The sequence below is a fragment of the Mesoplodon mirus genome, assembly GCF_964341445.2.
Source record: "Mesoplodon mirus genome assembly, chromosome: 9".
In the NCBI taxonomy this organism is placed as follows: Eukaryota; Metazoa; Chordata; class Mammalia; order Artiodactyla; family Ziphiidae; genus Mesoplodon; species Mesoplodon mirus.
Window position 1 is genome coordinate 112,949,390 of NC_138985.1, and position 71,895 is coordinate 113,021,284.

The window sequence follows — 71,895 nt, forward strand, 5'->3', positions numbered from 1 at the left end:
GCTGCCTCCAGGAGAGCGGCTAGAGAGCCAATCTGAACATCCGCATCACGAGAAAAAGGCGTGGTCACGAAGTGAGGTGATGGAGGTACTAGACTTGCTGTGGAGATCATCGCACAATATTTTCAGCCTGCTTTTCAAATACGCAGTCACACTTGAAAACTGGGATCAAGAAACCTGGAAGGAGCAGGAATAACGTTGAGAGTGGGAAGGGTCAACACTGGAGAGAAAACACATGGGACAGGAAGCAAGAAGGGGCGGGACTCGGGCTGTGAGAGAAGGTTGAGGGGGGCAGAGAGCAAGGAGGATGGGGGGACGATGCAGAGAGGATGGGGGCAGGTGCTGGCAGGATGGGGGGCAGAGAGCAGGGAGGATGGGGGGATGATGCTGGGAGGATGGGGGCAGATGCTGGGAGGATGGGGGGCAGAGAGCAGGGAGGATGGGGGGACGATGCTGGGAGGATGGGGGCAGATGCTGGGAGGATGGGGGGCAGAGAGCAAGGAGGATGGGGGGCAGGTGCTGGGAGGATGGGGGGCAGGTGCTGGCAGGATGGGGGCAGCGGGAGCCAGGCTAGGAGCCCTCTTCGTTCATGAAGGCTGGTAGACCCAGAGCAGGAGTTGGGGAGGAGGAGGTAGATTTGGGGTGGGGGCAGTATGGTGAAAGGTGATGCAGCAGAGATGCAAATGCCAGGGGGATGTGGGACAGGAAGACAGCCCCAAGGAAGTGGCAGAGGCAGTGAGGGTCAGCTTCCTCCATGAGAGCTCACCGGGACGCTCAGAGCATCTTGGGTAAAGGAGGGATGACTGTCCATCTGTCAGTAACCCTGCTGCCCTGGGATGTAGGAAAAAGCGACAGGAAGAGAAAATTCAGGGGAAGATCTACTTTTAATTTATGAAAAGGGAGAAAGAGTCCAACTGCCCACCTTTTCATTTAGATTATTAGTTAGATGAAGAAATAATCATGTGCTGTCCCATTCTTTTGGGTATATATTACTGGAAAAGTATGAAATTAGTCTATTTGGGGGGTATACTTCCCTCAGAATTCTTAATTTTGTAAGGAATTCTGGCAATGCAGGTCCCGAAGACCCAATGGTCACTTCTCCCTTTGCCACCAAAACATAGTAGGTGGAGCTTACAGTTGACTTATTTGTAAATATTTCTTTTAAATCTGAATGTTGGTCTGAAGGATTTCTTCAAGCAGCCTTGTTACTAATTTTACAGTGCTCCCCCCAAAAAAGAGCACTAGTAGTTGGATTTTTTGGGGGTTTTTCTCAGTTGAAAGGAATCTTCTAATTCCCCCTGGTAGAGCAAGTCTGTTTATGGGGTTTGGATTTGTGTTTTGTATTATCCATAAAGCTTTTTCCATTTCCTAAAGTTTCGTAGCTTTACTAATAGTAGCAAATGTAGTCGATTGATCTTTTTGGAAGCATTTCAGGATGAAATCATGGATTAGTATTCATTTTAAGACTGGAGGCTAAGGAGGGGAGAAGTTGAGCCAGACCAGCTGGTCAGCACCTCTGACAGGAGTACCAGAGTGGGGCTCTAACTTGCTGTGTGGCCTCGGACCAAACTGATAGCCTCTCTGTGCCTCATTTGTCCTCTAAACAAGACTGCTTATTTCTATTTGCTTTAGGGCAGGAGTTCTTCACCGGGGTTCTGTGAATTTCGGCAGGAAAAATTCATCCTTGCTCTCCTCATCTCTCTCTAACTGAAATTTACCAGTTCTTTTCATTATGAAATAGACATAATGATGCTACAGCAGGATCCTATTGCCTGTGACATTGTTGCCAATTTAAACCACGATATTTTTGTATCATGTTACAATTGTTACAGATAATAATATCCTTTCTGCTCTGTGTCTGCTGCTTCAGAATCAGTGATTAGACCTGCTGCTGGACCTTGTTAGTTAACGTATCAGTAAAGAAGCACGCATCACAATTAAAATATATTTTGTAACTATTTTAATCTAATTGGTTTCCTTGAGGTCTTGTGTATTTCATTTTACGCATTTAAACATCTTTGTCTAAGGAGGGTTCCCGGGGCTGCCATGGCGTTAAAAAAAAAGGTCAAGAAGCTCTGCTTAGAGGGGTATTGAGGGGGTTGAACATTTGCTGAAGGACCAGCGGCTCTTCAGGGCAAAAAGGAGGAAAGGCAAGTTCAGAGAACAGTGTTGCTATTGCAACGATGAACTCAGTGAAATGGCTCTTGGGGGCTAAAGGGCTCTGGGGTGACTTCCTGACCCGTCCGTGTTCAGAGCAGCCAGTTCCCGCAGGATGGCGTCTGGGCACTCCTCCCGGGTCTGACTGTGCTGGCACCCATGGGCACCGCATCAGCCACCAGCGCCCGTCTGTGTCGGTGACCCGAAGTCGATGGCACGGCCCTGTCTGGTGCTCCGCCCCTGCCGCCCACGCAGCGCACGGTGGGCGGTGTCCTTCTGCCACACTGCCGTGCGCTTCCCTGTCGTGATCTTAAAGAGACATGTGGCCCTGGACAAGCCCGGGGTGCTACCCCCAAAGTCCTGCTCGTGGTGAAGCAAACTCGTGTCGACGACTGTGCGGGGCTGCCTAGGGGTTCTGGACCCCCTTCCCGCGTCAGACACCGGGCACCCCAGGGGGGCGCTGGCGCTGCAGTCAGGACACCTGGGCCTCTGACCCTGGTCACTCTTTCTTTCCAGACCCTGGTTTATTTTTCCTTTAATTTTTTGGCCACACCGCGCAACATGTGGGAGCTTAGTTCCCCAACCAGGGATCGAACCCAGGGCCTCCGCATTGGAAGCGCAGAGTCCTAACCAGTGGACCACCAGGGAAGTCCCAGCTCCTGGTTTCCTCATTTCCAAGTGGAGATAATAACTGTACTTCCAAACTAGGTCATTGTGAGTGTGACGCCACATGGTGCCCCTGGAAGAGGTCTGTAAACTGTAAAGGGCTGTGCCATGTTCACCACCAGCGCTGCAGTTATCAGAGCAATGGGGCACTCACAGGGCAGATGGGGAGGGATGTGGCATGGCCCAGCCCGACTCTGGGTGACCAGCTCCCCAGCCCACAGCCCGGGAACCGCTCCAGGCGGGTGTGGGTTGGTCCAGGTTCTGTTGTCCTCGGACTGAAGATAAAGGAATTTGCCCAACAGGGCAGGGCTCTCCTGGATGCCAAATCTCCCCAGGAGGACGGGTGGTGTCCTAGGGCTCAGAGGGCGTCGTGGGTAATAGGGACCTAAGGCCTCCCTGGACCGTGAGGAACTTGCCTCATGAGGGCCATGTGGGGACCCAGGGCAATTCACGTGCCCTTATGCCAGCACTCCCGCTTCTGGAGATTCATCCACAGGGAATTCCCTTGAATTTTCTAAAGACTCGGCCACCAGAATTCTCCTCTGCCTTGTTCACAATAATAAAAATATTGAAAATAATCTAAATGACCTAACATAGGAGATTAAATACATGTGACGTGTGTGATACAGGAGGTAAACACTTGGCAGCCCCCAGAGTTCATGGTGTAGAAGAAGATGGAATGACATGGAAAGGATCTCACAACACGTTAAGTGAAAAGGCCAGTCACAGGGCAGGAGGAAAGATGTCAAATTCACATCCATGTACCCACACACATATGTGCACAGGCATGCATACATGAGGTAAACAATCAGCTGGGTGATGAAGTTGAGAAAAGTTTTCTTTTTAAAAAAAATCTATGTTTTCTAAATACATGTATTTCTTTTTACTTATAAGAAAGAATGTAGGGGGTTTTGTGGTTTTCATTTTGTTTTGTCTGGTTTTAAAGAAGGAAAGGCACGCTAAAGAGGCGGAAATGCCTTTCTCTGCAGTTTTCTTAGTCGGGGCAGACTGAGGTGGCCACGGTCACCCACCTGTCCCGGCCCCATCTGCTCTGGTCTGAATGGCACCTCCAGAACATTCAGAGGGCCGAGGGTTTCCACGGCGTGGCCCCGGTGGGCCCCAGAAAGAGAGAGCAGGGGGCAGCAGGCACTTAGGTAGTCCTGGATGTGGTCTCCCGAGGAGGATGGGGAGAAAGACCATCAGTGTCCACTCAGGGGGCTCGCGACCGCAGAGGCCGAGCCGGCAGGTAAAGCAGCAGAACAAGGCTGGAGGTCCGCGCAGTGACCCGTAGATAAAAGAAGGTCCGCTGGGCAGGGTCCCTCAGTTCCCAGGCTGTGGGAGGCTCCCCCTGCCAGGCTGCCAGGACACAGGCTGGTCACAGGTGCACCATCAGACACAAACATAAAAGCTCTAAAGGGATCACAGAGCATCCAATTCCTCATACACCCTCAGCTCTGTAAGAACCTAAAGTACCCAATAAAAAGTCATGCTTTGGGGACTTCCCCGGCGGTCCAGTGGTTAAGAATCTGCCTTCCAATGCAGGGCATGCAGGTTCGATCTCTGGTTGGGAAACTAAGATCCCATGTGCTGTGGGGCCACTAAGCCCACGCGCCACAATGAAAGATCCTGAGTGCTGCAACTAAGACTCGATGCAGCCAAATAAATAAATATTTTTTTAAAAAAAGAAAAATACTTTAAAAAATTAAGTGCTTTCTACTGTACTGAAATTTACCAAAACTAGATGAAATAATTTTCCAATCTGACCTTGTGTGTCGCTTGACTCTCAAGTAATGCCCATGTCCCAAGCCCCCAGATGATTGCAGTTCCACGAAAGCCCAGATGGTGGGTCCCCCAGGAGGTCCAGCCCTGGCGTGGCCGCTGGGTGCATGTGGAGGCCCTGGGGGCTGGATGGGGCCCCCTCAGCATTCCTGCCAGTCCTGCTGCAAAACCAAGAACAGACTGAGATCAGGCCATTCCCTGTCCCTCGGCTGAGGATACGTCCACCTGCAGGGAGGCTCTTCCACTGAGGTGTCCCTGAGGGCTTCGGGGTGAAGACACCTCTGTCCTCAGCGTCTGGCACCGGGCAGGCTTCATGATCTCCTCGCCTTATCAGATTCCTTCTCTCACTCCTACCAAAGGCCACGGACAGGAGAATACATTCTCCAAATCCAGATGCTGTCGTTGGCAGGGCTTAGTGTCAGCATTTCCTCACCGTCTCCAGCAGGGCCCTTTCCGTCTCTGCATCCACTGCTGATGTCAAAGGGGCTGGTCGCCTGGGAAGAGGTGACCCTTGCAGGAGGAAGACAGGAGACCAGTCCTGGTCCACCCAAGGAGGCACCAGCTCTCATGCCAAAGACCCTGCCGAGGCCACCCTCACTTCCCCGTTCCCACATCGGGGTCCCGTTCCACGGGGCATGGAGGGTGCCCTGCTCACGGGCATGGCCACCTTTCCTTGTGTCCCTCTCAGCACCCACCACGGGGCCTTGTCATGTGCAGGGGCCTGCTGGGCACAGCCAGGTGTGCAGAGAGCAGGGGCATCTCAGCTCTGGAGGGCTTGACCGGGGGGGAGTCGTGATGGGGACTATGAAACGAGCCCAACACAGGGCAGGTGCCAGGCGTCCGGCAGTGGTGCCGGCTGACGTGGCCACCTGGATCCCGGGGCGGAGTCAGGTCACGGGCCCGCCTGCCCCAAGTCTGCGGGTGGTTGAGGGGCTTCGGGGAGCGGGTGGGTTTGGGCACATTGCTAACTCAGATCTGACTCTGAAGCTCCATTTCTGCTGCCAGACTAAGAGAAGGGCCGCCAGCCAGGCTGCCTCCCGGGGTTCAGATCAATGAAAACAAATGGGAGACAGCTCCCGCCTCCCTCTGTTCACAGGGCTTTGTGTGAGCCCAACGCGCTGGCCAGCGGAGAGTTGTTCTCCCATGGGACCCAGGAGACGACCAAGGGGCTGCCCCGCCCCGGGCCCCGCTCCCCTCACCTGCCCGGGGCGCCCCCTCAGTGCCCGTGCTCTGGGGCTCTGCGCGGGTCACGTGACAGCCTCACCAGAGAGGAGTAGGGTCTCTGGTCCCCCTGCTTGGGCCCTGAGTCCTGGGGTGGCTGCAGGAACTCAGTGCCCGGTTAGCTCAGGAAAGGGAGCTACCACTGCGGGGAATGAGTCACAGGAAGGGCAGAGACTAAGGCTCCGCTGGATCTGAGCCTCAGACACTAAGAAGAAGGAAAAGGATTTCTAAACAAGAAAAGAGTATTCCTTTCTCAGGGCTGAATGTATCGTACCCTTAATCCGAATGGACAATCAGCAGCTTGTCCTCGGCTTTGTTTTAACACAAACGCGGCTCCAGATGCTTCTCTTTCTGTGGAAGGACCTTGCATAGCCCCAGGAGGAGGATGCCAGGACGGTTGACACGAAACAATCACGGCACACCTACAGGCACACGGGTCAGCCTGTCTACGGCTGACCCAGACCCTTGGGGTTTCCACTCTCAAAACCGGTCCAGGCTTTAGTGCCCACAAAGTGTACAAAATGGAGCTAATACGCAACATCTGCTGTTCACCATTTGGGGGTATTGCTTAAAAAAACCCACTCAAGTGACCTTTAATCTTAAGGCATTAATATTTAATCACGGCTTTGATTGCATATAAAGGCAGTTCGAGGGTATGTTTTCACCTAAAGGTCTAATAATTTAATAACACTTATTGAAGCTGCATTTGTATTAGATTTTGCTCTGTTTTAATACCATGTTGCTTTAAATAGGGTCCATTTTTAATGGGGACCAAAGAGTCTATTTTTTGGTTCTCTGCTTTCTTCTACAAACCACAGGGCATGAAGATGCTTAATCAGGGCCCTTTGATGAAGAACAACAAAGCCATAAAGATCATTTCTATCAGACAATGAAGATCACCTGATTGAAATCTTCTCTCTCTCTGTGGACAATGGCGTCACCCCCAGGATTATCGTCACCTTTCATGGGCTGATATCAGAGAACATGCAGCAGAGAAATCCCCACTTGTTCAGAAAGCAGCTTTGAGGCAAACCTTTAATATAAAATGTCAGGATACATTCTAACTCTTCAGGTGCCAACCTCTCTATTCAAGAAGTTTGAAATTGGTATTAATATTTTAACTTATCACTCACAGGATCTTTCCGAGTCGTAGCCACACTTAATTAGCTGACATTGGGTTTCCAAAGTTCCATTATGTAACTTACATTCCTTAGATGTTGGTTTATTAACAATCCCGAAAGGAGAAAGAAGTTACGAGAATCTTTGTCTGCTCTAAAGCAAGGCATGTATGCCTCTGACTTGCATCATAGATCAGCCAAGTCGGCAGTTCAGGAACTTTGTCCGACACTGTGGTTCAATGCAATACGGCTCTATTTTACATATTTAATTGCTTACGTCATTCTTTTGGGCCATTATGTATTGGGCTACTTTGCGCTATTATGTTTGGTGGGGGGGATACAATTTTGACCCACAGTTCCTTGAAATCTGAGTTCCACAATAATAAGCCATATTAGAATAACATTCTAATACATTTCCCATGTAACCTCAGAGCATTTTTTGTTTTCCAGTAACTTCTTAACGAATATGTTTCATAAATATTTTGCTGTTGTGTTTCTATGTGTGTTATGATGTAGGGTATATTTTTTCTTTCTCGAAAATCTTGAAAATCAAGATGGGAATAATTTTTTCCCTTAAGGAATTAAAGAAATTTCTAGACACTTTTTTTCTGGGATCACCCTGGAGCAGTCAAAGCTTTAGCGGACCTGTCTGTGTCCTGACTATATTCATATCTATGTATGTAGGTTTGTAGGCTGCATCTACGTACCTATGTTTCTATCTACCCATCCATCTCCGGAGTCCCCTGAGAATCGGGAAGGGCACAGACCTGTATCTGATGTTTTAGACTCCACTTCCACAAATTGTCCTTAGGAAGCAAAGCTTGATGTTTCAGGTGATGGCCCTACAGACAAATGAGCCAATATTATATTAAATTTAATCACCATCTCCTTTGAGCAGGGCAGGTCTTGAAAACGGACAAAAAGAGTGGATCCTGCTTCCACAGCAAATACATGTTTAGGGCAAGGGGCAGCAAGTACGAGTCCCAGAGAGAACCACGCCACTTCCTGCCTCTTTTCCTGGGTAATTCAAGGGCAACGACTTTCAATTTCATTCATTGCATTTGACCTTTTATTTATTTAGTTCCTTGCTCTAATAGCAAATAACCTGAGGAATTTAAGAAACTTATAAAGGGAAATTAAATTATAGGTTAAAAATCATAATAAAAACACACATATCTAATGGGTATCCTTTTTATTGTAACAGTATAATATCGTTGTTAATTGCATTTTGGTATAAAACTATGAAATATGCCATTGAATGGGTTTCAAGATTTAAGATTAGCTCATAGATTGGTATGAGATTTTAAAACAGGCTACACGATCACATCAAAGACTGTTTTTTCCTCATATTCCATTACAATGTGAATTTTAAGATTGATATATAGTTTAAAATATTTATTTAGATAATGCTATTACATATATGAATAAATATCAGCCAAGCAGAGAAATAGGTATAAAAAAATATAGCCAGTTATTGAATTTTTTTTTAGGGCTTGCTTTAGTAAATCAAGTGTTGATCTCTCCCATTTGGGACTTTGCTCTATTCCACTCTCCACCCCTCAGTGAAATGGACTCATTGGTCTTGGCTTATTCTTAGCAAATCGTAATCCACATAACAAAATATAAGCTGTTCATCTCAGCCAATTTGGTCTTTTCTTTATGAGAAGAGGCTCACAGAAGTCTTCCATGGAGACCCAAAAAAACCATCTCATAAAAGTACGATTTGAAATCATCCACGTGAAACACATCTTCTCTCCACATTATTTTAATAAGCATTATAAACCTCTCCCCACCTTTTCTCCCGAGATTCTCTTCTGGCCCAGAATTAGGTGCTTCTCATGGACTCTAAGAAACTTTTCTGTCACACCCTAGGTGTTGTTTTGTTTCTTTTTCTTCCTTTTTTTTTTTTTCTGGCTTTTTGCTTTTGCTTTGTTTTTGGTCAATAAAAGTCATTAAAAGTCAGGAATGCGTTTGCAGGCCTGGCAAAGCCAGCAGTTAGCTACTCTCTCATTATTGTTCATTAGCAAAAGCAGTGCAGCCTCACCACACCCAGAGGGAAACTTAAGAGTCATTGCAACCATAAGAAATGCAGTGGCTCGCTCAAATGTAGTGTTAATCAGTAACTACAAACCCTTACATGCGTTTAACACGTTCGATCTGGAAAGAAAAAAATTATCTAAGTCATGAGATATTGAAAATCTTGCAAGAGACAAGATTATTTTTACTGGGAAGTAAGAAAAAACTGAAAAGCCCTATTTAGCAAAACCTTAAGATATTCCCCATCAGAGGCAAGATGTTTGGTTCTCTCCAGTCAAAGCAGAAGCCTCAATATCCATGAGAAACAGCCATGAGTGGAGGGAAGGCATACCTCCCCACGGTCCTTTAGGTGGGAAACAAAAGCCCAAAATCTCTTAAATTCTACGATTAGCATTAGCACTGTCTAGATGTGAGAATTTGTCAGATTTACCATGGAGGGTATGGAAGGACCGCAGCCGACACTTCTACAATCACGAATGTTATGGTTTTCGAGGGAACTTCGTGCCAGTGTCTCTACATGTTCCCGTGAAGAAACAGTTTAGTGCATTTACCAAGGAAGCCTAAGTTAGGAAAATGTTTATGACTCATTTTTTGAAATACTAAATTAAACTTAAATAGCTAAGTTTACTAAAGTTATAGGGATTATGTTTTAAGTCACAATTTTACTACCCTACAGAAAAATGATGCTAATTATTCTTAAATCCTATTTCCATTTTTTATCAGTTGCATGCAGTGCAGCCTCATTGGGTTATAATATGTAGGATCTATACTACTTAGCCAGCTACAGACATATCAAAAAATCACAAACCTTCTCAGTTTTCCCAAATAAATGAAATTAACTTTAAAAATCTAACTTTTAATAAGAGTTGAGGTGGGAAAAGGAGAAGAATGGAAACCTCTTTCTCTTAATTTTGGCAAATTTTTCTAAATGTAAGAATTGTTTCCTCCTGACGAGTCAGTTGAGTGGCTTAAGTAATGTGCTTTCTAGGCCATCAGGTAACATATGGCAAATAGTTTTTGTTTTGGGGACTTTGCTCTATTCCACTCTCCACTCCTCAGTGAAATGGATTCATTAGTCTTGGCTTATTCTTAGCAAATCATAATCCACATAACAAAGTATAAGCATCCTACCTAGTAAATTCTCAGAGACAACAATGAGAAATTCTTCTTTAAAACAAGTGTAAAATAGGTCCTGACCTTTTAAATGATTAAAGTTATATTCCAATGAATGTAAACTTAACAGAGACAATGAAATCTCCAAGAGTGAGATTATTACTACACTCTGTTATTAATGTGGTCAAAAGGCAATTTTCCATAAGTTCCCACTTCTCCTTCCACCTCCACACCTACAAAAACATCCATAGAAAGAATGATAGGTAGGCTAGTAGTAAAATCCACACGCTAAATGTTAGGTGAAAGTCTTTAAGAAACAAAGGCACGACAGGAGAGTTTGCAGCAAAACAAAACATGGTCACTGGTATCATCCTTTAAGACTACATGATAATAAATATATGAATAATAAATCAACTTTCTAAATCATTTGAATTCAGGATGTATGCATCAGAAAGGCCAATATAGTTACTGTTCCCTGTAAAAGTACTCACTGTTTTTTATGCATTTAATTAAATTTTAGAAATTAAAAAGTTTTTAAACTTAAGGTTTCTAGAAATTTAAATTTCATTCCTGATATAAAGTGAGTTCGCTTCTTTCAGTGATAGCCATACAGCCCAGAAAAATTAACCTGGAATTTGCAGCAATATGTTTTCTTAATTTCATGACTAATCAAGTATCTATGAAATCAAATCAAGTTTTTATCAAACAGAACACTATACTTGTATATGTGCATGAAATATACAGTACACGTTATTAAATCCTTATTTCATTTATGAAATGTCTTCACTTTTTTTCTATTACTGAGTTAAATGCTTTCCTGCCAAGCCTGTTTGTATCAAAATCTACAAAAGTAATTCGTTTCATGCACTCCTCAGCTTCACCTATAGAAAGAATTGGGGCTCGTCATGCCAAACAAGAGATCTTCAATAAACTATCAAACATGAGACAACGCAGTATGAACAAGAGACGTAAAGTTTCTTCTCATGAAGAAACATGAAGACAGAAATGCAGACATTGACCTTGGGGGCTGTGACTTGTCTCTCCTCTAACTAGCAGCACCGTCATTCCTAGAGTTCAGTGTGATTAGTAGAAGTTTCACACAGACCTGGAAAAAAACAGTTAGATGGCATCACTATCACATATAACACCAGCCCATAAGTCATAATTTACTTTCTGCAAAAGCACATTCTTGTGGAAGCACATTTTTTTAAAACTTTCTTATGGACATTTTCAAATACACACAAGAGTAGAAAGACGAATGTAATCTACTTCCCTGTAGCTCGGTCAGCCACTGCTATTCCTGTCCCATCTCCAGTATTTTTTCCTGGAGTATTCTGAAACAAAGCCCAGGGGTTGTATCATCTTGCCCGTGGTCATGGGAGTATTTAAGGAATATCCGAGACAGGGAATCAGTGCGCTGGGCATTTAATCCAAGGAGCAGACAGGCAATGACGCTTGGATACATAGTACATTCCCAACTGGCAGCAATTAATGCCAGCTCTCTTTAGACTGGGCTATGGTTTATTTTAGCTACGTAATTTATTTAAAATAGGAAATAGGCCGGCCTTCGTATTATTTTGTATGATTTATTAGCCTTGAAAGTAATTATTTTGAATATTAGAATTTAACACCCCCATTAGTGCTTGGAAGTCTATACAAAAAGGTCAAAATGCTTTTACTTTAAATGTAGGCTAAACATTTCTGGATATCTGAGACCTATTTTATCTGTGGCATTCAAAATGATCATGTCACAGATTCTCATCGGTCTGATGTTTTTAAATGTTAAGATTTGATATCAAAGCAGAAGTGATATGTATACAAAACATATTTATGTATTTGTGTTTATACCCTCACTCTACCTAAAGAAAACCTCCACAGACCAGAGTATCCATTTACCCATAATCTAGAGTGACATGTTCTACCTTGAGTGGAGTATAGCTATCATTTTAATCATGACCTTATATATTATTAAGATTTTAAAATACCATTTTTACTTCAAGACATTAAAACGACAATCTGGAAAAGCCTGAGTCATGTGCCACAAAACATTCACCCAGGAAAATCTAATGAACTCACTTTTATCTCATGCCTAGGAAAGAAAAAGAGTTAGGTAAGAAATAACCCGCTGCCACTATTACTGTCTCATGCCCCCCAGACAGGGTGTATTTGATAACTTTTCTTCTATCCAGTGAATAAAGCTATAGTGGCATCTGCAGATCCATCTGCAGATCCACAGCCTTTCACTGAGACGTTTTTCATTCATTGAAAGGATGACACATGTTTATGAAAATCTCACTAAATTGTTATTTTTAAAGCCAAACACAGTCATTTTAAGTTTAACATAAGATATATTTCCTCCATTATTCCCCATTTATTTTGTGTAGGGGGTGAGCCTTAGAATATTAATATTTTAAAGAATCATACATGTGTTAATTAACTAGATGGGGGAATCCGTTCACAATGTACACACATATCAAATCACCATGATGTACACTTTAAATACCTTTACAATTTTCTAGGTCAGTTATACCTCTACAGCTGAAATGTTCAAGTCTGTGGACGTGCCCTCATCTGCTCCCATATAATTGTTAAAAATAAAGTGAAAAGGTCTACATGAAATAGAAAAAAGCAAAATTCACACACACACACACACACACACACACACACACATAAGGTGTATATAAAGCATATAAAGGGACTAAACTTCCACTCAAACCTCTAGTCCTAGAAATATTTATCTTTGAAAAGATTATTAATCTCCCTGAAAGCAATGTGGACATTTTACAAGCTCTAAGTACAGTATCTGCTCATAATATTTACTAGGTACAGAGTTACTGGTTACTGTAGTTTTCATAGCCTCCAATAAACACACACACACACACACAGAGTCATATTTTTAAAACATCATTTAAATCGTGCAGAGGGATCATAGCAAAACTGTGGTACAACGGCACAAAATAAAGCATCGCCTTTACAATACAGAGGGTGAATGTCATGCTATAGCAGGAAACTTACTGTACTTGTATTGATTATGTTTAAAAGCTTCTGGATTTTTTATACAATACGAGAGTCTCACCTTTTACACAAATTTCCAAAAGTATCCCAATATGTTAAAACGTATTCCATCTTGGTTGCTGCAGAGTCATTAACTGGAATTATTCTCATTGCTGTGTCACTTTAGTTGTTTCCTGGCAATAATGTTTAAGTTTGAAAAACTCTTTATCTTGTCATGAGGTTTACTTACTTCAATAATAAGGGGGTTTTAGGAGGGCAGGGATTCTTATCTCTTTTTAGGATTACTGTATTCCTAGTTTTTAATTTATAAGTGGTTTAGAACATCCGTTAAATATGTTTCACAGAGAAACAACCTGAAAAAACTCACTCCATTTTACTATGTAGCAGCCATGTGGTGGTGGTTTACTTTTTGGAGTGGTTACCTTGTGTTCTCAATAGTTCTGGGGCACTGATACTTATGTTTACAGTGTAAGCACTTAATCAGTTTTAAAAAAATTGATGCTATTAAGAATTATTTGATCATGTTTTATTTTATACTAGTAATATTGCACACATCCTAAGCTTATGCTTTACGCTTGTATTTTCTTTAGGATAATATTAATTTTTATTTCTAACTATAAATATGCAGAAGGAATGAAAAGAGATAGTTAATATTATCAAAATTAAGCCAAATTGCTGCACTTGGGAACAGAGTCTTTCCTCAGAATCTTATTATCTGAGGCAACTACTGCCGTAAAGAGTTGGTGAAACTTTCTTGAGACTTTTGTAATATTTGAGCAGGTGTTCATACAGCAAATGATTTGCATTTACCATAGATGATTAGGACAAGCCCAAATCCTTTATGAGGAAAAAATAGGAAAACAAATATTCTCAACATCGTTACATTTTTGCTTACATCTTAACGCACACATTCACCTCTGAATAGCTTGAAAACCTTCCAAAATAATTTCTTTGGGAAATTGTGACTATGCACTTATTTATGTGAATTTCACAAGTTACAACAGTAAATATCAAAATCAATGAAAAAAGCTCTTGAATTCCTGGCTATATCCTGACTACATCATTTCACCATACTCTTCTTCAAATTCCCAACTAAACTGGATTTTAAACAGAGAACAACCCCATTATCTACTCAGGGTAAGAAAATGTCATCATGTTAATGGAAATTTGTTACTTTCTTGTTCAGTAACTTTGGATGACAAATATTTATCTTCTACTCACAGTAACTGTTATTTTAAGGACTTCAGCACTAAATTTGATCCTATGGCTGCAGGTATATTATACTTTATTATAAACAACTGCCGAATGCTAAACATCTCAAGCTTCCATAATTGCATCAAAGTATTTCCCCCAGCTTTCAATCAGTGTCTTCATATATCACATTCAGTTTTTCAAAGATATCTGAAAAGAATGTACAACTTGTACTATATTCTTGTAAATGGATTTTAAAAGTATCAACGTGATACAGACTAAAAGGTGTGTGTTCAACCAAATGGAGGGTCGGGTCAGGGTGGCCCTGTGTTTCAACTCTGTATATAGAAAATAAACTTCTGGCAGTGTTTTCTAGCTTCTTATTGTGCGTATGCATGTGTGTGTTTAAGAATACGAATCAAGTATTATTTTCTACCCTCTACCAGAAAAAAATTTTTAAGAAGTAGGTATGCTGGGAAAGGAACTTGAAAAAAAATCCAGCGCCAAATAAACAAACAGAAAAACATTTGAAATTTCTTACTAAAGAAAGATCCCACTTTCTGTTGGTGGAGGTAAGTACACAAGTCATAAAGGGATTCTCCTTCCCTGGACCAGGATGGAGAACCCAGCTCTAAAAGTTTAAAAAGAGAAACGTTTTGGATTCTTGGATTTGTGCAATTGTGCTCCTTCCCAATTGGAAATCAAGCATTTTAAAATTCATTGAAAATGTCGAGGAGAAGAAGTGCAACCAGCAAGGCCTCATAGCCCTGAGGTTTGTTTGTTTGCTTTCTCTCACATGGCGTCGTTTCTGATTCAGTGGAGACCCCGTCAGTGGCAGGGAGACAGCGAGACTTGGTTTGAAAAAAAAAAAAAAAGATGCTGCAGTGCTGAGCTCAAGAGAGGGGTGGGCCAGGGAGAGGGCGCATGCTACATCAGACACAGTACCTGAGTTTTCACTGCACAGCTTGTCAGCGAGGTAGTGTGCCTCCTGGGCGATAAGTGAGAATATTTCATCTTCGTACACTTCCATTATAGTTTCACACTGTAGAAACAGAATAACAACATATGTGGATAGATATGCACTCATAGGACATCTTGTTAGGAAGAACTTGTCACAGTTTTATTAGCTAAAAATATAAAATCATGTTACCAAGGTGGTCCATTTTTATTAGCCCTTTTGGTTTAAGACATCACTGCATTGGATTAACCCTCTTCCCAGAATGTTAATTGCATCATTTTCCTGAGACTTGGCTAACTGATTAGTCGTGTTGAAAGACGAGGGTGAGGCAGGAAAATGGTTCTTTGTATTTGTTCCTCTTCCTCAAACTGGAATGGAATGCAGGGAACAGGAGGAATGGAGCTCCTATTTATGGAACTGAAAGTCTTCAGGTTTTTTGTTTGTTTGTTTGTTTTGAAACTTTAGAGAACACGGCTCCTTGAAATGGTTAAACCACTTTCCTTTAGATTTAACATAATAATCCATTTTGTGGTTTTAAAACAGGGTCTGAAGTGTGAAAATAATTAAGCTTTCTCAGCAATCAAAACACAAGTGCATCTTCAATTGCACTCGGGATAACGGGGCTTTTCAGTTACTTAGGAAAGTTTCTCTTCATACCACTTAAGAGATCCATCCATAATTTCTCTTTGCTTCCCCCCACCCCAAATCTGACATTTCAGAGAAGAGGGAGCTCAAAGGTACCCACGCACCCAAAAATCTTAAATTCTGACTGGAGCGTGTGTCTGCGTTGGAGAAGCACAAGCTTAGGAACTGTGATGGTAAAGAGGGTTCACTGGAGACTAGGAACTCATTTTCCGAGTTCATTAAGTGAGAAGCTAAAATGTTTTAAATGGCATTTAAAAATATTTAAATTCCACTATTACATATTTATGGAAGACCTGTGAGATACAAACACACTTCCTCACTGTGATTCCCATTCTACAGTACTTTTAGCCCTGAATTATTGCCTTGACTTTTTAATTAAAATGAAATCTTCAAAAGTCAGCTGCAGCCCTTATACCAGGGGTTCAGCACGTCTGACATTTTGGCCAACGTGTGAACCAAAGACATTTCTCAAACAGGCTTTCCCACCACTTGCTCTGACTCAATAGCATTAAGTAAAGTGAAATCTCTTGCTATATATTTTGCCAGGCACATTCTAGAGAGCCAGAGGCCAGCATTCACGTGAAATAAACAATATGATGGGAGGAAATGCGGCATATAGCCAACTATCATACTAAGCCTTTGTTTAACTGAGTTTGTGCTAAAATGCTTGAACGAACTCAGGAAAAAAAAATTCTCTTCTGTGAAGCCTTGGGGGGAAAAAAGTGATGTGTGTCACTCTCCCTCCATCATGTGGCTATAAATATTTGAAAACGACATTCATTTTAATTTGGATTTTAACCTCGGAACCACAGTCCCTGATTCCTGACATGGGAACTTGTAAGAGACCTGCCTGGGCACGGGGACGGACTGAGTCCTCTTCCCAACCGTCCCCAGGAGCAAAGCAACATGCAAACTGTGCCTCCAAGTCACTGGGATTTGTAACGCACTTTCTGGAAAATATCACTTAACTGTCTCCACGGAGATGAAATACCACAGCCCCTAGGTGTCTCAGAAGGCAAGTCACTAAGTGCGCGGTTAACACTGAGAAAGCAGCAGGACAACAAAGCTAATAGATAACATTTTAATGGGCATGTCTTGAAACTCAACAAAACCCCAAACAAACAGCCAAAAAAAAAAAAAAAAGTACCAAAAACATGTTCACGGAGTACGGAATTCCTCTGCGAAGAAGATAGCTTACCGCGAATTTCAAATGTCTGTAAGCATCAGAATAAAAATAGAATTTTTAAAATTCTTTGTATATTTTGCCTCCTTTCCTTGGAGCAAATCTCTTGAAAGTCTCCTCCTTGGTCACGGGGGCTTCTTCGGGCTTGTAGTCATTCATCCGCTCACACACTTTATCCAAGAGGTCTGTGAGGAACGCCTCCGACTGGGCTAAGGGAATCTGCGGAGAAAAGCCAAAAAAGGGAGGAAACTCGTCTTAACGGTGATATTATTTAAAAGACCTTCCCCTGAATGCACGTGGTAGCACACCCCATCGCCCTAAACAGTATTCCTGTCCTGATACAACATGTGCACATTTCTATCATTTACATAATTTAAGGGGTTAGCCTAAATTCTGGTTTTTAAAAAGTGCCTATGTTCGAAAGTGGACAGAAGAAAAACCTTCTATTCAAGCTAGAAACTATACTTCTACAGGTGATAATTTTGGAAAGTCATGGAACATGCAGAATAAGGCATTAAGCACCGGCAATGGCTGTTATTATCTATCTACTTGCAAGAGACAGACAGACAGAGCCAGAGAGAGCGCTCGGGTCTCTCTCTCCTCCAGCGCTTCCCGAGCTGGGCGAAGGCCGGGCCTCGCGCTCCGCAGCCGCTGCCCTGCGCGCCGTGGCCCATCGGCGGCCGCTCGGGCCCGGGGGCAGGGAAAAGCCGGGCTGACCGAATCGCCCCTCTCGCAGGCGCGGCTGCGCTGTCTTCGGAACAGCTGGTGCCCGTCTCCGCGCGCCCCTCTCCCTCCGGAATCCAGCGAGGATTCAGAGGACCCTTTGGCCACCACCTCCGCCCCGCGCGGGGGTCAAAGAGCACCCCTCGCCCTTGGTAACCGGGACAAAAACTCGGGGGCCGTCTAGACAGGTCAAGGTGCAGGATGCTGCGTCCCCGCGGCTCCTTCCGGAAGGGGGCGGGGACCCGCCAAGGGCGCCGCGGACGCGCCGCGGCCCCGGCCTCTGCGGGCTTTCTCCCTCTCCACCCTCTGCTGATCAAAGTAGGAAGTTTGCATGACAACCATGGTGAAAGGGGCTGAATCGCAAATGAACTCGATTTCGCCGATGTTGATATATCCAGCCTCCATTGTCCCCTTTCAGACGCAGTGTGAACCCTTCCGGTGCCGGCGACCGCGCGGCATTCACATGCGCGCTCCGGACGCACAAAGGCTCCCCGCGCCCCTCCCTGCCATCTGGCCGCGGGGCTCGGGGCGGGCTGTGCGGCGCGCCTCTGCGCTTAACCCTGCTTCCAGCCAAAACCACTCGAGCGTCACTCCCGTCACCCCCCAGGCTCGGCAAAGAGCGAACTCTGTAGAAAAGGAAGGAGCCAAAGAAAGCCGGCACTAATGAACTTTCCATTAGCACCACCACGTGCGCCGTGATAAAATATCCCTCCTTCTGCCCGCAAAACTCGACTTGAGATTGATTACGAACTGCTTTCAAGGCCCATGTGGTCAACTCTGCAATTATGTCGTTTATTAAACTGGAGTGTACCGCAGCATTCTTTATCCGCTAACATATCAAGTTAAAAAATTGAGTGTTTTAGTTTTTTTAAGTGTCGACACTCAAAAGACCCTAAAGAAAGTAGCTCAAAGCGCACAGTCAAAACACAAGTTACGTTTTTATTTACACCTTTAATTGTGCCACTTAAGCATCGTAAGTTGTGAATAAAACCAAAAACATAGGTTAACACATTGAAAATCTGTTTCAGAAACTAAAGATTAAATGTGTATTGGGACTTAAAAGCTAGGAAGCAGAGGTAAATTCTTAAATTACAATTTATCAAGCAGATCATTAACAGAATGATTATGGTTTCTTCCTGCCCTGCGTGTGCTTTGTCTGGTCCATATGAACAGGCTCATAGTACTTTCTGCATGTCCACACAGCAGCATTTTTAACCTCAAAGTGAAGAGTTGGCTCTTTCATTTAAAAAATCTAACTGTGATCAAGAATCCATTCTCTCTCCCCCCTCCCTAACCCTCTCCTTCCCCAATCAAACTGTAAACACCGCGGGGCGATGCCATCTCTGAATGGAGAGGGTCTGAGCATTGGTAGGGTGCTTTTGGAACCCTGGATGCCGTCCTTACACACCACGGTATTTCCCGTTGAGATGAGACTACTCTCGAAACTGTTTTTTGTTTTAAACTGACCTGACGTTCTGAGCTGCGTGCATAAATCCTGAGTGTATAAGATTTGAGCAAATCAGGATGTCAATATGCGAGACCCTCCACAACTTACTTTTGAGAGCTGTATTATTTATTTCCTGGGTTGACGCTTTTTAAAAAACAGTCGCCACATGATAACTTTCCACCAAACGGGATTGTTTTTCTTATTTTGAAAGTGGAATTTTACGTATTTGAATATAGTAGTATTGTGCCTATTTTAACGCACATATGTTATACCTAGGGATCAACACGTGAATCTTGCTGATTTCATACATCTTTGAAGGCTAACTGGCTTTTTGATGTAATTGCTGGCTCTTTTGAGTAAATGTTCTTTAGTAGAAAGAGCAGGAAATGTTACAGGCAGAGAGCTCGGAAAATGCCACGTTACAATCTTCACTGAAAGCAAGAAAGGAAAACACCCAACATGAGACTGGTAGTGTTCGTTTTACAGAAATATTTTTTAAAAACTGACCTAAAATGCTAAAGCATCCGATTTTGTGAGAAAATTTTAAAGAAAAAGATGCTTATGCATGGCAGCTATTTATACACTTATTAAAATGCACATGATTAGGGTTTAAAATGATTCCACTTAGCTGAACTACATTCACTAAACTTAAAGACTGTTCAAGGAATACTTGAGCCTTTTTCTCCCCTCAAAGTGTTTTGATTATAAGAGTGCAATAAGTATTGAGACAAGTGGAATAAAACTACCTCTTTCTTCCTATACTATGAAGGTTCTGAATAGTACTTGTCAATAAAGCAACTCCTATTGTAATCTTAGGGGAGCATTTCCTCCACCCTGGAAGGAGGGTCTCAGAGATACTAACCTCATTAAAATATGAATGAAAAAGGCCGCCATCATTGTATCAGGAGAAAACCGATTCACTGGCATGGTTTTCTTATCAGCCATTACTTTTACAGACAGACTCATCTGGTATACGTTATAAATACAAAAACGATCTGTTACAATTTCATTGCTATCTTAGCACACCCTCATCAAAGTAAATCCTAACTTTTGCCATTTTGGAATCTAGCTACAACTCTAAATCATGCTTGGTATATGTCGTGTTTATTTTTTTTTTCCTTTAGGCCCCTTGTGACCATGTGCTTATCGTGTGAGCAATGACATGGGAGTGGGGGGAGATACTCAGGTCCCAACTTGAAAACGGAAAAAGGTAGTTGAAAGTTTTGGCTTTGATTTCTTGAGAAAACTGGAGTTAGGGAGCTATCCCAGAGCACTATGACAACACCTTTATAACAGTCAATTACAGGGTGCCTCCCATGTTCGTTCATTACTGTGTCTCTGTTCATCTTGTAGCAAATTTCTTGCTTGAGAGCTATCACAATTATGTTACAGTGTACAGTCTGATGTGGAGACTGTCCTTGTGGTACACTGTCTTTTTCATAACTGTCTGACAATTTTGGAGTGTCCCTCAGATAGGAAACCAGTACTTAACCTGCTTAGTGACTGGTAGTTTCACATGGTTGCAAAGATTTTCTTTCTAGAGGTCTAGTTAATGTAAAACTTTTAATTGCGTTACAGCAAATATTACATCTAGTTTAATCACTAACTTTTCATCCATAAAAATACTGAAATCACTTCTGATATTAGTTAAAAGTCAATATTTAGAAGTGAACATTCAAACCTTCTTTGCTCTAGGCTACAGCCGGGAAAGCAAGAATTCAGAAACTCTTCTAAGTTGATGAGATCTATAATTAGCTTTTATGTGAATTGACTGCTCTGAGTTTGTTGTGTGACCCTTCATATAATATGCAAATAGCATTGACTGTTTAGTTTTATTAAACAGTATAATTAGAAACCTAAAGAAGCTCATTTCGATGAGGACTAATAAAGGTTGATACATTTTCCAGTGTTCTGTATATCAGAAAAAATGAATCCCATCTGGACTTAATCAATAAGAGAGATTTTAAGTAGCCTTTGTTCAGAGAGCCAAACAACAGAATTAATATTACTTTTTCCATAAATTCGATGTTAAAACAGGTGAATTTGTGCAATCAGTAAAACCTTGGGTGCAAATATACAAAGATTGCAGCACAATTTACCACAAATGACACAGTAAATTTATGAAAGTAACATCAAAATTCTGCCCCTTTTAATCTGAATACTGGAAAAAGGTACTCTTATTATTTGAAATAAAGTATTTTGCAAGTGTGTCCTATTCTTATTCGTGGAGATATTATGTCTACATGAAGTATACTCTCAGGTTGTGAGAAAAATAGAAATAACAAAATAAGAACAACGTGATTTTGGGGGAAATTTTCCCCAGAATTCAAAACTATTAAAGTTTCAATCACATTTTCTTATTCTGGATCCTGTTTTCAACTTAACAGTATAGAAAACTTGAAAGTATAGAAAAATCGCATGATGGATCACCATTAATGAACTCCAAATGGGGGTCATCTAACTCAATTTGACTCTTTCCTAAAGTTAAAAAAACATACTTTCTTTTCATTATTAAATACAAACTTGGCACTGCCATTTGATTTCTCATCTTAAAAACTATTCTATTAGTCTTTAAAAAAACTAATTTTCAAACATTTTAGGTGAATTGAATACAGCTATCCACGTGAAAAATGTTATAAATTCTCAAGCTTTGTTAAAAATCACTCTAAGCGAGGATTTAGAACGACCTTTTCATGCTGTTTCTGAGCTTTGACCTCTGCTCGCTTACCCCGGAAGGATCTTGCAGATTAAAAAAGAAAGTAATAGAAGAAAGTGACAGTGCTTAAAAGGGCAAAGGCCGTAAGACTGCAACAGTAATAGAGGTGATGTGAATTTGTTCATTCGCTCAGCAATATTTATTCAACTCCACCTCCGTGTCGGACAAACATACCTCTCTAATTCGGACTTTTTAAAGGGGACTCTTCCGTGATTCTGAATAAAAATGAAAAGAAATACTCGAAAAAGACTGCCTGGAAGAGAGTCAATAAATCCTAGTTGATGATACTTATAAAGATCACATGAATACAATATCTCTGTTCTTATTTGACAGTTTCTGTCCCCCCCATCTGCGTGTCTTTCACCATCTTGCTACTGAAAACACAATAGTTATCCCTTTCTAACCACCTCTGCAAAACACTTTCTCAGAATAGAAGAGGCGAAAAGTCACGTTTGCGGAACCTGTTGTGGCATTTCCCAGTTTTATCATCTGTGTACTTGTGGGCAAATGGTGAGATTTCCCTGGAAAACCTTAGAGGTCTCAGAGGAAAAGGACGAAAGAATGGGATAAGTTAAGAAGCTCTGGATGTTCCGTCTCCACAGTTGTGGAAACACGCATGCACACACCAGTTCCCGCTGGCTGCAAAGAAAGCACTCTTTTTTTTTGGACACGCCATGGGCATTCAGGATCTTAGTTCCCTGACCAGGATTGAACCCGCGCCCCCTGCAGTGGAAGCCAGGAGTCTTAACCACTGCCAGCGAAGTCCACCTTTCTTTAAAAACATTTTTAAATAGAAAAAGTTACACATTCACTTGATTTTTTTTAATCCAGAAGGAACAAAAGAATAGAATAAAAAGTAAGGCTGATGCTCCCCCAGACCCTAAAGCCCAGCTCTCCTTCCCCCAGAAACATTCTAAGTGCACCTTTATGAGTGTGCAATGAATGTGTGTGTGCATGTATGTGTGTGTCCGTGTTTGCCTGTATGCACATATGCCTGTGTGTGTCCATGTGTATCTATGTGTGCATGTAGGCATGTATGCATGTGTGTCCATGTGTGTGTGTCCATGTGTGCACTTGTGAGTGTCCCTCCTCCTCTTTTTACAAGGTCCGAGCACAGCACACCCCCTGTCTTTCTCACTTGGGAATAAGAGGGTTCAGTCACGTCCGGGAGGCTGAGGACCGTCTCCTGACGGTCACTGGATGAAGGCACGCTTACTATGGGGGCATCAAAGCTCAAATCCATTGAGATTCGAAGACGTCCTGCATCCCAAGGGCAGGTTCAAAAGGGGAGCTCCCGCCCACGTGAGCTATGGCAGGATCTCTCTGTTTGGGGATATATCTTAGCTTATTCTATCCTGAAACAATGGTTTTGAGAGGGTCGGGGCCAGCGTTTTTAACCCCCTTTCCTGAGTGAGGAGCCCCAGGCCCCAGGGACTTCCTTCCACAACCCACCATGATGCTGCAAGGTCATTGCTCTCCATGCCCTCCAGGTCCTGCGCCTGAGGACACAGCAACAGACACCGCAGCCGGGAAGACCTTGGAGATCCCACAGTAACCCCCCCGCTCTTCAGGTGGGGACACTGAGGCTCAGACGGGAGCGACTTCCCTGAGCACCACCTGGCGGAGCCAGGGTTGGAAGCCGGCTGCTCTAGTCGGTGCAGCTGCTGCCCCCCGCCAAGCGACCAGGTGCGGCCACGCCCCAGATTCCTAGGTGACGCCCTAACCCCCAGGACCTCAGGATGTGACCTTCTTTGGCCATGGGGCCTTTAAAGAGGTGATGAAGGTAAAATGAGGTTGTATGGCTGGGCCCTGATCCCATTTGACTGGTCCTTATAAGAAGAGGCGATCAGGACACAGACACACACAGAGGGACGGCCACGTGAGGACACGGGAGAGGACAGCGTCTACACGGCAAGGAGAGAGGCCTCAGGAGGACCTGGCCCTGCCCTCACCTGGATCTGGGACTTCCAGCCTCCAGGGCTGGGAGAAAACACGTTTCTGCTGTTTAAGCCACCCGAGCTCCTAATACAGTCCCAGACCATGGAGCCCCCCCCTGAAGTCTTGCTAGTACAGCCCAAGCCCAAGGGGTGACTGGGGGCTGCTCGAGAGCCTGCCATGACGGGGGGACACGGAGCAACACGAGACGCACGCTGGTCCGCCTCGGTGCACGGGTGCTGTGATCCCGTCTGAGCCGGGGGCAGGACTCTGCACAGGCCCCCAAGCACCTCCATCCTGGTCTGGTGCCACCTACAACCTGCTGAGGGCTGGACCAGACGCCGGTCTCCTTGATCTCCCAGAGTCCTTGCCGGTAAACCTGGGACGAAAACAACACCTGTTCTAGTGTATCTGATCAGGTCAAGTAACTGGTAGGAAAATCTTTTGAGAGTTTGACACGACAAGTGAACGTAAAGGGTTATGATTACTTTCCCTCTGATGGATGCCGACTGTTTTAGTTTGTAAATGCCTTAAAGGTGATGCCGACTTGAGCATAGCCTGACTTTTGCACCCTCCTTACCGGTGGGCTAGTGGGATGGTCCGGTGACTCCAAGGCAGTGCCTTGAGCAGTTGGCCTGAGGACCTCTTGTCATTTTCTCCCCTTCCCATCCTCTCAGAATCCGAGAGCTGTCAGCATGGGCATCCAGACCCATGGCATTCAAAGTGTGGTCACCACCACCTGCTGCATCAGGCTGCCTGTTTTCAAGACCCTCAGGCAGCTGTGTGCTCAGGACAGAGCAGTGTTGCTTGGAATCCTGCTGGTGGCGGTCAGGGTGGCAATGGCGAGGGGGTGCTACCCGCGCTGACTTTTCTATTTTCTGCTTCTGTGCTCTGCCTAGAAAGAGCAGAAACTGGAGGAGGACCATTTAGTATAGAGGGACCAAGTGAAAGCCTTGTCCTTAGAAACACATGTGGGATGACCTGGAAAGAGGCCTGTGTCCTCAGCCCCAACAGCACCCAGGGAGCACCTCTGGGAGGATCTCATGCTCCTGTCACCCTGATGAGCGCTACACTGGGAGAGAGAGCGGGTCACGAGTGAGCAGACGCAGTTCCAGGACGGAGATCTTTCATCGACACCCAGAGAAAACCGAGAGGGGCTGAGGACGGTGAGGGCATCACAGCCGCACCCAGGCGCCCAGCTCGAGAGTCAGGTCTATTATATTACAGGCTGAACGTTTTCTAAAAAATATGTAGCTCATTCTCATGGCGTTGTTTTTCTCTCATGCATTTCTGACCTTCCCTCTCTTCTCCAGACCCATGTCAGGCAGGGGCGCTGTCCCAAGTGTGACTTTGCCCGGACGGCCTAGTGCCAGGAGGAGCTCTCTGGGCTGGGTGCCCATGTAAGGACCCACCCCTTCTGCACTAGGCCCCGCGGGGCACAGCCCTTCTAGTAAGAAGCGGTAAGAAGCGAAGGGATCGTGGTTTCTCAGATGCACCAAACTCAGGTCACCCAAGGCAAGCAGCTTGGAAATGGCTTTAACACGACATTGAAGATCCTGCACGTCCCCCTGGCTTGGAAGTCCCTTTGCCTCAGGAACACCCAGTTTTGGGACTTCCCTGATGGTCCAGTGCTTAAGACTTCGCCTTCCAATGCAGTGGGTGTGGGTTCGATCCCTGGTCGGGGAGCTAACATCCCACATGCCTCATGGCCAAAAAACCAAAACATAAAACAGAAGCAATATTGTAACAAGTTCAGTAGACTTTTAAAAAATGGTCCACACCAAAAAAAAAAAGAAAGAAAAGAAAAGAAAAAAGAGCCAGTCAGTCCTAGGGTGCTGATCAGACATGCTATAGCTTCAGGTGCAAAGGCGGCAGGTCACTGGTAAACTCTTGAAGCGTTTGCGGGGCTGCCACACCTCAGGGCCAGAGGGAAGGGCTGTCGGTGTCCTTGCTGTCCTGCTCATTCTTGGATTCCAGTTCTGTCGCATCTCTTAAAGCCTCAAAAGAATGGGCACAAAATTTGGCCCTGATTGAGACCCCGCCCAATCTCTCTCCAAGGAAGACAGAGAGACTGTTAACAAGTCAGCTTTGTTCTTATGCAAGATAACATTTTTGTTTGTTTTGTTTCATTTTCAGTGTTCGGGGCTGCTAGTGACCGCGACTCTTCCCAAGTCAACGCGCTGACAAGCTAAGCGTGTGCAGTGAGGTGCTGCTTCACTCAGGCAACGGGACACAGACACGAGGGGGGAGATCTACCCGCCGGCTCAGCATCTCTACACCCAGGCCCTGGCCCTTCCCAGGCTTCGTCCACGTGGGACTGTGCACACCTGTGCACCCCCACCGCCCTGCCCCGTCACAGGCCTTTCCGGGGGCACCCGGCCCTGTGATCATCATCCGGGTGGCAGGGCCTGTGAGAATCTACGGCCCGTCTCAAAGCTCCTTCACTTTGGGACAGGTAGGGGTTTGCCCACATTTAAAACATGATGAATAACTCCGCTCTGAGCACTCCTGTGGATGAAGCGCTTTTTCTTTCTCCTGTTGGATTATTTCCTCAGGCCGTGTCCCTAAATGTGGGGTAACTAAGTCGTGTTTGGTTTTATCTGCTGATACTTCTGGTCGGGCTATGAAACCCAATCCGGCTAATAGAGAGACATCTATGAAAATAAACCACGAACCGAGTCACGGTGAAGTTCCTCAGCGGTTTCCCTAAAGAGGAACGGCTCCCTCGAGGCCCCGTGTGCTGGGGATTCCTCAGAAACCTGCTCCAAGTAGAGAGCGGATCATGGAAGGAGCAAAAGTTTGGGTTTATCACGCAGCCTGGAGGCATCTCTCAGCGCCGGCAACGCCCACCAGCCCCTCTGCATTCCTTCACGTGTTACCACTTTGCCCGATGCTAATGTTTCCAAAAGGAGATAGACCTGAGATCATTTTGTTCCATTTGAGCTGTTTTCTTTATCACTATTTAAAAATTAACAATACCAAGAGGTAACATGAAATCTCTTCCTTCCTGCTTCTCTGTGTGTTTGGATAAATATTATCTTTCTGCTCCTTAACACCCAGATCTTGGGAAGGGGTTACACTTCAAAATCAGGAGGAAGAAACACTCTCCCTAATGCTCCCGAAGGGAAAGAATCCCTGCCGTTCCGCCAGGTCCCGGGAGCCTGGGCTGCGGGTGGAGTCAGGCTTTCAGGGACTTTGCCTCAGGGCTCCACGATCGCAGAGGCCACGGGCATCTGCGAAAGTCCACTCACCCGGAGCGGTGCTGGGAAGTGAGAATGTGGACTGTTCCCACGGGCAGGGCGAGGTCCCTCCCGGTGCGGGAGCCCCGAGAACGGTTCACAGGAGACATCCACAGCCGAAAGAGTCTGGCACGAGTCACAGACCTAAGCGGTGAAATCGATCACTTGACCGATGTTTATTGAGCACCTGCTAGGTGCCAGGTGTTGGGTTAGATGTGAGGAGACAACAGGGAACACAATTATGGTGGCCCCTGTCCTCCCAGAACCTGGGGTCTGGGCCCCTACCTGAAACCACACAGGGGCCATGTTGGCCTCGGGGTCCCCCAGGCCACCACCTGTTTTGTGTCGTGAGCCATGACTGGTTTTTACATTTACAAATGGCTGAAAAAAATCAAAAGAAGAATATCTTGTGACATGGGAAAATGACATGAAATTCAAATTTCAGTGTCCACGATAAAGCTGTCTAGGTCTTTCCAGAAGACTCTTGCCCAGCCCCACTCTGGCGAACCAAGCTGCTCTGCCCAGGTGGAGCTGGGCAAGGCTGTTCCACCCTCACTCAGCCCCGCCTGCCAAGCGACGCAGTCCCGTCTCCATGGCTCCCGCCTCCCCAGCATCTTCCCTTCTCTGGATGCCAATAGCGCCTCTCTCCTGGAGGACCCAGCAATAGTTCTTCCAGATTTGTTTACATACACATACACGCACACATGTAGACACACATGCATGCGCAGACACTGAGTGAGCCGAATCGTCCCCAGTGGGGCGTAGAGATGCTTCTACCGGGGCCTGCCTTTACCTACCTGTACGCGGTGACACCACAGTCACTGCAATAGTGAAGCTTCGCACACATGCCTTGGTCCAGGACCCCACCCCCTGATGGGGTGGAAATTGTTATCTCATGCTGCAGGCCAGGAAACTGAGGCCTTGAGAAATTCACATAATGATTTCAGGGAGGCCTGGGACGGGACAGATGCCCCAGGCCTGCATCTCCCCCCGGCACCACGTAGCCAGCCCCACAGTGGACACGGCAAATGTCTGTGTCCTCCGTGGCCTCCTGTCTGTACTCCAGGCCTGCTTCCCGGGGCCTCTCCCAGTGAAACCCCCTTCTCTCCATCCACGAGGGCTGCCGCAGGGGCCCCGTCCCTGTCCTGTCCATCCCACTTCACCAGATGCTGCCCCCAAGATGCAGGTCTCTTGCTCCAGGTCACAGAACTCATGTATACGCTAAGCCGGAAGCTAATTGGGTCCATGTGATGCCGAAGCCCTTCTCTGAGTGTGGGGGGCCAGAGGGAGTGACGCCTCCCCGCCTTCATGGCGTGTGCACTGCCACGCACAGCCCTGGACAGACACCTGTCACCACTGGCACCGAGGAGGCGCCCCAAAACTACTGTTTCTAGAACAATCAGAGTCACGGAACTCAGTCTCTCGCCTCAGTCACCTTTCTCTAAGACAATCAGTGCGTTGCTTTCCCTCCAAAGTTTCCAAGGAAAGAATCCTTGGAAACCACCAGATGCAAAGCTGCAGTGCGTTCAACCCAGCTCCCTCACCGAGGGCTGCGTGGCGCCCACCGCCAGGCCTGGTTCCTTTTGTGCTGGGGAAACAGTGCAATCCTCTAAATGCATCCCCTTTATCCCTCCGTTCCTCCCGATTTGTGGATTCAAACAATTCTGATTCTGTGGACTAAGGAGCAATTAACAGGACGAGGGATTTATTAAGGATAAGTCATGCCAGACAGTTTTGACAGCTTGTTTTGAGTGTGACAGAATTACAAAATGCATTATGTATTTAGACTTTTGTGCAGCGTCTAATACCAGGCTCGTGAAATTATTCTTGCCAAATGATCTGAGCCAGCCTGGATGAGAGCAGCCTCAGGTACTGGAAACGAAGGCAGAGATCAGGGACAAAGGATACAGGGCGCTCAGCTGCACGCCCAGGTGGAGACCAGGAAGGGGGCTGCATTTCATGAGGGCCATGGAGGTCAATGTTGGGGTTTGTTTCCCTAACATGTTTATTGCTGATCTGGAGGGAGAGGCCGCTGCCGGCCACCATGCTATGTGGGGCGGGACGTGCCAGCCCCAACTGGGCGGCCCTCAGCCTTAGCAGCCAGTGAACAGGAAGAGGGGCTGCAGAGGGCTCCCTAGCCACCCTCCAGCGCCCCCATCAGCTGAGAACGCCCAGCAGGAGGGCAAGGTGGGAACACAAACCCACTGAGCCTTATGGAATCAGCAAGACAGACCTGGGAGGCCCCAGGGTCGCCAACTCTAAAGCCTGCATGGATCGAATTGTGTCCCCCTAAAAGGTAAGCTCACGTCCACACACCCGGTGCCTGTGAACGCAGTAGGGTCTTTGCAGATGTAGGTAGATAAGATGAGGTCATGTTCAGTATGGGGAGGATGGGTCCTGATCCAATGTGACTGGTGTCCTCATAGGAATGGAAGAGGAGACATGGACCCCCCAGAGAGGGAGGGCCGTGAGCTGACGGACGCAGAGACTGTGGATGTCACGTCTCCAAGCCAAGGAGTGCCAAGGAGCGCCAGCCCCCACCAGAAGCTAAGAGAGGCAGGGAGCCCATTTTCCCTGGGTCCCCAAGAAAGAACCAACTGCCAACACCTTGGTTTTGGACTTCTGGCCTCCTGAACTGTGAGACAATCTACCTCTGTTCAAGCACCTGGTTTGTGGTACCCTGTGGCACAAGTCTGGGTTTAGAAATGAAGAACTAACAAACGAGTCCAGTGGCCCAGACACCCGGAGGCAGGAGGTGGAGCTGTAGATGGAGAAGTTGGGGAAACCACACTCCCACGCTGGGGAGTAGATTCATTTCCCTCCGGGATCTGAGTGGGAAAGGGGGCGTTTCCGTCCTCTTCAGGGTCCCTGGGAGGAGTCAGGTCAGGGGAGGAGCAGCCAGCAGGCTGCTAGCTTGGCACCATTAGCTCCTGGTGCGTTCTATCATGGTTTTTGTTTGTATTGATCAGTTGAAACGCATGCGTGGCCAGGGTTTGGTTAATTAACCTTAATTCCATGCTAAGCTACTGTAATCTTTAATTCTCTCCCATCACTTTATGCCCTCTGATAATTATGATTTTTATCGGTTCAGGGGTACTGAATCAGCTGTTTTATTTCCTCTCCCTGAGGATAGCATGGCACTTAGTCTTTCTATATATGCCCAAATGCTAACATCAATGTTTTCTCGCTCAGCCAGAAGATTTGCTTCGTCAGGCCACGTTGCCTCTGTCCGTGTCTTGTATACTGTCCACTAGCATCAGTAACAGCTGAGTGTATGGGAACCGAGGAGGAGGGTGCTGGGGACCCAGGGCTGGGGGCCGGCGGTGTGCGAGCCTGCCCTGGGTGAACAGGGCTGAGGGCACCGGGCAGCCTTCCCAAGTCTAGAAACTCCAACTCTGGTATCATAGGCTCCTTGTATGTCATCCTGGGCTTGATCAGCACAAGCCTGATACCACAGACACGTATAACATCATCTAATTAAATACCCAGAAGGTAACAGGTGACGAATCCTCTTTTTTCCTTGACATTCTATCATTTTCCCAGGGGCTTCACAAAATAGTGGAAATAGTCCCCAGACACCTCACAGAACCAAAGGAGAAGAAGTGACACACCTATCAAGCAAACATCTATTCTCTTATTTCACAGAAATGGAGAGCACACTATGAGCAAAGTATTGCACTATGTGGCATAGGGAGTGGGGAGATACAAGATAAAATGTGCCCCTCTGGGTAGAGACATAGGACAGCACACAGATAACTAGGATAAAATGCAGGATTTAACAAATACTCTAAAAGAGCCACAAAAATACTTGAACGTCCAGAACGTGTGAGGGAACGTCTGTATTTCAGTCCCTGACAAATTTATCTTTGAGAAAAGCTAATGTAGTGTCCTTCTAATGCAACAGGGAGGGGAGTACGGTTCGTTTAATCAACGGTGCTAACACATATGACTTGCTTTCAGCTGGAAGAAAAGAAAGCTGGATCATACCCCATACCATATCCAAAAACTGCGTTCTGTACAGACTCAATGTTGAAACATAAAAGCACAAACTATTGGAAGAAAATTCAGAAAACCATTAGTATGACAAATGGGGGGGAGGTGTTCTTGAACAAGATGAGACACCCAAAGGCGTCATGAGAAGAGACTGTCTGTGGGGCAAAGGGTGCAAAGCCACAGACAAATCCCAACCAAGAACATGCGTGGGCAGCATGGAGCTGCCTGTCCTTACATGGTGACTTGGGAAATAACGTGAAAGACAAACAACCCAACAGAAAATGGGTAAAGGATACAAATAAGCAACTCGAAGCACAGGAAATCTGCTTAACAACCTAGGAGCCACTGAAAGGGAAATTAAGACGAAAATGAAATGCCATCTTTCATGTTTTAGATGAGCAGAAATTAAACAATTATATTATCTGGTGCACAAATGCAAGAAAGGTCTCATGCACGGCCAGTAGGGACATAACATGGGGCAACCTTTGGGGAAAGTAACCTGGCAACGTGGATTCCAGTGAAGATGTACCTACTCTTTAAACCCTGCCCTCTGGAGAGTCTGTCCTGCAGAAATCACATGCACCAGACACGGGGACGTGTGATCAAGGAGGCTTGTTGCCTATATGCTGTAGTGGCAACAAACCAGAGACAACCTGTGTGTCCATCTACAGGAGAACGGTCTCATTGGCCAGGCTAGATCTCCATCCACTGACCTGGAGGGGGTCCATGACATATGTTCATTAAGTGAGCATCTTAGCTCGGGCCACCGTAACAAAACATCACAAATTTGGTGGATTGACCAGTAGAAAATTTTTATCACAGTTCGGGAGGCTGGACATCCAAGATCAAGGAGCCGGCTGATTCGGTGTCTGGTGAGGACCCGCTCCCTGGTTTGCCCATGGCCACCTTCTCTCTGTGACCTCACATGGCAGAAAGAGAGAGCTTTGGCGTCTCTTTCTCTTCTTATAAGGACACCAGTCCCGTCAGATTGAGACCCCACCCTATGACCTGATTTAACCCTGATCACCTCCTCAAAGACCCCATCTCCATCCAACACGGTCACATGGTGTGGCAGCGTGTTAGGGCTTCAGCATGCGAAAGGGGGGAGAAACAGTCCAGTCTACAGTGCAAGGAGAGCATTCAAACTTAACATTTAAATTCACTGAGGACTTCCCTGGCGGTCCAGTGGTTAAGACTCTGCGCTTCCACTGCAGGGGATGTGGGTTCGATCCCTGGTTGGGGAACCAAGATCCCACATGCTGCTCAGTGCTGCCAAATATATATATATATAATTCATTGAACATTTCCACAGTCTTCAGAGGAATATATGTAGCATGATTTTACTATTTTATTTTATTTTTTGGCCGTGCCACACAGCATGTTGGATCTTACTTCCCTGACCAGGGATCGAACCCAGGCCCCCTGCATTGGGAGCACAGAGTCTTAACCACTAGACGACCAGGGAAGTCCCACTATTATTTTTAAATGACTAAAAGACAAAAACTAAAACATATCAAATGGGTATGTTTGTGCAGGTTTGAGTGGGTGTGGAGGATGCTAGGAAGGAAGTGCTCTCACCCTGGATTATCTGAGTGGGTGGGAAGCCACTGGGGAGTGGGGGGAAGGGACTGTTACAAACTTTTTTTTCTGTGTATCTCTAGTTCAAATTACTGTGTTACTTCTGCAGTGTAAGTTTTTTTTTTTTTGCGGTACGCGGGCCTCCCACTGCTGTGGCCTCTCCCGCTGCGGAGCACAGGCTCCGGACGCGCAAGCCCAGCGGCCATGGCTCACGGGTCCAGCAGCTCCGCAGCATGTGGGATCTTCCCAGACCGGGACACGAACCCGCGTCCCCCGCATCGGCAGGCGGACCCCCAACCACTGCGCCACCAGGGGAGCCCAATGTAAGTTTTTTAATGAAGAAAAATTTGAAAACCCAAAGTAGAGTCACCAGACAGGCATGTCCTCTAGCTCGATTTAGGTACCACCTGAAAACTGCTCAAAAACCCATCAGGGGCTCCCAGCCCATTGCTCCCCGCTGTCTAGGGACCCCCAGAAGCCCCCGGAAACCCAGCCTCTGGGCGGCACGGCCCGACCCTCCCCCAAGAACTCGGCTCCTTCCCTGAAACCCCGGGACAGCCGCCGACAGAGCTGTCTGGCTAAACAGGTGATCTTATTAGCGGACCCGGCAGCCTCTGAAATATTAAAGGCTACTCTTCATCCCACATTTTTACATAGAGCTCTCCAGACAGACCAAACTCAGACCATTCAATGGGCCGGAGAGGCCTCCTTCCCTCTGATGTTTCCAGAAAGTTCAGGAGGAAGGGCATGAGAAGAGCCCACAGAGCCTAATTAGCTTTTCACTTGACTTAAACGGTGGGCAGGGGAATCAGACCTCTCTCAATATAAATTTTAAAGCCTCTCAGCTGAACCCTTGTCCGCTTCAGCACTCCTGTCCGTCCTCTCAATTCATCTCATCGTGAGCAGGGCCCCCGACTTTTCCTCTTCTGTCCCACATGAAGCTCTGAAGCTCGGCAGGGGGACTTGGAGGCTGACCCCATCGTGGAGGTCACTTGGAGGGACGTTCAAGTCCAGCCCTTGAAAAGCACGCGTCGGAGCCCCCCGAGCAGGCCGTGTAGGCTGAGGCAGCTTCCCCACCCAGAGCCGAGCCCCGCGGGAGAGCAGGTGGTCTTCACGCCCCTCCAGGGCGACACGCGGCCCCCTCCCTCCGTGCACTGTCATCTCTGTCTTTTAAGTGTCTCTCCTTTGTTAGAGACCTGGTTACAGACAAAGATTCTGCACCTGCCAGGGAAACGACTGCCCCCCAGCAGTGAATACTGGGCTTCGGAGCCTGGGAGGCCACAGGAGGGAGAACCTGCCGGGGGCTGCCGTCTGCGGCTGGCTCGGCAGGCCGTGCTCTCCCAGCCTTGCTCCAAACTCGGGTGCCCTTGGCCGTCCTGGGTGTCCTGCCTGCATCTCCCTCTGGGCATCTCCGTGTCTGCTGGCCTCCCTGCAAGGACTCCAGTCACTGCATCAGGGCCCATCTTTATCCAAGATGGCCTCATCTTAACTACAAACATATGCAAAGATCCTATTTTCAAATAAGGTTGTAACCTGAGGCTTTGGGTGGACGTGCATTGCCGGGGGCGGGAGGGCGGGTAGAGCGCTACTCCATCCAGCACACCGCCTCACCAGAGGTGCGTGTGACTTTTTTTTTTTTTTTTTTTGCAGTATGCGGGCCTCTCACTGTTGTGGCCTCTCCCGTTGAGGAGCACAGGCTCTGGACGCGTAGGCTCAGCGGCCATGGCTCACGGGCCCAGCCGCTCCACTGCATGTGGGATCTTCCCGGACCGGGGCACGAACCCGTGTCCCCTGCATCGGCAGGCAGACTCTCAACCACTGCGCCACCAGGGAAGCCCATGCATGTGATTTTTTGTCATGCCCCTTCCCTCCTTTGTGTCCTGCTGGTGTGTCACTCTCTCCGAACTTGATCTGACCACAGCCGAGGTCCAAAACCAGCAGCCAAGGGCTTCAGTCATAGGATGGCCACGCAACTCCAGGGGGGCCGTTCTTTGTAAAGTTACAGCCACAACTTTCTCCAAACACCAGAATTCTGGATCTAAGTAAAGAAAATTCCTGATTTCCGCAGAACAGGGCTTCTCGAATTCGGTGCTGTTGACATTTAAGACCAGATAATCCTTTGTCATGGAGGCTGTCCTGCGCTTACAGTGCCCCTGGCCTCTACCCGCAGATGCCAGCAGCGCCCCCTCCCCCCCGTTGTGAAAACCAAACACGTCTCCAGAGGTTGCCCTGTGTCGCCCCCAGTGCAGAACCACTGATGCCCAACCAGTTTCCCAGGTGTTGCCTCGCCCCGCAGGTGAGCACGCTGGCCTCCAGGCCTCTGAGAGCGGGCGCTGGAAAATGGGTGACCATGTACACTTTATTTGGAAATAGGCTTCTCCTTGTACCTAGACTCTTGAAAAGAAAAAAAATTGGGTCATACTAGGCCAAAATTCGTGACAATCAATCTTCTCTGCCTTCTACATTCACTTCTTTTTAAAAATTGAAATTTAAGGAATAGTGTCCATATTTGGCACTGGCTTCTGTCGCTTAACACTAAACTAAATTAAAGATTTTCTTTCCCTCAAAATTGTGTGAACTTGCGTGTAGGTCATTAGAGTAGTCGTGACATTTGAACTTGGGAGGTTTAGATAACATTTAGAAGGTTAAAAACGTGTTTGGACAGTAGGAGAGGTCCTCAAGCCTCAGACCAAGGACTTGCTGAGTGCATGGCCAGATATTGGTGTGCTGTCCGCCTTCGGCTGGCTGATCCTGATTTTATCAGGCAGTTCTATCCTGCCTTTCTCCTCCTCTCCCTCTGCGGGTTGGGATACGATCTCTTCCTTGTCAGGGGCAGTGTGCTGGTGATGCACAGCTGCGTTCGGACATGGGATCATTCCTGATTTGTCTGTTTCCTAAGAGCTCCTTGGCTGAGACTTCAGGAACTCTGGCTGCTTTCAGCACCTCACAATCCAGCGGGCAGACGGCAATCGGACATCCAGGCAAAATGTGGGCACAAGTGTGTGATGGCTAAAGGGACAGAGATCCAGGGAAATGCCTCGTCTGTGGGGGAAAGGGGGACGTTGCCTCCTCGGTTCCCTGGAGGGCTGAGCCTTGAGCCCCTGATGTCCTAGGATGCATCAGACAGACCTGGGAGAACAAGTCCCCCTCACAGCAAATCACCCAAATTTTTGGTGAAAGTGTGAGAACCAAGTCAGCTTGGATCTCAGATAACAGCTTGAGCAGGTAAAACAGAATGTGCGTCAACATCTGTTCAAAATCATAAATAGGAGTTTACTTAGATCAGCATCTGGTAGGACACTCCATAAGCCAAAATGAGACTGAAATTTAGAGAGGGAAAAAAACTGGTTCTGAAAGTTCAGCCTGATTTTCTTTAATGGCTGATTTATAACAAAGACAGTCCCATCTTCTCTGCTTGCCCATCCATGCACAGCCCTGAGGGCTGTTTCTTTCTCTGGGTCATTGTCTTTTTAAACGATTCTTTGACCATTTGGGGACCAGGACACCTTTTTATGCCATGGCTGTATTTTATGTTACCAACCATCTCCTCCTCAGTCTATAGTCAGAAAACAAAATACACTAATTTCTCCTTTATCATTCAATAAAACCAAAAAATCTTCAATGGCTATCCATGCACGCTTGCTGACATACAGATCAAAGATAGCGAGACATCTCTGGGGGACCGTCTATGCCTTAGAGGAGCTACAAATAAACCATACAGAGATAATGCATGTGTGGTGACCTGGGAATCAGCATAACCACGCACAGACAACTGCAGAACCGCGTTTCCAAGGGCTTTGCCCCATCACAGTCATTCCCAAACGCGCTAAACCCAGGACAGCAGGTGTCTGTGCCTCTCTTCCTCAGCCTCCCAGCCCGTCCACAGCAGGGAAGGCAGGAGAAGGGAATAAGCCAGAGCTGGGCAGTTCAGAACCTTGACACGTTTTCAGTTGGCAAACAAATGGAACTGCTCTAGACTCACAGACATAGAAAACAGACTTGTGGTTGCCAAGGGGGAGGGGAGTGGGGGAGGGATGGACTGGGAGTTTGGGGTCAGCAGATGCAAACTATTATCTATAGGATGGATAGACAACAAGGTCCTACTGTAGAGCACAGGGAACTGTATTCAATATCCTGTGACAAACCCTAATGGAAAAGAATATGAAAAAACTTGTATATGTATGTATGACTGAATCACTTTGCTGTACAGCAGAAATTAACACAACATTGTAAATCAACTCGACATCAATGAAATTTAAAAAAAGGAAAAATTTGAAAACCCAGAGTAGAGTCACCAGACAGGCATGTCCTCTAGTTCGATTTAGGTACCACCTGAAAAGTGCTCAAAAACCCATCAATATATGCAATCCTGGAACATGCCCATTAGTCAGAGAGAGAGGGAACACAGGAAACTTTGTGCCATCTCCAAAAAGATTCTCAAAGCAAAGTTAATGTTTGTTCCTTTTATTTTTAAGTACGTGCCCAAGCTGGGGGGTGGCAGAGGCTGCAGACCACCCAGGTAATAGGGTAGAGAGGGTCCCCGGAAGGAGACCCCAGAGAAGACCCGGCTGACCCATGACGTGTCAGGACAGTCTTTGGGATGCATGGGATGCTCACTTTCCACGATTCCCCTCATCTGACTTGAAACCCCTCGAGAGGCAGAAGTTGACATCAACTCTGAATTCCACTCGCCCACAGCGACAGGCACAGTGAAAATCTGAGCCCCTTTGACCGGAGAAACAATCTCTATGGGATTAAAGCGATTTTCTCATTTAGAAGAGGAAAATACTCAGTTTGCAATTACCTGCTTCTGGTGGCAAAGTCTGTCCTTGGTGGCTCAATCTAATGGGACAAACTTTTAGCGGCTTTGCTCTCCCTTCATTGTTTCAACACACACCAAGACGATGAAAAATAATCTTCTCTTTCCCTTTTAATTTTACGTCACCCCTCCGCCCCACATGCCCTGGGGACAGCATGAATTTTTAATCCTCGTGGTTTGGGGGGAGGGCTGGTTAACCCTTGTTGAGGCGCCAGCCAGGACAGGAAGCCCTGGGGAAAAGGTCCCTCTGCTGGCCTCGCCGGGAAGAGCACTGAGCACCCACACCGAATGAAGGCCACCAGATGGTAGGGCCGCGGTAACGTGCCTTTCCCCACCCTCGGGGCCACCAGCAGTCCCCCCGATCTCGGTGGGTCCCAACCAGGCCTGCCCAGGCTGGCAGCTCCCTCCTTCCCTATATCACCCTCGGCTGATCAAGTCTCCACTCTCTGCTCTGTGATGGGCGACTGCGAGCTAAAGGGTTTGTGCCGTGTGCACATAGGCACGCTCACACCCACACCCACACATGGTGCTCACACATGCATGCGCACACACACGCACTCTTCCACGTGTGCATGCGTGTGCACACACGTGTGCTCGCACACACATGCACACACTTGCTCTTGTCCTCCGGGTTTGCATTTCCACCCTGGCCTCTCTGGAGGCGGCTCAGGCTGAGCAGAGGATTTGGGGGCTGCGGGCAGTTCCAGCCTGGGGCGATGGCCAGTTGCACCACCGCCCTGGGAAGGTCCTGGGCAATTCAGACAGCTCGCCCCCCCTCCAGCAGGAGCAAGGGGCTGGCATGGAGTCTGGAAAGTAGATGGGACTCCAGCCTCAGGTGAAGAAGAGATCAACAGTCCTGCAGGTCCCAGATGCCCCATCCCTCTGGTGGGGAGCAGCAGGCTGGCCGGGCACTGAGTGGACAAGTGCCGGGAAACCCCTTCCGTGCCCTTGTCCACGTGTCCAGCAGCCTGGGGAAGCTGGGGTATGTCGCCTCTTCCTGGGGTATGGAGTTGAGAGGCCAAGGCGGCTGACACCCTCTGGGTCAGGAACGTCCTCTGGGAAGGGAGGCAAAGGCAGCTGGGGACCCGGTTCCTGAGGGAGAGGTCTGGGCTGTGTGGACGCAGGAAAGGCGGTGGATGTGCAGCCCTGCGCAGAGGGCAGGAGAGGGCTCTGACGCTCAGAGACGAGCCAGCAAGCAGGCTCAGACCCCCGTCCCAATTCCCTAACCACCTTCCACGACCAGGTGTTCCTGGTGTTCCTGCTGTGGTGCTCCGAGCACCTGCAGACACTTCTGGGACAGACCCAGCGTTCAGGACACGACATGGTAGTTGATACTAATGCGTGTTTTCTTCCCTGTGGTTACGGCTCCGTGGCCCCCTGGGGGTCTCAGGCCCCTCCGCCCCTGCATCCGGGGAGGTTTTCAGGCAGACCCTTCTCTCTGCCAGAGTTTGAGACCATCGGGAGGGGAGACCAGGAGCACCTGACCTCGGAGGGACAGTTTCCCAGAGGTGGGGAGAAGCCAACACCTTTAGGTCAAACACACCAGGTTTAAGAAGAAAGGGGAGAAAGTTACGGCACCCACAGGAATAAGAAGGAAGACCCGTCAGAAGGACATAAAAGGCTTGAACCCACAGAGCCCAGGCCGCGGCCCCCAGGGTCTCCTCTTCAGCGTCACGAGCGGCCCCCAGGCTCCTGGACGCTGGGGATGTGCAGGTGGGCTCTCGGCTCCCCTGCCCGCCTGCCACCGCGGACTGCAGAGACCAGCCAGCGAACCCCCAATTCCAGGATCACTTACAACCGGGGTTCTTTATGGGACATAGGTCTGGTTGATCCGCTGTGCTCTTCTGTGACCCGGAGGGTGGCTTGAGGGGAGCCCATCTTTGTGCTGCTTCTGCTGGCCTGGGGGTTCCAGAGCAGCCCCCGATACCCCATTGTGGGTCCCATGAAGGACAAGCGTGTCTGTGGTTCGAAAAGGCAGCAGTGGAGGGTGGGGGCTGCCGTTGTCTCCTTTCTGTGGCACAAAGGCAGCAGGGGTGTCCTGGCTCCGAGGCCAGAGTGGCCACAGGTGCCCTTGCTGAGCCCGAATCTTCCTGAACCCCGTGACCACCTGGCCGTGGCCTCATGAGTCCCCTCGTCCTGACAGCAGCAGAGGAAGCAGCTCCCTGGTGGCTGCGTGGGAGCATCTAAACCCCGCGTTAAATCTCTTTCTGTTTAAAGTCGCTGCAGGGCTTCTCACACTCAGCCGAACCCTCCCTGAGATGTGGTCTGGTACAAGAATTGTCTGCAGGCCACGAGCCCTCTGGGGCGGGGATCTGGGGCTGCTGTCCTTACCTGGGTAGCGGCACTGAGATAGGGTTCCATTTAAAGTGGGACCCCGCTAATCCCAGGCCTGCAGTGGCAAAATAGCGATGTGAGTGGCCAGCTGTGACCACCTGGGACGGAGCGTCCGTGGAACAAGGCAAGGCTTCGCCGGGCCTGAGGTGGTCTGTTGGCTGCGCTCCATCGGGGAGATTAACAGGCTTTGGGCTGCTCTGCGCTGGGGCTCCAAGTAATAGGTTTGAGGCAACGTCACTCGGGTGACACAGTAGACGCCTGGTAACCTGAGGCACACACTGCGCACCACGGAGCCCCGGGGTCGTAGCTTCTCCCCAGCGGCCGCATGGCAGAAACTGCTGAATGGTCACTGTCCTGTTTCTTTTTTTTAATTTTTAAAAAAATTTTATTTATTTTTGGCTGCGTTGGGTCTTTGTTGCTGGGCGAGGGCTTTCTCTAGTTGCAGCGAGCGGGGGCTACTCTTTGTTGCGGTGCACGGGCTTCTCACTGCGGTGGCTTCTCTTGTTGTGGAGCACGAGCTCTAGAGAGCAGGCTCAGTAGTTGTGGCGCACGGGGTTAGTTGCTCCGCGGCATGTGGGATCTTCCCGGACCAGGGCTCAAACCCACGTCCCCTGCATTGGCAGGAGGATTCCTAACCACTGCGCCACCAGGGAAGTCCCAGCATCCCATTTCTTTCTCCTCCTGGACACAGCTCTCCTGCAATCAGGTGAGCACGAGTGACAGAGTCCCAGCCGCTGCCTGTGGGCAGAAGTGAGACACACCACTTTTAGGTCTGCCCGTGAACCCTTCCCGAGGAGCCCCCTGCCCCATGTGCCCCATCCTCCCAGGAATGCAGAGAACACTGAGGACTGGATACGAGGAGCTTGGGTCCCTGGGTGACCACGTGGAGTGGCCTCCCCTGCCAACCTGCACTGGACCCGACATGGGCAGGAGGCCAGCTCTCATCGTGGGAGGCCTCCCCTCTCTTTATGAGCGATAAAGATATATGCAGCATCATAAATCAATGCTAGAGCAGGAGTATTTCTCTTTTTAAAAAATGAAAGAAAGAAAAGAAGTAAAAGAGAATGATACACAATAAAAACCACCCAAAAAAATAATGATAAAGGTGCAAAGAACCCAAGTATATTATCTTGAGGACGAGAAAAGTCACTTATTCTTCTTTAAGAGGAAAGGAAAATGGAGAGTGGAAGGAAACCAGTCAGGCTGTCGATTGCTGAACACACTAATTCTGCTCATTTCCTTGTAGACGGTTGAGAAACATGAGATCAACTTATCTCAGACCCTCGGTCCTGAGCCCGCCCTGGTCATGGGAAGAAGAGTCCACCAGAGACAAAGTGACAGCCACCCTTCACGAGCCCCGCCTTCCCGGGACTGTCCAGACCTCAAAGGACAGCACAGAACCAGGAGCACCAGGAACCAGGAACGGAGGCTGCACAAACCCGGGGCGGCCGCTTCGCCGCTTCCTGCTGAGTGGTTTGTATGAGGGCATCGTGTATCTGTGCGTGGTTTCCGTCTCACTAAGAGCAAGGCTGCTTTTGAGAACTGGAACTCCTGAAATGACATGGAATTCTTCTGATTTCTCAAAAAAATAACCCAAACTATTTTTTAATGTCACAGTAATAATCTGTTCATTATGAAAAAACGTTTGAAAGATGAGCAAAAAGAAAAGCAGCTCAGGTAAGGCCAGAGACGACCCCGTCACCACCGCAGTGTGGATTCTGTGTCCCTTCACCCCAAGAAGAGATACTCGCGCCCAAGGGTCGTCTGTATACACTCATTAGTTACCTCTTTTTTGGACTTAAAAACTGGAAAACACCTTTCTGATTTTTTTTACACGCTGCCTCGCAGGTTCCTGTGAACGTCATTTTATTCACAGTTGTTCTCCAAGTAATATATTTATTAAGGTGTGAACCATGGGCTGACGATGTCCATAGAACAACATAGGGGTGGCCCCCCAATTCCTGTCTGCTAGGTGTAGCTTCCAGCCCTGCAACCCACGTGCACATCATCTCTTTCTTTCGCTTACAGGAAAATGCACGAAGGAACTCAGGACAGTCCCCCGACCCATTTCAGAGCCATCACCACACTGGGGTCTCCAGCCACTGGTCATGCTGCCTCCTGGGCCCTCACGCTCACAGCACGTGGCTGAAGTGCGGGCGGCTGGCGGCCACCTGCCGCAAAGCCACCCCCGACCCTCAGGCTGACGGACCCTCTTATGTCGCCCCTCCTCTGCTCAGGCAGGCGCCCCTCAGCCTCGGGGTTGGGCCTCAACTGATGGGGACCCTCGAGGTGGGCCCATTCCCTGGCCCAGTGGTCTCCTGACCATGAGATACGAGCAGGAGGCTCGTGGGGATGGGGTGTCGGGGGTCTTTTGGAGAAATTCCCCACTTGTTAAAAAAGAACGGAATGCAAAACTTTTCTGTCTTTTGCTCTGAACGTTGTCTACATACGACACCTGGAGACGGGCAGCCGTGCGGGGACCACGAAGAGAACCAGCCTATGAGGCTGAGCTCTCTCCTACTGCCAAGAGCAGCAGAAAAGAAGGACAGAAAGGAATGAGGTCACTCGTGGTGCCCCGGGGCCACGGAACTCACCTCCACCACCGCAGAACCACCTGTGCTCAGACTTTTTATTGTGTAGGACAGGAAATGCTCTTATGGCCAAACTGTTTTTAGCTGGTGTGTCTGTCCTTTGAAGCTGAGAGCTTCCCACGGCAGCATGTTGGAAACGAGCAGCGGTCACGTTATAAAGCTCTAGTGCCAGGAACGGGAACAGAGACCAAATCCATTCCTCACTGTCGCTGCATGCGGTGCGCACGGTGGCTCCTTCTGAGAGCTCTGGGTCAGGGTGCTCCCTCCTTCGGGGTGAGAATTCCTTCTCTACACCATACTCAGCGTGGGCTGGACACGTACGTGGTGTGTTGACTCAGGGCGGTCACGGTGCCAGAGCACGACTCCTGAGCTTCAGCGGCCGTGAACCAGGAGCCAGGCCGCTGGGGCCACCGCTGGGCTGGGAAGACATCACTGGTGCTCATGGCGCTCTGGTTGCCTGGTCTACAGACTGTATAGACCACCAAACCCAGTGCTGTTTCTGCCATAATACCCGGTCTCAGGGGAGAAGTTCTGATTGTTTCCACATGGGGAATCAGGCATTACTGTGGCATTGTTTGGGTATGAATAATCTTCCCAAATGAAATATCTTTAGGCTACTGTCCCATGCTGAGAACAGCCATCTGCTATGGTGGCTTTCAACTTTTTGGACATGACCCACTTTCTACATTGCAACTCATTACATAAAGTGTCACGAGATAATAGTTTCCTTTTCTATAAGATGCACTCTGATATTCTATGTATATTTTTCTATGCTAGTTTCACCCCACTCTACTGACTTATGGCCCACTAGTGGGTGGCAGCCTGCAGTCTGAAGGTTGCTGACGGACTGAATTCCCCTCTGCCTCTTAGCTGCCCTGTTACAATAGCCCATCTCTCTCATCTCGTTAGCAAACAGGGTCCCATGGACAGTTGTGCAGGTTTTGTACTGCACGGCCCCAGGACACCACAGTAACCTGATGTGGTGCGGTGTGCACCAGGATGGGGCAGCTCTATCAAGAGCTAAACTGACTTATCAGCCAATTAAGTTAATACCAGTTTGTCAAAATTGAGTCACTGAAGCTCTCTGAGCCTCATCTTCTGTATTTCTAACATGAAGCTAATTAAAGTGGCCTCATTTACCTCCCACAGTTGTTGAAAGAATTTAACAAAAACAGCTTTAGAGTCTAGTGTAAGGAGATATTGGTCTCATCGTCACTATTATTTTATTTATTTATTTATTTTAAATGGTTTTATTTATTTATTTATTTATTTATTTTTGCAGTACGCGGGCCTCTCACTGTTGGGGCCTCTCCCGTTGCGGAGCACAGGCTCCGGACACGCAGGCTCAGCGGCCATGGCTCACGGGCCCAGCCGCTCCGCGGCATGTGGGATCTTCCCGGACCGGGGCACGAACCCATGTCCCCTGCATCGGCAGGCGGACTCTCAACCACTGCGCCACAAGGGAAGGCCCTCATGGTCATTATTATTGACGATACTTTCTCTATTTGAACTTGACGTTCATAGCAGGCCTGCACGATGCCTCGAGGATGGGGTCAATTCAAGCAAACCAGACTTACTTTCTCACACCCCCGTACCGCATGTCCCTCCCTCTAGGCCACCCAGGTCAGGAGCCCGAGCCTGGCTTTGAGGCCCTAAGCCCCGCCGTCCACTGAGGCTGTGGAGCACCTGTCGTAGGCCTTGCTGGGTGACACCTCCAAGAAAACAGCGCTTCTCCCTAAGGGTCTCCCCGCCCACCGCTGCCAGGTGGGGAGCTGGTGGTGGTTCCTGGGGAGGAGGGGTGCCAGAGGGGCCGTTTGCATGGGTGGGCTTTACAGAAACTATCTCGGCTGGGTTTTCCTTGGGAGGTTCTCCAAACATGGGAGGGGAGGGGGCAGTGCTGCCGGAAGAGGGGGGAGACGGTAAAGTGTATCCTCGGGGGCGGCTGGGGCCCCATTCCACTGGGGACGTTCCAGAGCCAGGCAGAGGACACCTCAGAGGTCCCCCCACCGAGGAGTATTAGACCCGTTTCCCTGTGCTGCTCCACCCTCAATCTATCCCCTTCCCGCTCACCGGAGAAAACTGTCAGATGGAGAGAACACGTCTCCCAGAGTCAGTGGGAGAAATGGAGCCGCTGTATCTGCCACAGCTCCCCCGACCCCAACCCTGACCCCGATCCTGACCTCAAACCTGACCCCACCTAACCCTGACCCCAGCCCTGACCCCAGTCCTGACCTCAGCTAACCCTGATGCCAACCCTGACCCCACCCTATCCAATCTCTACCCCACCCCTCATCCAACACTGACACCAACCTTGACCCCGGCCCTGACCCCACCCCACCCAAGTCCCACCCCATCCTCCGAGGGCCAGCATCCCGCAGGTGGCCACGTGGGGGGCCACGTCTGGGAGTCTGTGGCCCCGCAAGAGGCCTCAGGGGCAGGCAGCCCTGCTCATGTGTGTACGGAGCCAAGGGAGGAAAGAGGGGAACAGGGCTCAAGGCAAGGCCAGCTTGGGACCCGGGGGACACGCGACCACGGGGCCGAGCCAGAGCAAAGTGGGGCCAGCAGGTGGGCAGGGGCCAGGGGGCCTCACTGACCGTGGCCTGGGCCTGACTCCCGCAGTCTGGGCACAGCCCGAGGCCAGTGCTTCCCAGGGTCCCCGATCGCCCCGGCTGGGCCACCCTGCCTTCTGACCAGCGGCTGGGACTTCACAGCTGGGATGCACGTGGAAGGAGTCCTGGGACAGAAGAGGGCTGGCTGATTGCTGTGCAGGCCACAGGGCGGCAATGCAGAGTGGAGGCTGGAGAAAAGGCCGGACAGAGAACGTCGCCAGGACAGGCAGCGACAGCGCGGCTGGCGCTCCTGGGCGGGTCGTGGCGGTGCGAGGGCCCCAGGTCCTCGGGGCTGCTTCAGCAGAACCTGCTGTTTGGAGGACACGTGGCCCCTCGGGCACCTGCCCCGCCCTTACTGTGTCCTCCGCGCCCACGTCCTCGGGGACAGAGCGCGACGGGGCAGTGGCCGTCCGCAGCGGTCACACGGGCCAGCTCCCTCCCCGGCTGTCGTCCGGGGGCAGAATGTGCCACAGTAGCCACCTGGCACCTTCTCACCCAGCGCGACCCAGCCCAGAGCAGCTGTCCACGCCCTCCCCCAACGCCGCCCTCCCCAGAGCTGCCCCAGCACCAGGCTGCACCCGAGCGACCAGACTACATCGACAGCAGCCAGTCTGTGCGTTAACTGTCCACTCTGCACTTGAAAGGCCAACTCGGGCCCCTGCCCCTCAGCACATGGGCCCTCGGGGTTGCTCCCCACCTCCCTCTGAGGAAGGCCAGGCTGTCCCAGACCCTCAGCTTGGAGGACGCAGCCCATGGGTCAGTGTTTCCTTCCATCGTTGGAGAAACAGAACGAAAAAGGAAAAGAAAAGACAGGACGGGGCAGGAGATGGGTTGTGTCACCCTCGACTGGCATGTCAGGGACCCAGGAAGCGCCCTGAATCTGAGACCTCTCCCAGCCAGGGCTCCGGCCTGATCCTGCCAGGCGCTTCTTGTGCTTTTTTTGTGTTTCTTGAACACTAAGCTGAACACACACAGGCTGTGCGCCCCCAGCAGAAGGACAGAGATGCCTCCACATCAGCACCCCCGGCAAGAACAGCTGGCCTGCATCCAAGGCGGCGGGTGAGGCCCCGACTTCATGCCGAGAGGCCCCTGTGTTTCAAGTTTGGCCAAGCAGCCCGCTGGCCGAGGAAACAACCACGGGGCTTTGAAGCAGAGGAGAGTTTTCGGAGAGGGAGGGAGAACCGCTGGGTTCTGTAAAGCATGGGAGCTGCTGTGATCACTAGCTTCACGTTGACCGCAGGCAGGAAACCTGACTTCCACACCTCAACCCCAAAGCCACACGACTCCAAAACACGGGGCCTTAAAGACCAGCCTCTCCGGGCACCGCGTACCCTCCACATGTCTGCCAGGAGAGTCCGGCTCCAGTGCCGAAGGCTGGGGAGAAGCCCCCCGGGGGCTGTCTCCCCAAGACCACCAGGCAGCAGCTCCGTGCGGGACGTGGTCCAGGACAGCCCTGCTCCCCGTCGCCGGGACTTTGAGGTCACTCTGGTCTACCTGATGAACGCAGCAGAATGATGGCTATCAAACGGCTCAGCAGGTGGAGTGTTTGTAGCAACACTGAAAACGTGATTTCAACTCGACTGTCTCAAAGCACAAGACGATAGGGAAGGGAGAGCAGGCCTGTTTCCGGTAAAGGTGAGTCCATGTCGGGGGGTTCAGGGATCCTCAGCACGGACACAGCAGGAGAGCTCGGAGGATGGAGGGCCTACGTGTGCAGTGCGGTCACCGAGGGACCCGGGGACCCCGCTAGCCTGCTCTGCGTGTCCTCAACAGAAAACATAGCTATTTTGCAGGTTGCTGTCAGGACTAGAAATCACTTAAAGGCTGTCATGGCAGGTCCTCGATAAAGAGCCGCCAGCTTCCCCGGTCCTCCCTCAGGGACCCGCGTCCCTACCCTTGCCCCCGCTCCTTCCCTGACCCTCCAGGGTCTCCCGGGTCACTCTCTTTTGCCTTTTGACCTGTTAGAGGAAGACTCCTTCTTCTCTCCTGGTCCAGGTGCACCAACAATGGGTCAGGTAACCCACATTTTAACCTCTTACAATAGTGACCCTCCATTTATTTTCGAAGCTGCCATGGCCCCGGGCACACACACCTTTCCTGGCGCTGCCTGACCGTGAGAATCCTCTGCAGCCGGTGTCAGGGACCAGGGTTACTCCTCCCCTGCAGGTCGCTGGGACCAATGGGGCCACCTGGTCGCCGGGAACGAGGCCTGTGGATGAGCAGTGGTGCGAGTTGTCACTGTTCTTCCCGGGAAAGTACCTGAGTTATCAGAATTTATCTGGTAATTCTGGTGAATTACCTGGTGAGATGATGGGAGATGGGCTTTTGTGGGGAAGACGGTCCTGCCCTTCTTTTTTTTTTTGCGGTACGTGGGCCTCTCACTGCTGTGGCCTCTCCCGTTGTGGAGCACAGGCTCTGGACACGCAGGCCCAGCGGCCACGGCTCACGGGCCCAGCCGCTCTGCGGCATGTGGGATCTTCCCGGACCGGGGCACGAACCCGTGTCCCCTGCATCGGCAGGCGGACTCTCAACCACTGCGCCACTAGGGAAGCCCTGTCCTGCCCTCCTTAGAGGGGCCTCCTATAGCTCAACACACACTTAGGCCTCCCTTAAAGACGCGTTCAATACCCTACAGAGTCCCCTGGTGGGTCTTGTCCTTGCCCTACTCCCAGGCTCTTGGATGGGCACACAATTCCAGAAAGAGGTGGAAAAAGCAGATGGCCCACCTCGGTCATTTGCTCTAAAACAAGGTGCCTGTGCTCAGCCAAACCAACAGGAAATCCAAAACCAACTTCTGTTCAGCTCCGAGCGAGCCGGATGACGCTATGGAACACCTTTTCCTGTTATGGTTCCCTTAGGATGACAATGAAATTGCCTTTTTGTTCTGAGTGCTTACCACCTGAGTGCGGGGTTGGGGCAGGACACGGGAGCCTGAGTTCACCGTGGCCCCGTCCCTCCTGATTTCTCAGACCCCTGCCATCAGATGCCGAGGGCTGGGCCCCTCTCCGCATGGTCTCCGTAGTGGAAGGACATCCATCTTTCCACTCAGACAGGTGCCTGAGTCTGTCCCGGAGATGGGTCTTGCATCCTTATCCACACTAGAAACTTCTGTGGATCTCGGAGGCAGGGGTGGGGAGCCTGCGGGAGGGTGCCCAGCCTTTGAGGTCTCTGGGCAGCCCCTGCAGCCATTCTGGGTCCCCTGCTGGCCTTGCCCAAGAACCATGGAAGCGCTATTTTTATCCTGATGAGCAATAGTGCAGAAATGTCTTCCTACTTGACAAGACACAAAATTTAGGTGCTGGGAGAGAGACTTCAATTTCAAGCTTAAAGATTACTTTGGGTCCCCCAGGACTCAGAAGCAATTTAGAGCTGATACCCTGAACAAGAGAAAGGTTAGAAGATTAAGACCAACTGCTGTTTGGATAAATGGCTGGTAATTGCCCATATCCGCAATTATACACTGGCACATAATTTCTTTTCCGCTACCTTTCTCCTCTCCTGCGTCCCGTCAGGATTTATTCTGAAGGAGCCCACCTTGGTCTTCTGCCGAGCCTTGGTGACGTCGTACTCTACCTCGTCCATCAGGGCCCTGCACACTAAACAAGCACAAAGCATGTGTTATCTCTCTGGAAGGGGGGTGAGGCTCCTGTGAGCCGTTCTCCAGCTGGACAGTCAGCAAACCCACAGTCCCGGGGGGCTGGGATGGGCTCTTGTCCTTTGGCTGCTTCTTCGAAGGCAGGAATGTGCAGTTTTCAAAGACAGCCAAACGGAGACTAGTTTTCTTTGCGTCCCCTTTTGTACTCGTGTTTTTATAAACCACATTCATTTTACTTTTTCCATTTAAAACATGCTTTTTTGAAGAATAAGGAGACCCATGCTCTGAGTCCATCAGAGACCTCGAGCCCCACTGGGTTGCATTAACTACACCCAAGGAACTTTTGCAAATGGAAAAGGTTTGTCCAAAACTGGGCCCTGCTCCCAAAGTCACATTTTGGCTGAATTTAAAGCCTCAGGGAGCCTCTGCCACTTACCTCGAATGGGCTCTGCAGCTGATTCCGCCCCTTCTCCTCAGGCAGGGCTGCCCAGCTGAGAATTCTCACCAAGAAAAGGTAAATGAAGTAAATGAAGCCTCTAGCGTCAGCCTCATTTGCTCCACAGGAAACTGGTTTTGAACATGCTGTCTTTGCCCCGGCTGTGACCGAGGATGCTGGAGGAGCCTGGCAAAGCCTCGGTCGGTCATGACCACTCGCCTGGCGTTAAACGAGGCGTGAAGACGTTATCTGTCCTAGTCGAGCACTGCATTTCGGGGTATCTTTGGGAGAACAGCATAACCTTTAAATCTGAATGCGGGCACGGCCGACCCGACCCCGTTTCTTGTGCTGTTTCCTGGTTGTACATCAGAATGGGGTGGCCGAGGGCTCAGCCTGCATCCATGGCAGCAAAGACCAACCACAGTCACGACGGTGCCATCACTATGGACGCTTCCTGCCTTCCACGTGTCGTGCTCCACGTGTCATGCACTCGATGCTTGTCACAGCCTATGAGAGCGACCCGAGGACTACTGTATCCCCATTTCATGGTGAGGCTTATAGAGATTGGGGAACTTTCCCCCGTTCCACTTCCCGGGTCACCCGGCGCACGTCTGTGAGTGTGTCCGGGCAGGTCAGCTGATTGAGAGCCAGACCATGGGATTGCACAAGCCCGGATGCCATCCTGACCCCGCCCCTCACTGGCCAGGTGACCCTCGGGCAGTGTGGGCTGTCCTTGATCATTATGGTTGCCAATTATGGAACTACAAGCCCTCTGAGTGGCACCCAGTCCTTCTCCTTCCCCAGGTCCCCAGGAACAGCCTGTCTGTCCAAGGTGACAGCAAGGGCTGGAAGGTCTGTGGGCCCAACGCCAGAGGCCGGGAGGACCCAGCACTTCCTGCAGTGTGTTCCTTCTTCCCAGGAAAGGAACCTGTAGCCACAGGTGTCCTTTCCAGCTCCTGTGGCCATGTAACTTGCCTCCAGAACCATGCATTCCGGAACCTTCCTGAAGGCCCTTGGCCCGGTGTTGCCCTCCTGTCCCACTGGAGCCTGGACGGAGCTCGGGCCATCAGGACCAGGGCCCTGCGCACTGCAGGACAGATCTCCCGCCCACCTGGATGGCGATTCTCCATCCTCTGTGAGATGCCTCAGCCACTGCTATTCGAGTTCACTACTCTCCCAAAGAATGAGACCCTATGCCTCCAGGGCAGGGTTCTCCAGCGGGGACCCTGACCAGCCGTGGGAACACACCGGTGGGCGCAGGGGCTGATTGGGAGGGTACAGGGCCCCACCTCCCAGGACTCTCAGGTGACAGATGGCCTGGCAGGCTCTGCCGGGAGGCCTCTTGGGAAAAAAGCGAGGGCGACCATTGCAGGCTGAGGGCCATTAGGATCCCTGTGGACAGACAAGAGTGGAGAAGAAGGGATTTCCTAGAGGTTCCTGACATCCTTTACTCCTTGCTCCCAGGAGAGGGAAGACAGTGGGAGCCAGTCTCTTGGAGGCAGGGAAGGAAACGGCCAGTGTGAAGGAGCAGTGGCTGGTCTGGCCCCGGGCCATGCGGCAGCTTCTTGGGGGAGCAGCGTCCCTGTCTGACAGGGATAGGGCAGGCTGGTGTGCAGGGTCCCGCAGAGCAGGGCGAGTGGGGCAGGGCCCCGGGGGTCCGGGTGGCTCCGTGCTCTGGCAGTGCCCCCGGCCCTTCCTGATACAGCTGCCCATCCGGAGGGCAGCAGGGGCCCTGTTAACAGCACCTGGCTTCAGATCCTGCCCACCTGTGCCTGCTTCACTCAGCCTGCTTCACTTTTAGTTTTCTCTTCATCAGAGGATGGGGACTAGTCTATAAGGCACGTAGCACACGCATCCACTCAGCCAGGACTGGCGCCTTCCCCGCCCCTCTGGAAGAGTCCAGATTCTTGGAACCCCCCAGCTGGACCTGACTACTCTCCTGGGATCCTGGATCCCACTCGGCTCTCTGCTCTGTGTCTGCAGACCGGGGTTTCAGACCCTGGCAGATCTGGGATGTTCTTGGCTTTCTGGAGCCCACTGGGTCGGATCTGGTAGACGTGCCCACCCCAGGGGCTCTTGGTTATGTTAATACCCTGTTCCTTTCAGCTTGGGCCCCAAGTTTGGGGAGCACCAAGACAGGCCATGTAAAGGAAAGCTCCTAAAAGAGGTCCCCTGCAGTGACTGAGTTGATGGCAGTGTCACTGATGGTCCCCAAACCCATGGCCCTGCCTTTCTCTTCTCTGGCACCAGCTGCCTGGATCGCAGCCTCCAGGGGCCAGGAGGGTCTACACTCACTGGTCAAGCAGAGCGACTCAGGGGCAAAGGTGAGCCCCACCCACACGGAAGGCCGGGCTTCCAGGACAGCCCGGGAGGGGCGGAGGTCCTCCAGGTCCACGTCCTGACCTCCCCACGGAGGGAAGGGGCGGCTCGATCAGAAAAGATCATTTTAAATTTTCGCCCCAGGTCACAGAACGAGTTAACACAGTCACACCAGCGACCTGGGCCTCCAGATTTCTAGTCCGGCGTTAATTTAAATGTTAATCTGAAATCTTCACTTAAGTCACTGGAGTTTCGAGTTTATTAGAGCAGGCGGGGCCATGAGGCCTCCTGGGGGGTCACGTTGCCTGCCAGAGGGCGAGCCCTCCTCCCAGCTGGGCCCTCCTCCCAGCCCTCCTCCTCCGCCGGCTGCCGGCTTCCTCCCCTCTCCCAGCCTTTCTCTCTTTCTGGGAGTGAGTTTGGGGAGGAGGTGGCAGTGGATGTCAGGGCAGTTGGGCTGGTCCCTGGGGGCAGGGTGCTGGGGTGCCTGGGTGGGCTGCAGAGGGCAGGTTGTGGGCACAGCTCATCCCAGCCCCGTGAGTAGGGACAGCACACAGGGAGCCTGACACCTGCCGGCCCTGTAGTGACGAAAGCACTTCCACGGGGAGCAAGCCCTAAGGCCACGGCAGACTCCTCTCCCACCTACACCCTGCTCGGCACACGCCCTAGACGCGTTTTCAACCAGCGTTTTCACACCTGCTGTCTTCAAGGTGGCGCAAGGTACAAGGGAGTCCTGGGGAGCAGGTCACAGGCAGGCCCTCGAGGAGCTCGCATTTGCCAGGAGGTCAGCGAGCTGGCCATGGCACAGGAACCGGTGCAGTGGGTCGGGGGTGGAGGGGACACCTGCAGACGCCTTGCCTGGACCAGCGGGGCGAGCAAGCACACCTGAGCCACGCCAAGCCACCCGCAGCAGTCGGTCCCGGGTGCCAGTGCAGGTGACCAGCAGGCACACCTGGGCAGATGCTAAGACACGGATCCAGGTCCCAGCCTGGGAGGATCCCGGTCAGCGCTCGGGGTGAGACCCGGGGTCGGCCTGTGTCTGTAACTCACGACAAAGTCGCTTTGCACCTGTGACTGGGGGATGGCCACTCAAAGGCCCACACTCTTCCCGCCACCAAAGTACCTGTCTCGGCTTAGTGGGATCGAAGCTCCTTTGGGGGAAGACAAAGCCCTGACCCCATGGTAGGGGGTGTCCTGGAGAGGGCAACACGACCCCACACCCCACCCATCAAGGAACTCTCAGTCTCCCGCAAGCGGAAGCGGCCGATGCTCGAGTCTTTCTTGAAAATTTTGTCCACGAGACACCAGAAAGCGTGGTGGGAGTGTGGTGGGTGCCACACGGTGCTAAGAGGGGCTGGTGGGCCACAAGGCGAGAGGCCCAGAGACGAGCTACCTGGCTGGAACTGAGAACTGGGGCCTGGTGTCCCCTCCAGAGCCTGTGATGCTGTAGCCCAGAGCCCCCAGTGGAGATGTGAGTGCCAGCCAGTGCAGGAAGCCTCCCGGGCTTGGGGAGCAAATCTCAGCTTCACAGCACCCACATCTTGTCATTTCCTCCCTCCCTCCCCCATTGCTGTGGGTGGAACAGTATCCCCAAGGCTACGTGCCCGTCCTCACCCCTGGTACCCGTGAAGGTGACCTTGTCTAGAGACAGGGTCTTGGTAGACGGTCAATTTAAGATGAGGTCACTAGGGTGGACCCTGATCCAATCTGACTAGAGTCCATATAAAGAGAGGAGAAACCCAGAGAGGAAGAGCATGTACAGACTCAGGGGTGGTGGGGAGCCACAGGACAGCAGATGCAGAGATCAGGCAACGCGTCCACAAGCCAAGAGTCACCAGCCGCCACTGTACATCGGAAGGGGCAAGAGAGGACCCTCCTCTAGAGGTTTCAGAAGGAATGTGGCCCTGCTGACACCTCAATTTCAGACTTCTGGCCTCAAGAACCATGAGGAAATAAATTTCTATTGTTTGGGCTTCCCTGGTGGCGCAGTGGTTGAGAGTCTGCCTGCCGATGCAGGGGACACGGGTTCGTGCCCCGGTCCAGGAAGATACCACATGTCACGGAGTGGCTGGGCCCGTGAGCCATGGCCACTGAGCCTGCGCGTCCGGAGCCTGTGCTCTGCAGTGGGAGAGGCCACAACAGTAAGAGGCCCACGTACCGCAAAAAAAAAAAAAAAAAAAAAAAATTTCTATTGTTTAAGCCCCCCAGGCACCCCCAGGCACCACATCTCACCTGTGCCGACCAACACTCTTCCAGGTGACACAGCCCCATGTAAGGCAGACGATGGGGGAGGGGCAGGGAGACTTACAGGGATGTACCTGGTTGGGGCCTCAGAGAGCCTCCCTGAGGACTGACATGTGAACTGAAGCTCCAAGGACAAGCAGGAGACAGCCACGATGGGACCCACGGAGAGTGGTGCCAGGAAGAGGCGTGTCTACCAGCAGGAGGTGAGCCGGGGGACGATGTGCTTGAGGGATGGAGAGACATTACTATAAAGCCTTGTCTTCTTTGTCTCATTTTTTCCTTTTTTTAAAAAAAAATTTATTTATTTATTTGGCTGTGTTGGGTCTTGGTTGCGGCCCGTGGGGTCTTCATTGCAGCGCACGGGCTTCTCTCTAGTTGTGGCGCACAGGCTCTAGGGTGCGAGGGCTCAGTAGTTGCCGCAGGAGGCTTAGTTGCCCCGAGGCATGTGGGATCTAGTTCCCCGACCAGGGATCGAACCAGCGTCCCCTGCATTGGAAGGCGGATTCTTAACCACTGTACCGCCAGGGAAGTCCCTCTGTCATTTTTCTTATTCAATTTTATATCATAAGTATATTCTCAACTTGTGGCATAATGGTGATTATCATAAAAGTTGTGTATAATATCCCATCAGGTAGATGTGCCATAATCTCCTTAACTCTTCTATCCGTGCATGTTAAGTTGTTTAAATGTTTAATGGATAATTTCAGCTCACAAATGATCCTCATCTGCAATATAGTGGCTTTTTGAATTAACCTGGTGCACAATTGTATCTCATTCATTCGGTCGTCCAATAAGTATTAAAGCCCCGGCTCTCTTCTGGGCACTGTACAGGGCGCAGGAGTTACAATGGGGTAAGAAGACCACCGTCCTGGCCACAGCCGCTCAGGAGTGTGCAGAAGACAGAGGGGTGTGGATCATGTCCAGGAAGAAGAGCCTCACGTGCTCTGAGACCCACATGACGAGTGGAGATTAGAAAAGGAGGTATTTCGCCATCCTTCCGTCTCCCCACACTGCTGGGCAGGCCTGTGGCCCGCTTTGACCAGTAGAAGTGATGTGAGTGACGTGTGCAAGTTCTAGGTCCAGGCCTCAAAGGGCCTTGCAGCTTTCACTGTTGCCCTCTTGGAATGGTCTGGCCACCACGTTCAGAGCCCAGAAGGACGGCTGACTGAGCGGTCACGTGGGAATGGGCACAAGCTGAGAGCCAGCACACAGGCCCCGGACCCTCCAGCCAGGGGAGCCACTGCAGGACTCAAGCTGCACAAGGAAGCACAGGTGGGACCAGGAGAGCCCCAGCCCACTCCCGACCTGGGAGAATGATTAGTTCACATGCAGGCTTCTGAGAGTGGGAGGGTTACACACACGTGGGTGCAGGTGGGCTGGACCTTGTCAGGGAAGACAGCAGGTTTCCCTAGAAAGAGATGTGTAAGCCCTGAGGGATAAGTGCCAGGTGAGGTATCCACCAGGTGAGGAGTGTACAAGGTCCTGGAGAGAGGGACCAGCACATGCTCAACACAAGAGTGAAATCACAACCTGTTTGAGGGACAGTAAAAACAACAGCCCACATGCCTGAGGAGGCGTGGGTGGGAAGAGTGTGGCATTTGATGAGGCTGTGGGGTGGGGAGAGGCCAGACTAGGCAGAGCCTTGGAGGCAGAGGTAAGGAAGTATGTCTTATTCTAAGCTGCATGGAACCACTGCAGTATTTCAAGTAGGGTGAGACTTGATGACATCTACATTTATCAGAGGTCATTAGGCTACAGTTAGAAGAGACGAGAGGGGATCAGGGTATGTTCAGGCAGGCTGATAGGCTACTGCAATAGTCCCAGTAAGAGATCATTGGAGCTTGGATTACAGTGATGGAAGAGGGGATGCAGAAAAGTCAATGAATTCAACAGCTCTTTGGGAGATAAATCAATAGGATTGGTGATGACTGGTTGTGCAGGTGGGGAGAAGACCCTGCTGGCTGCAACCCAACCACCATTTCTGTTCCACTTTCTTCTAATGTATTAATAAAGCACCACTCACATCCCATCACTGGCAGCCACATGTGACAGACAACTGGCTTCTTCCTGGTTCATTCCCACCACAGTAATTCTGTGCCCATGGCCAGCCATGGGCAAGGGTTGTAGTTCTGGCCAATGAGACAACAGAAGAGGGCTTTCTCCCCTTCACGAAACAGACATGTAGGAACATTCCAGCACCTCATTCCTGCCCCTGCACAGTGTCACCTGCAGGAGGCAGCTGGATACATGGCGGCCATCCTGGCACCCCGAGAAGCCCGCCTAAGGGTCAGGCCAACATGCCGAGTGGTCAGGAAGATGGAGGAACCCGGGTCTCTGATGGCATTGCTGAGACTACCACGGGCTGCTTTACTGCCTGACTTGTTGGATGTGATTTAGTCCATTTTCTCCTTATTACTGAAGCCATTTGGAGTTGGGGGTGATGCCACTTGCTTCCAAAGCCCGTACTGGCCTCGGTGATGTTTTAGTGTCCTAGGGCTGCCATGACAAAGTACCACGGAGGGGGCAAACAGAGATGAAACAACAGAGATTTATTTTCTTACACTTCTGGAGGGCAGTCGTCCAAGATGAAGGTGCTGGAATGTTGGTTTCATCCTGAGGCCTCTCTCCGTGGCATGTATGTGGCTGTCTTCTCCCTGTGTCTTCACATGGCCTTTCCGCTGTGTGTGCATATGTCTGCATCAAAATCCCTCTTCTTATAACAGACCAGTCAAGTTGGATTATGAGTCACTGTAAGGCTGTTAGCATAACTGGTGCCCTCTTGGGCCCGTAGAGTCCCACCTGTCCTGTTGACCCCACCCAGGGCTGTAGTGTTCAGTGAATCTCTTCTCTGTTGTGGTTGAGAGGTATTGTGCAATGATTGTTAGGTCCAGGTGGCCTCCATGCGCTGTTAGCCTCTGAACAATCACAAAGACCTTCGCTGATGTCTTCCTGGCGCCCAAGAGACTAGTTACCCATTCATAAATCTTTTTTTTTGGCTGTATGCGGGCCTCTCATCTCACTGTTGTGGCCTCTCCCGTTGCGGAGCACAGGCTCCGGACGCACAGGCTCAGCGGCCATGGCTCACGGGCCCAGCTGCTCCACGGCATGTGGGATCTTCCCAGACTGGGGCACGAACCTGTGTCCCCTGCATCGGCAGGCGGACTCTCAACCACTGCACCACGAGGGAAGCCCCATTCATAAATCTTGACTTAGGAAGGCTCATCCTGTTTAGAAACACATACCCCCATACCCTAAGTTAACTATAAAATTGCCTTCGGCAGCATGGCATACAGCTTCGAATGCTTTCAGACTGTTGCCCACCAGACCCCACCCTATAATAAACTGACCCACTGAGTATAACAGAGCTGCCCACCTCACTTTTTGGTTCAGTGGACACTTTTCGTTCCCTCCATCCTCCAACAGTTACCGATTATAATTCATTAGTTATTTGATTATAACCCGAACCCTCACTAGAGTTAGGGTCCATAAAGACCTCATTTTAGTTTAATTATCTCTTTAAAGACCTCACCTACAAATACGATTACATCCAGAGGTATGAGGGGAGCAGGGCTTCAACATATGAATTTGGGGGAACACAAGTCTGGAATAAAAAGTTTATTTTGGGACATCAGGACATCCCCAGGTTGATTAACTCCACCTCAGTGATGCCCCAACTCTGGTTCTGCTTCTTTGCAACCCTCTTGACTTTCCTGCACAGGTGAGAGATGTCACCTGTGGTTCTAAGCTTCAAATCCTCAGACCTGACATCTAGAGTCCTAGGCAGGTGTTTCCTCACCTGTGAACTTGTATTTGTGAGGAAAGTTCCCAGACACCCCTGGCACGTTCTCACTGTCATTGGCCAGAACTGTCCTACAACCTGGCCCAACCCGGTCACTGGCATGGAAATAAAATTATGATGTTTAGCTTAGACCAACTGAGATCCACCCTCTGGGGCTAACAGTGCAACCTGTTCTAGGAGGCACTTGGCCTCTCTGTAGCTGAATAAAATCAGGGTTCTGCCAGGAAGAATGCGCCTGGCCCCGGGACCCCATGGTCATCTCAGTACCGGGCAGTGATTCAGGAAGGCAGCAGGTGGAGGCAAGGCCTGGAAAGAGGAGGCCCACCAGCCGGTGCAAAGACAAAGCTCAACCCAGAGGCTTTTGCAAATACCTCCGGCCATACATCTCCCCTCCCTGCACGTTACCACGGCAACCCATCCGCCTGAGCGACTCCCCATCGAGTTTTAACCCAAATTATATTTTCCAGATCTAAAAACAGAGACACTGTGAGAAGAAGTCATTTTAACAACTTGAAGATGCTCAAAGATAGAGATGGGTGGCAGAAAAGGAAAATCTGATAAACAATATTTTTTAATCAAACAGGCAAACCCTGGTTACTCAGAATCCAAACGACAGGCATTTTCTTCCTACATTCTTTTAAGAAAAAGAAGCGATATTAGGATTCATCGGTGGTAGTGTTTGTTTCCCAGGGAACATTCTAGTTTCACTATAATTCTATTTACCCCCCATCTTAATCATCCCTGATGTTCAGGATAACGGCCTTCAGTCACCAAGGGAGGAGGCGATTATGATCAGAAGATGCTGTTTACTTTGGGAAGATGTGGGCAGATACAGAGTTCGAAGATTTCCGGTTCTAACAATACAAGGGTCTCTGTCGGCCTTCAGGAGACCAGAAATGCAACCAACCAAAACACCACTTAAATCTCACTTATAATTTATATCTTTCATTCAGGGCATTCTCACTTGATTACTCTTTTTTTTTTTAAAATAAATTTATTTATTTATTTATTTACTTGTTTGTTTTTGGCTGCGTTGGGTCTTCGTTGCTGCATGCGGGCTTTCTCTAGTTGTGGCGAGCAGGGGCTATTCTTTGTTGCGGTGCGTGGGCTTCTCACTGCAGTGACTTCCCTTGTTGTGGAGCACAGTCTCTAGGTGCACAGGCTCAGCAGTTGTGGTGCGCGGACTTCAGTAGTTGTGGCACACGGGCTTGGTTGCTCTGCAGCATGTGGGATCTTCCCAGACCAGGGCTTGAACCAGTGTCCCCTGCATTGGCAGGTGGATTCTTAACCACTGTGCCTCCAGGGAAGGCCCTCACTTGATTACCCGTTGAAAGTTTTTATTCTGCATGTCTTGAGTACTAAATTTCTCTGAGACTTGGTAATATTAAGAAAAGTCTGGGGGCTTCCCTGGTGGTGCAGTGGTTGAGAATCTGCCTGCCAATGCAGGGGACACGGGTTCAAGCCCTGGTCTGGGAAGATCCCACATGCCGCGGAGCAACTAGGCCTGTGAGCCACAACTACTGAGCCTGTGGGTCTGGAGCCTGTGCTCCGCAACAAGAGAGGCCGTGATAGTGAGAGGCCCGCGCACCGCAATGAAGAGTGGCCCCCACTTGCTGCAACTAGAGAAAGCCCTCGCACAGAAACGAAGACCCAACACAGCCAAAAATAAAATAAAATAAAATAAAATAAATTAAAAGTATTAAAAAAAAAAGAAAAGTCTGGGGAAAGCATAAAACAGGCTATTTGTCATGTTCTATTTTCACAAGGCGTAGTCAGAGCTATTTGAGTGGGGCTTCTAGCCCTCAGGTCCCTGTCTGTTAAAACCATCTTGATGTGATTAGAGATCATCAGGGTTGCAAACTATTATATGTAGGATGGGTGAACAACAAGGTCCCACTGTATAGCACAGGGAACTATATTCAATGACCTGGGATAAACCACAGTGGAAAAGAATATGAAAAAATGTCTATATATGGATAACTGAGTCACTTTGCTGTACAGCAGAAATTAACACAACATTGTAAATCAACTATACTTCAGTTAAAAAACAGACCGTCTGGGAACTGAATCTAGGCCTGTCCATGGGGAGCTGGGGACCCACACTCAGGGGCGGTGGCTTCCACCCGTCGAGGCCCACTGTGTGCAGACTCTGTGCTGAGCGCTCTACATGCCATCACACTGAAGACCAACCCAGACTCTGGAGCAGCTGCTGTGGTCATCATCCCATTTCACAGATGGGGACACTGAGACTTGAGCAGGTAAGCACACAGGGGTGCAGGGCTGAGATTCAAAAGCAGGTGCATCTCCAGAACCCACAATGGTTCCACCCAAATGCCCTCCACGTAGAGAGGCGTTAAAGCAATCCAGTGATGGTGAGAGCTGGCAGGTAGGGCTGTCAAGGACAGTGGGGAGAACGGCTCACACAACCAAATCATCTTGTGTGGGCTCTGTAGAGACTGTCATGGGCCCCGTTATCTCCATCCTAAGAGGTTTGGCCACAGGAAGATTCTTAAATGCAAAACTCTCATGAATTCTAACAAGCTGATTAAGAAATAGCCCAGGCTGGCTTCATCCTGAGCGCGGTGCGCCCAGCCCGAGTTGCTGCGCGCTGCCATCACCAGGGGCCCCTCCAGTCCCGCCAAAAGGACGCTTGCCCCACAGTGGACGTAGACACCTGCACCTCCCAGGAAGAAAGAAAACACTTTCCCAATAAAGTGTCCAAAGATGCCCACGTCGGTTCCAACAAGACCACGGCTCTCCTGCCTCTGGCGTGTGCGTGGCAGGGGGGCTCTGGTTCCCACCGAGGAAGCCGGGGAGCATCTCGTCAGCTAATCCCACTCAGCGGTGAGGGAGCACAGTTACCTGGCTGGTTAAAAAGCTGGCATTTCCAGAGCAGTGAATAAACTGTGCTGAGAAGGCACAAGCTCAGTTCCCTCTGCAGACACAGACCCACCTGTAGAAGGGAGAAAACCCCACTTTGGTGGTGACACTGGCTCTGCAGCATAAATTTGTAGTTCTTCCCGGCCCACCCCGGACGTGGGGCTCAGCCGTCTGACCCCAGTGGACTGAGGTGGAAGTGGCCAGTTCTGAGCACAGGCCTCCTGTGGCGTCACACAGTTCCTCTCACCCTCTTGCGCCCATAACCTGGCCAGAGAAGAGCACGTCCCAACCAGCTCCCGGGTCAGAGGGGGAGGAGTCACATAAGGGACAGACCTGGACCCATCCTACCCTGTAGAGCTGCCTGCTGAGCCTGGTCTAGACAGCTGGCCACCCATCAACCAGCAGACTTGCAGGGAAAACGCCCCTAAGTCTTGCTTTGTTATGCAGCAGTAGCTGGCTGACAGTGCACATCCAAATCAATTAAGAATTTAGAACTTAGAGGCTGGGGGTGGATGCTAGATGCTAGCTTGGGTGTCTTTGTTTTTTTCAGATCAAGTAGCCTATATAACAACACAGGGAAGATGCACGTGCAGAAAAACCCCAAGATGGTTTTATTTGCTTTGAATAAATGAGGGCGCATCTAGGGTGATGCCCACAGCAACGTCATTAATCACAGTGGCGTCGCGGAGCTGTGCTCAGGCCTGGCTTAGCTTCAGAAACGTGGCACCAGCAATGCCGCTAGGTAAACAGCACCGGCTGCTCATCTCCCAGGTGTACGGGAGGCAGCGCTCGGGCTCCCCCAGCTTCATGTGAAGCCAAGCGGGCAGAAGCGCTGGAATCACGGCTGTGTCCACACATCCGAGTTCTGGCCAGGACCCTCCAGGGCTCTCTGCCCTCGGCCATGACAACCGCATGGGTTCAGCCAGCGTGGGCCTCTGGGGCTGGCTTCAGGCCTGCCCACCGGAAGGAACCCCAGTGGGAACCATAAGGCGCCCAAGAAGCGATGTATCGTTCGGGCTTGTGGGCAGGTAGCCCCCTCAAGTCCAGACGTGCAGACCGTCTGCATCTCTGACCCTGGTTCCTGGGACGCAGCCTGGTGGGGCAGGGCCGCCTGTGCTCTGCCGTCACTGTCCTGAAACCCTGATTTGTGAACGGCGCTCTGCATCGGCATTTCTGCTGGGCCTCACAAATTACAGCCGGTCCCGTCCTGGGGGTGCTAAGTGACCAACAGTGGACGGCTGGCTCAGAATAGGGGTCAGAGCGGAAGGCCAGCCCTCTGTGCCAGGCTGGGACCTGGGCTCGGGAGGAGGTGGGCACCGAGGCCGGGCTGAGACGGGAGCCAAGGCTCTGCTGTCAGAGAGCTGGACCCTGCCGGCCAGGGGACGGCCCCAGCACCCTGGACAATGGGCCCTGCGGGGAGATTGCATCCCTGAGTACTCTCCGCCTCCCCCCCCCCACCCACCGCCGCCTGTGCTGGACTCCCGTCACTGCACTGAAGACCCACCACCTCCCTAAGAACGAGTGGTGTTACCCACAGTTACGTGTGGACACCCGAGGCACGGGGTCCCATGGGCGGGAAACAGCGAGGGCTCAAACTGAGGTCGACACGCAGGAAAAGCCTGGGTTGGAAGGGCGGGGAAGCCAGGTGGAACAGACTGACCTCCCCTGTGCAGACAGAGGACGCTGAGGCCTTCGGAGGACGAGGACCATCAGGGCCACTTGCTGGGGGGGTGGGGGTATGGAGGAAGAGCCAGGGCCCTGAGGACAGGGACTCGGGGAAGCCAAGCAAGCCACACTGAGTATTTCCAAGCCGAAGGCCTGGTGGGGACACCAAGTGCTCTGGTCTCTTTGGGGAAGGCAGTCCCACAGCACCGGGCTGAGCACTGCTGGGTAGAGTGGTGGCTTTTGTCCCTCAAGGTCCCCTACAAGTCACCTCCTCCTGGGAACATGATGGGAACCAAGCAGATCTTTGCCATCGCCTAATTCCAAATGAACTTGTTGAAGCATTTTTAGCGTAATGAAAACATTAGATCAATTCCTCGCTGCGATGGCTGTCACTAAATCAATAACCCGTTTGGCGTATCACACTGACGGTTGACACACACGCGTGAAGGTCTGTGAACAATTGTGGGGCTGCAGAGTGCCCTTGTGTAGTAAGAAGGTGGAGCGGGGAAGGAGGGGCGCGAGAGGGAAACTCTGCTCCGACCGCAGGTCGAAGCACAAGAGGAGGGGAAAGAGGCAATGGCCTGGATGCCACAGGCACCCCGAGAACAGCAGGCAGCAGTGGAGAGAGGTCAGGACCAGCACTCTGCACGGATTCTTGTGCAGCTGGACCAGAGCAGCACACACACCCTGCAGGAGTCTCCCGTCTTGTTCCACCTTTATCTCTTCTCCAAATGAGCCCACAGAGCAAAGAAAGGGTCAGTGCGAGAGAAGGCAGAAATAGATCCTGCGTCAGGAGCCCAAGGCAAGCCCTGGGAATAGCACCGATGGAAAGCCGGGGGTTGTGGGGTCTGCTCTCCGGGGGCAAGGATCCCGGCAACAGCTAACACATCACCGGGAAGAACGGGGTTAGGATCGCTCAGGCTGGGCCCAGAAGCAGCACGTTTTTCAGCTTTCTAAGAGGGGTCCGTGACTAAGAGAAAGGGGAATCGGTCTAGGAAGACAAGAATAGGTTATTCAGTTCAACGATGTATCCGGGAGAGTTGTAACCATAACGATACCGTAAAAGCGTGCACACGCACACGCACACGCACACACCTCCATGGGCAGTATCTGGGCAGAACAAGTTCACTGTGCGACACTGTTGGGCCAGAGCATGGCCAGGAGGGTGTCTGTGGGTGACCCAGGGAACCAGTAGCTCCAGGCCCAATAGAAAGGGGTAGATAAGGGTGTGAAAGTCTCAGGTCCGTGACAGAGTGGGAGAAGCAGAATGAACTAGAAAGGTGTAACTATTGGCAAGACATAGGCAAATTGGTCATTATTTGTAGATGATGCCTGGAAAATGCAAACGAATCCACTGAAAGAATATCAGAACACTTCAGAGTTCAGCAAAGTCTTGCTTACAAAATTTATATGCAAAAATAATAAACATCTTGTATACAAATATAACCAATAGAAAACACGAAGGAGGAAAAATTCTCATTAACACTAGCAATAATAAAAGAGACAAAGTAGCTAGAAATAAACCTAAAAACAAGGGTGTTTTAGGGCAGTGAAACTACTCTGTACGGCCTACAGGGGTGGATCCATGACCTCATACACTTGCCCAAAACCCACAGCACGCAGGACACCAAGCGTGAGCTCCAAGGTCATCTCTGGATGCTGGTGATGGTGACGTGGCAGTGCAGGTTCATCAATGTAACAGACATCCCTCTCCGGTGGGGAGGTTGATAGTGGGGAAGGCCGTGCACATCGGGGGCTGGGGGTAAATGGGAAAGATCTGTGCCTTCCCCACCATCGTGCCGTGAACTGAAAACCACTCTACAAAATAAAGTCTATTCCCCCAAAACATGCCTGATCTATATCAAGAAAACTTTTAGGGGCTTCCCTGGTGGCGCAGTGGTTGAGAGTCCGCCTGCCGACGCAGGGGACACGGGTTCGTGCCCCGGTCCGGGAAGATCCCACATGCCGCAGAGTGGCTGGGCCCGTGAGCCATGGCCGCTGAGCCTGCGCGTCCGGAGCCTATGCTCCGCAATGGGAGAGGCCCGCGTACGGCAAAAAAAAAAAGAAAACTTTTAACTCGACTGGGAGATAGTAAAAAGACTTGAATAAAGGAGCTTATTCTTGGCTAAAGGTTAGTGTTGTAAAGATGTAAATTCTCTGTAAGCTGATCTACGTATATTCAATGAGATTGCAATCAAAATAAGAACAGGATTTTCCTGACCTTTCTAAAATAATTGAAAAGCTAATAGAAAATATGAGTAATATGGGATATTGAAATATACTATAAAGCTATGATAAGTAAAATAAAATGATACTAGTACAGAAATAGATAAATTATTTTTTTTAAAAACCCAGCAGTCTGGAAATAGACCCTAATACATATGGGAATTGATTAGAAGATAATATATATATATTTTTTTTTGTGGTACGTGGGCCTCTCACTGTTGTGGCCTCTCCCATTACAGAGCCCCACTGCACGTGGGATCTTAGTTCCCCAACAAGGGATGGAACCCAGGTCCCCTGCAGTGGAAGTGAGGAGTCTTAACCACTGGACCACCAGGGAAGTCCGTGATGGATTTCTGCAATGAAAAACGGGCTTCCTGATTCCAGGAAGAGCAGAGCGGGTCTTTGTCCTCCAGGTGAGGGCCCTTTACCTGTGGACACATGCTTGTGGAGGATGGGTAAGACACGGCAAACATTCTGCAGCCTCTGTTCCTGCCTGGGCCTGGCAGGGAAGGGCACGCTGACCCCTCAGGGAGGAGGGGATTAATGATGAGAGTTTCTTGCTACTCTAAGCAGGGTTCAGCCTTGCTGGTGATGAGGGAGGCTGGGAGGAGTTGTACTGACAGCCTCAGAAAGGGGAATGGAGAGGCGGCACCTTCCTGGCAGGGTCAGCTCAGCAGGGCTGACCGCAGGTCCTGTGGCCTCAGGCCGTGCCAGACAGAAGCCATCGGCACCACCGACGCCCACCCACCATGGGGCCAGTTGGGAGTCTGCCTTTTGTCCTGAGTGGCCAGACAACAGAACTGACAGCCTACCCATCCAGGGTGAACAGATGTTTTGGGTCAGGCTCCCCAAGCTCATGGACAGTGGCCCACTCTGCTGTGGAAGTCGGGGGTGGGTGGGGGTTCACCCTCCTCTGAGTTCCATCGTGGGCATCCCCTCCCCTCCTCTGACACTCTGTGCTGTTAGCGCACCTTGTTTTCTCTACAGCTTCTTCCCCGACACTGCACCATCTCTCTCCCCATGGTCCCTAGAGGTGTTCACAGATACAAATGTTCATTGGCTGCCGGAATCATTGAGAGATGCAAGACGGCAGTGGGGGAATCCAGACTGCAGAACCAGGCTGCACGGATGGGCCTGGCACTGCTGCTCATTGGCTGAACAACCACAGGTGAAAAACTACAATTTTGCTTCAGTTTCCTCATCTGTCAAATGATGGTAATAATTCTATCTACCTGTCATAGGTTGAGTTCTCCCAAAACAAAGGAGTGGGAAGGAGCATGGAGAGGTGAGCAAGGAAGTCGCACGGAAGCGGCAGGTGGGGTGCAGTCGTCTGAGGGCTGTGGAGCCTGTGCTGAGTAGGGCTGGGCAATTGCAGTGTACGGACCAAACCCGGCCCTCCGCCTGGTGTTATAAATAAAGCTTTATTGGAACACAGGCATGTCTGATTGTTTGCTTGTTCTCTACGTCGCGGAGGCCAGGTGAGGTCACAGGGATGGACAGGGCACCCCCAGGTGGGTGGTCCCACCCCCTCAGAGGGCTGCAGAGGCCTGAGTGAGGCCATCCGTGTGAGACCCCTCACATGTGCAATGGATGCCAGGCACGAAAGTCAGCTGTGACCTCCCATGTCCATCCTGTTGGCCTCTCCCACAGACAGGGAAGAGTCTGCTCTGAAAACAGCCTCTCCTCTGCAGAAATGACCATGACAACTGGGAAGGTGGCCAAGGTGGCGGCTTTCGGGCATTTTACTGCTGATCTGACTCCTTAGAGGGAAGGCAGCTGGCTTGCCAATCCCGCCGCCCCCCGCCCAGGTGTAAAGTGTCCTGGATTCTTGTCTTTGGGAGACAGAATTGGGAGAATTCCTTCTGGACACGAGCAGCCCCGTCACATCCAGTGTCAGGGTTCAGGGCCGTCTGTGTGAGAGAGACGGAGATTCAACCAAACGCAGGGGGCCACCCCTCACTCCCAGGTTTCCCCAAATGAGTTGGCTTCAAATGGAAGGAAACACTGAAAGAGATGTTAAAAGAGCAACACAGAAATAGAGAGAAAAGAGACAAAACCCTGAGAGAGGAGGGGTTCCCCGGGGGAGCTGCGCAGGCCTGGTGGGAGGGTCCCTCAGCATCCTGGTGCCTCTGTTCTCTGTGCTTTCGCTTTTGCACCCATCTGGCACCCAAGCCTCATGCCTGGTGTGTTCGAAACGTATCAGTAAGTTAAAAATGTTGAATACCCTCATATATGTCTATTTAAAATGTCGTACGTGTGTTCTAAAACACATTTATACACCAGGTATAGTTTTGAGATAAAACACACCCAAACAGAAGGACTAACATCTCCAGGCCAGACCTCGGGGGCTCCTCATCTTCTTCCCAGGCACGCCCTGCAGGGCACACACCTGGGTGCAGAGACCCTGGAGAGGCCAGCTAGCCCCGCTTTACCCGCTCTTCGTATTGTGCTTCTGGGTACACAGTTTTCATTGGAAGAGAAGGATCTGTTGCCAAAAAGAAGTTGGAAACTCAGTTCTAGAACATCCCAGACCTTCTCTCTTTTTGTCAGAGCTTCCTCACCCTGCCTACTCTGCCCTAGATAGCCTGACAGGCTAACTTTGTCTCTATTCCAAAAGTATGGTGGGTTCCTCAGGCTGGGTTACACGTTTGCCTTTTAGCAGGAACTTTCTGGAGATCTTGCTTTAGGGTCAAGAAATGACTGTCAGGCACTGGGTCCTGGCAAAAAGGATGACATATTCAGTATTTGAGGTCAGGGAGACCTTCTGGTTCATCTCCAGTCACCCACCGCAGGGGGCCTGTGGATTACAGGTGAGGGGCGGTAGGTGGGGACCAACTCTGAGGCTACAGGGAAAAGGCTCAGCTGACGCCACAGGTGAGACCTCCGGGGCTCTGAGCAGAGCGCCTGACCCACAGGCCTCCTAGCACCCCCCACCCCCACCCAGCTCAGGGTCCCTTCTCCACTTTTGGCTCCGTGGCCCCAGCCCACCTGTCCCTCTGCACCCTGTCCGCAGACTCTGGCCTCACACAGGGCCGCTGTGGGACTCCCTCCTCCCATCCCCCCACCCCCAACCTGTCCCAGAGCCCAGCCGGGGAAGCCAGCGCAGGCCAGCAGAGCGGCCTCTAGCGGCCGGGACAGGCAAGACTGGCCCACCTCCACCCAGAGGCCCAGTGGCCACGCGATGGGGCCACAGCTGTGCAGAAGCAAACCGCAGAGCTGGGCTCAACCGTGAGTCCAGAGCCACCCAGACCCGTCCAGACGCTTCTGCCCCTGCGGTAGTGGACTCTCGGTTCCAAGGTCTCGTCCCACTGCAACAGCCAATCAAAGACCCCGATCTCCTCACACGGATCACCCGATCCTCCTTAATCACGCCCATCACCTCAGTGTGGCTGAAAGGACATCCCTTCTGCCTTTTGCCCTCTAAGCGACTAAAAAGACTAAGCCCACCTACAGTTCTAGAGTCCAAGGAGCAAGTTTATAGCCAGGAAATCTGGGTGCGCATTTATTCAAATCAGTTGTAACTAACTGGTACCAGTAAGTACCAGTAGCCCCATGAGAGATGTCACCAAAGTGGCGCAGTGGTTAAGAATCAATGCAGGGTGGAGGGGTGGGATGGGGGGGTGGGAGGGAGGGAGACGCAAGAGGGAAGGAATATGGGAACAGATGTATATGTATGACTGATTTACTTTGTTATAAAGCAGAAACTAAAAAAAAAAAAAAAAAAAAGAATCAATGCAGGGGACATGGGTTCGATCCCTGGTCCCGGAAGATCCCACATGCCGCGGAGCAGCTAAGCCCGTGCACCACTGCTACTGAGCCTGTGCTCTAGAGCTCATGAGCCACAACTACTGAAGCCCACACACCTAGAGCCCGTGCTCTGCAACAAGAGAAGCAAGCGCAATGAGAAGCCTGCACACTGCAACAAAGAGTAGCCCCCACTCGCCGCAACTAGAGAAAACCCACGTGTAGCAGCGAAGACCCAATGCAGCCAAAAATTAAATAAATGAATAAATAAATAAATTTTTAAAAACTGAGTAAGTATTTGAACAAAAAGGCTAGCGAAATAAAAAGGCTGGGTTGGTAATGGTGTGATGAAACCTCAGCCTCGTGCATCACTGGTAGGAGTGGAAACAGACAGGACTCAGCGGAGGGCATCTGCTAACGTCCGAATAGTCACTTAAATCACAAGTACACACATGGGGTGACCCGGTGACTCCAAGTCCAGGAGTTCGGACCACACATACACATGTACAGGTGCAAAATGACTCATGTATAAAGTCATCCATTGCAGCATTATTGTAGCAGCCATGGTGGAAACAATGTATCCATCAACAGGAAGCAGTTATAGCACAGGTGCAATGAACTGCTGTGTCAGGAAAAAGAGAAACTTCTCAGGTATAACTATGGGATAATCAAAATACACATTTAAGTTTTTAAAAAAGTTCCAAACCATGTGTATAACATGGAATGCTACCCTTGGGAAAAATACAATTTTTCTGGAAGGATACTAAGATATTCTTAGTATCCGTCTCCTCTGGGTAAGAAAACTGGTGGCTGGAGACTCAAATAATAAAGGACGCAACCTCTACAGCCTTGGGACTTCCCAAGTGACAGGAGTGTGTTTGTGGCTCAAGGTGGGCCCTGAGAGTTTACGTCAATCAGGTGACCCAGAGCTTCAAGATGGAGTTGATCACTGGAAAACTAACCGTTAGATTGATTAGAGTGATTAGAGGGTAGGGGCTTGGGGCCAGGTGCTCTCAGCTCCTTCTCTGACCCTCAGGGAGGGGAGGGGGCTGGGGCTGGAGCTCAGAGATGTAGCCAGTGAGCCTTCAGTCCTGCTATGTAATGGAATGCCAATAAGAACTCTGGACGCTGAAGCTCAGTGGTGCTTCCCGGCTGATGGACTCTGATGGGCGGGGAGGGTGATGCCCCCCGTTTCCACCCAGAAAGGGCCCAGAGCTCTGTGTTTGGGACCCATCCAGACCTCACCCTCTTTGTCTCTCTACGTGGCTGCTCCTGAGTTGTGTCCTTTATGATAAAACTGTAATCACAAGCACATCACTTTCCTGAGTTCTATGGATCATTCTGGTGAATTATCAAACCTGAGGGGCATCATGGGAACCTCCAGATTTGTAGACAGTTTGTCAGAAGTGTGGGTGGCCTGGGGACCCCACTGGTGGCTGGTGTCTGAAGTGGGACAGTCTTTTGGGGGGATGGAGCCCTAACCTGTGGGGTCTGAACCTAACCCCCTGAGGCTGGTGTCAGAATTGAAGTTGGTATCATAATAGGGACAAAAAAAGGGGGATGAGTTTTTGCTGTAACCATTTGTCCCTTTTTTAAAAGTCTGCTTCCTATTTACAGCTAAATACATGAAATTAAAAGAAAGATATTTTTAACTCTGGGAGAAAAAAAAATAGTTGTACATGAAAGCATGGTCTAAACCTGAAGCAAACTAAAATGAGGCAGAATTTTGAGCACCTGATGGACCTTAAGAAAAAAGATCTTTACCGTTGCTTCGTGGAGGACTGGTCCCCTTGGAGAGGAGAGAGGCTGATCCTTTCGCTGGTCTCCTTGGCAGCCCTTTTCTTTCATCCTCTGTCTGATCTCACCGACTAGCCTGGAGCACACAGACCTCCAACCCTCCAAGTCAGAAACACTGCAACCACCTGGCGAGACACAGGTGTCCGGGCAGAGCCGCTCAGGTCGGGAGGGGATTTCCACGTTTTAGAAGCTGCATTTCCCACCCTGGAGACTCCAGCCTTGGGCGTGCTTGATTTCACCACAGAAAGAAAAGCCTCGTGCAACACGGGAGCTGGGGAAACAGCAGCACAGTCGGGCAGGCCGGCGAGAAGCAGGCCCTTCAGAAAAGCCTCCCCACTCGGTCCCTGGATTCTTCTGCTCCCGGGGCTGCTTCTTCTCTTTGCATCCTCATTTCTCCTCTGGGCTTTTCTGCCGCACAAAACAGAAAAAGAGAAGGAAAGCACTTAGCAGGCTGTTTTTCTGTGACCATATAGGGAATCACAGGGTGTCAAAGCTTGGGGACATTCAGTTGGCTGGGGATGACCGCAGAGCGGTGTAGAGATGCTCGTGCTGGGCTGGCCTTGCGTTTCAGTTCCTGACTCACCGGGTTAAAAGTGGTGTGTTCTGAGTCCATCACCTGTGTCAAATGGGCGTCATAGTCGTCCTCCCTGCAGGTGAGACTCGTGTGGCCAACTTTGCCCACCTGCTGATGCACTTCCGCCCCCTGCCTGCCGCCCGCTTCCCATTCCCCGGTTGGTTGTTCACAGACAGTGGCTTGCCCGCCGTCCTGTGCAGAGTCCACCGTGGTTGTATCCTGCTTCAGCCGCCTGGGCAAGTTCTCAGAAGAGCAGCAGGAAGCCCACGGGCGGCCTCCACACGAGGACAGACCTGTCCGAGCGTCCCCAGAGCTGCTCTTCTCCGTGCGTTGTCTCTGCTTCCTCCGCTGCAGGCGAGGGACAGCTCTGAGGACGGGTGGAGGGGCCAGTGTCCTGAGCGGTCGGCCCTCTTCTCTTCATCTCAGACTATTTACCTGGACCTCAGAGCATCATTTGTGCCAGGGATACGCTAGCATTTAAACAGCTGTTGCTCCTTCTGTTTCCAAAGTAGGGGCCTGAGGACTCAGTTCTTGGCAGTAGGTGGGGACCAAGGCCTGGGAGAGGCACTGTCCCAGGAGCCAGAAGAGCCTGAGCCCCATCTTGGATCTGCTGCCATGGCTGCTGTGAGGCTGGAGGGTCCTGGTTGTGTTTGAACAGCATCGCAGAGCTCAGGTTAGGTGTGAGGTGAGTCCCTTCTTCTGAACTTAATCAATGGCTTTCAAGGATGCCATGGCATTAACCGGAGCCTCCCGAACAGCGACACCGTCCTAGCATTCCAAGATGGGGTGTCTCTGCCCTCTCACGTAACACCGGCCAGGAAGAGGATCTCCTGTGTTATCCTGTAGGTGTCACCTTGGCTGGGGCTAAAACCTCCTCGTGCTGCCCTAAGCGCTTCTGGAGTAGGCAACACAGAGGGGGTGTGGGAGTTTTCTGAGGCACAGGGCATGAGCTCTGGGCAGCAAGGGCCATGGCTGATGCCCGGAAAGCCGGGTCTGCCCCACTCCCCCTCGCTGCCCTGCAAGCCACTGTGAGTGCGCACCATGCTGTGTCCAAACCAGGGTCAAGGCCAAGCGGCCATTTCCATTTAAAATCAATACATTCCCTCTTAACTGGAACCTGTCAACTTGTATCAATATAGCATTTCACAGTTACCTGGCCATTTTGTGGCGAGATAGTGTTGAGAGTTGACCCTCAAGGCAAGAAAGAATGAGTCAGAGAAAACGCTAACGGCCTCCCCCCTGTGAGGTTTAAGGCACCGTCTCATTTCCTGGGACAGACATTTCTTCTTCGCTGAATGGTTTTGTCTCTTTTTTTTTTTAAATTTTATTTTATTTTATTTTTTTGCTTTATAACAAATTTAATCAGTTATACATATACATATGTTTCCATATCCCCTCCCTTTTGCGTCTCCCTCCCACCCTCCCTATCCCACCCCTCCAGGCGGTCACAAAGTACCGAGCTGATCTCCCTGTGCTATGCGGCTGCTTCCCACTAGCTATTTACCTCACGTTTGGTAGTGTATATATGTCCATGCCGCTCTTTCACTTTGTCACA

General features: G+C 50.2%; 1 protein-coding gene across 1 annotated transcript; it reads right to left on the reverse strand.

The window, feature by feature from the left end:
• Positions 1 to 11,124: 11,124 nt before the first annotated feature.
• CNPY1 (canopy FGF signaling regulator 1) lies at positions 11,125 to 48,652 on the reverse strand. Its single transcript, XM_082632222.1, is given in 5 exon segments — positions 11,125 to 11,193; positions 15,240 to 15,336; positions 17,096 to 17,140; positions 17,144 to 17,299; positions 48,551 to 48,652. Coding segments are annotated over 5 exon segments (432 nt in total). The 5' UTR covers positions 48,647 to 48,652; the 3' UTR covers positions 11,125 to 11,155.
• Between the last annotated feature and the right edge of the window lie 23,243 nt (positions 48,653 to 71,895).